At 43.5% G+C, this 71677-nt stretch overlaps 2 protein-coding genes across 36 annotated transcripts in view; both read right to left on the bottom strand.

Moving 5' to 3' along the window:
* Window positions 1-21151, bottom strand: part of MTCH2 (mitochondrial carrier 2) — a 22121-nt gene extending 970 nt beyond the window's left edge. The window contains exons 1-13 of the mRNA XM_003353877.6: window positions 20979-21151; window positions 18036-18120; window positions 17766-17872; window positions 12613-12639; window positions 12381-12443; window positions 10469-10526; window positions 9936-9987; window positions 9450-9509; window positions 8048-8141; window positions 6644-6691; window positions 5070-5137; window positions 2906-2981; window positions 1-535 (exon numbers count right to left, since the gene is read on the bottom strand). The exon at window positions 1-535 is cut by the window's left edge and continues 970 nt beyond it. Coding sequence (XP_003353925.2) covers window positions 449-535; window positions 2906-2981; window positions 5070-5137; window positions 6644-6691; window positions 8048-8141; window positions 9450-9509; window positions 9936-9987; window positions 10469-10526; window positions 12381-12443; window positions 12613-12639; window positions 17766-17872; window positions 18036-18120; window positions 20979-21065 — 912 coding nt within the window. The 5' untranslated portion in view covers window positions 21066-21151 and the 3' untranslated portion in view covers window positions 1-448. The remainder of the gene's footprint in view (window positions 536-2905; window positions 2982-5069; window positions 5138-6643; window positions 6692-8047; window positions 8142-9449; window positions 9510-9935; window positions 9988-10468; window positions 10527-12380; window positions 12444-12612; window positions 12640-17765; window positions 17873-18035; window positions 18121-20978) is intronic.
* An 11765-nt stretch (window positions 21152-32916) lies between these two features.
* AGBL2 (AGBL carboxypeptidase 2) lies at window positions 32917-71422 on the bottom strand. 35 transcript variants are annotated; one of them, XM_021083064.2, is made up of 18 exons: window positions 70986-71422; window positions 70709-70823; window positions 70096-70159; window positions 68753-68887; window positions 64901-64951; window positions 63623-63808; window positions 62913-63020; window positions 55403-55556; window positions 51986-52768; window positions 49958-50114; window positions 47286-47412; window positions 45365-45465; window positions 42601-42731; window positions 38398-38464; window positions 37237-37362; window positions 36635-36742; window positions 35588-35677; window positions 32917-33609 (listed from the first exon to the last, which is right to left on the bottom strand). In XM_021083064.2, exons 2-18 carry the CDS (start codon window positions 70742-70744, stop codon window positions 33436-33438), a joined length of 2598 nt encoding a protein of 865 aa, XP_020938723.2. In that variant the 5' UTR covers window positions 70745-70823; window positions 70986-71422; the 3' UTR covers window positions 32917-33435. The 35 variants fall into 35 exon arrangements, 24 of the variants coding, with proteins under 24 accessions (XP_020938723.2, XP_084867256.1, XP_020938725.2 ...); XM_085011130.1 differs by having other exon boundaries at window positions 62913-62978; XM_021083066.2 differs by having other exon boundaries at window positions 68753-68882.
* Window positions 71423-71677: the final 255 nt, after the last annotated feature.

The raw sequence follows: 71677 nt of genomic DNA, 5'->3' as shown, positions 1-71677 counted from the left end.
CTGGTGGATTCTGCTGAGTTTTTAGGATCTACAAAAGAAAAGGGAATTTATAACCTCCCATATCGTTTGCCTTATTAATTTTCTTAAGTTTTACAGAACCATTTCTCTTTCTTCTTGGGACTATACTTTTCATTTTAAAAAGCCTTAAATTATGGCTCAAATCACAGGACGACCTGCCTATAACTTTAGGTAAATGCAACATTTTTCTTGAAGTAAAATAGTCTGGAGCAAAAAGGTCCCATCTCAGAATAGTTAAAGGGGGAATCTCAGTAGTTAATTATGTTGTACTGGAAAAAAAGAACAAAAAAGGCAGACAACAAACACCTCCATTTTCCCAAGATTAAATGATTATTAAAAAAGCGCACCACACTGTATAGAAATCAACATTCTCTCCCATAATTCTGTGCATCTGGGACTATAGAAATGTCACTGTCCCTGCCCCACATCTTCAAATTAACATTCTCAGGTCACAACAATAAGTCTTCCCAAAGGGGACCTTCCGGAAAAACAAGCTATTTCCTCGGCTCATATTTCCCTGGAAAAAAAAAATAAAATAAATACAAATAAAGTCTAGTGTGAAAATGAGGTCAGCCAGTCCAAATCAGCAGAGACATCCAACTGGACATGTTTCTGGGAGACGTGACTAAAATGACCCGGATAAAACTGGGACCATCACCAGAGTAGCAATTTCTATTCTCCGACACAAGCTGAGTTTGCATGGAACTAACTGCTTTTACCACACAGATTAAGGCAAGAATTTCTTTTTTTTTTTTTTTTTTTTTTGTCTTTTTGCTATTTCTTGGGCCGCTCCCGCGGCATATGGAGGTTCCCAGGCTAGGGGTCGAATCGGAGCTGTAGCCACCGGCCTACGCCAGAGCCACAGCAACTTGGGATCCGAGCCGCGTCTGCAACCTACACCACAGCTCACGGCAACGCCGGATCGTTAACCCACTGAGCAAGGGCAGGGATCGAACCCGCAACCTCATGGTTCCTAGTCGGATTCGTTAACCACTGCGCCACAGCAGGAACTCCAAGGCAAGAATTTCTTACTTATCTAAACAGAATTCCCAGTTTGGATTCTGGCTCTGCCGCTTGCTATCTGGGTTATCAAACTGGTCAATACATACAAAGTGTGGAGAACAGTGCTAACACACAGGAAGTGCCAGTTTTTATTTGTTTTGAATGGAACGGTCTGGTTCCTAGGGAATACTTAAAAACTTGTAAAATTAAAGCAGTAATGTTGTGAGCTTAAGGGAGGAGACTCTCAAGTCAGAGAGCCTGCATGTAGATCCTACTCTCCCAAAGACAGGCTGTGTAACCCTGGGTTACTCAATGGGCATTATATAACCGTTCAAAGTCCCAGTTTCTTCATAAGTGAAGTGGGCTCATCAAGAACGGTATCATCCCTCACATGGTTATTCTGACGGTTACCTGAGCTGATACATGAAAAGCTCTTAGCATGATGCCTGATATACAGCAGATGCTCAAACTATGCTGTTGTCTTAATCACTTCAAGGACCAACTGTTCCCTAGGTAAGGTATCAGATACTCTAGTAATTTTCTATCTGCTTTCTTTCCACAGCGAGGGATTAGTTAGAAAGTTGGGAAAGAAGGACCACTTTACTTTTAAAGGGGGACCACAAAAGGAGACTGTCCAACAGAGAGTGTAAAACTCAGAAGGAAACCCAGAGTGTTGCTGTTAGGTGTGTCCAGCACCCATTTAAATGTCCTTCCTGTGTACAGAGAGGGGCTTGCTGGGCATGATGAGCAAAAGTCCCTCCAGCTGCTGGCAGGCCTTTCCATTCAAAGTTCAGGCTGGGAAGCCTGAGCCCTGTGAACAAAGGCCTTTGTCATATGTGTCATTAGTGGTATAATACAATGTAACAAAGAGCTTCCTCATACACTTTCTTCTACCTACAGTCCTTTAAAAAGTGCTTCCCACTCAAAAACCGCTTTCAACTGAGGGCCATTTTAGGTGATTCCATATTAAATTTAGCATACAGCCATTCATCGTTTTGGTTCCTGATAAAGCTTTGCCTAGACCGATCAAGAATTGTGGGTTGTAGATGACTTACTTCATAGCAATGACAAACAATAAATTGGAGCCTGAAGAAAGTCATTTACTATTAAGACTCTAGAAGTAAGAGATCAGCTCTATCAACATCATTGTGATAAATAATGTCATAAATAACTTCTTATTCCTCAGTTTCTCTATATACTACAGGAAAATGCTTGAATATATTAGGAGATTCTGAAGTTATAAAAAAGTGAGGCTGGAAAAAATAATCTGAAATCGAGGATGTCTTTTTTTGTGTGTGTCTTTTTGCCTTTTCTTGGGCCGCTCCCGTGGCATATGGAGGTTCCCAGGCTAGGGGTCTAATCAGAGCTGTAGCCACCAGCCTACGCCAGAGCCACAGCAACACGGGATCCGAGCCACGTCTGCGACCTACACCACAGCTCACGGCAATGCCGGATCCTTAACCCACTTAGCGAGGCCAGGGATGACACCCGCAACTTAATGGTTCCTAGTCGGATTCATTAACCACTGTGCCACGACGGGAACTCCAAGGGCATCATTTTAACATCAGGATAACCGATTCCTCAGAACTTATTTGTAATTTGAATGTGATCTATGCTGAACCGTCTAAATCGAATAGTTTCTAGATCACATCTAGGGATTTCTTATTTCTTTATTATCCCTTCTGATGATTTCTAAGCAACACATTTTACTACTACGCCAGAGGGACACATGGAACACTGTAAAAGATACATTAATTGGTAACCACAGGATGACCTACAAGAATTAACCTGGGGTTCCAGAGACATTTAAGAAAACAAACAAAACCAAAATAAAATAAGAGGAGCAGGGAGAGAGAGCGGGAGGGAGAGAGAAACAGAGAAGTACCTCTTTTTGTAGCATGCACCAGCAATCTATCCAAGAAGTATATATCGGGGAATAAGGAGGGGATCCACCAGCAAGCCTGGAATAGAAAAAAAGATTAGCTATTGAAGGTAATAGTTACAAAACATTCTCTCAAGAGTTCAATAAATTTTTGTCAAAATATTCTACCTAGAAGGTTCCCTGAGAGGCAATTTAACTTCTAACGAAACAAATTCTATTGGAGCAAGGGAAAGACTGAGCATCCAAAAGGCTTCTCCCCTGTATACATATACGACGTTATATGTTCCGACACACTACATGATTTATAGTGCCTGTCTCTGCAGTGTTGAATAAAAATATTATCATTTTCTTCTCTTTTCTGTATTTTCTAAATTTTCAGCCATGATTATGTGTTACTTGAATAATAAAATAAATCAATATTTAAAACAAAACCAAAAAACCCAAAAAGGTTCTCCCTCCCTTATATTTAGGTTTTGAATCAATACATAAACAGAACTTTCAATCCAGCATGTATTTTTAAAAACATCTACGTTTTAATTTGTGGACAAATGAAGTTCTAAAACACAGAAATTATAGGATGAAAGAGCAGGGAAAAATGATTTAAAAACTAAGTGGTATTCAAAAGATCCAAACGTGACCATGGATATAAGCGGGCTCCAAGCTCTTACTCAGGTATAACCCATAATCAGTTCCTCTCTATAAGACTGTAAACAGCAGTAATACATCTAACTTATCCTTCAAGTCTGCTCTGGGCTAAAATGTGGCAGGTGTTCCACAAATCACCAAACCAACAGAATATAACGTGGTATGTGCTCAAAACTCTATCCAGCTACCTATTTGGCATCTTGTTTGAAAACTGTCACATGTCTAATGGTATACTGTGTCAGTCACTGTATTGGAACAGACTTTTGAATTAAATCAAGAGGCAAGGAGTTCCCGTCATGGCTCAGTGGTTAACGAATCCAACTAGGAACCACAGGTTGCAGGTTCGATCCCTGGCCTCGCTCAGAGGGTTAAGGATCTGGCGTTGCTGTGAGCTGTGGTGTAGGTCGCAGACGTGGCTCAGTTCTGGCGTTGCTGTGGCTCTGGCGTAGGCTGGTGGCTACAGCTCCGATTGGACCCCTAGCCTGGAAAACTCTACCTGGCCCAGGAACTTCAGCATGCCACAAGCACAGCCAAAAAAACAAAAGAAAACAAAAAAAAGCCAAAACTTTCTCCATGAAGCCCCTGTAAAAAACTGGTATGGGCTGTTGTTCAATCCCTGACATGCTTTTTGACACTTTCACAAAAGAGAAAATAAAGATTTAAAATAAGGGGTGGGGGGAGAAGGGAGTGGGATGGACTAGGAGTCTGGGGCTAATAGATGCAAACTATTGCATTTGGAGTAAATAAGCGATGAGATCCTGCTGAACAGCACAGGGAACTATAACCAGTCACTTATGATGGAACATGATGGAGGATAATGTGAGAACAAGAACACACACACACACACACACACACACACGTATGTATGTATGACTGGATCACTTTGCTGTACAGTAGAAATTGAGAGAACACTGTAATCAACTATAATGAAAAAAATAAAAATCATTAAAAAAAAAGATTGAAAATAAAAGAAAAATGTGAAGGGAGTTCCCGTCATGGCTCAGTGATAACAAACCCCACTGGTATCCAGGAGGACGCGGGTTCGATCCCTGGCCTTGCTCAGTGGGTTAAGGATCTGTGTTGTCATGAGCTGTGATGTAGGTTGCAGACGTGGCTCAGATCTGGTGTGGCTGTGACTGTGGCTGTTCCAATTCAACCCATAGCCTGGGAACTTCCATGTGCAGCAGGTGCAACCATAAAAAGCAAAAAAAAGATATAAAATAAAAATAAAGTAATTCAATAATTATCCTATCCTTTTCAGAAAAGAATCTATACAACTGGCAAGTGCACATTATTTACAAGCACTAGGAGAAATATTATTTATGCCCTTCTTTATTCCAAAAAAGGATATGAAGTAACTGTTTATAATGTAAATTGATGGCACTGCTGATACATGGGACAGAGAAAAAAAATCAGGAAATCTAATCAACTGTACTTTTCTTACCCAAATTCCTAGGACGACTGTTTGGCCTGTCAGGCACACAGACAGCCAACTACAAAGTAAGAAATCCAAGGCACTTACCCACAGTTGTTGACAGCCATAAGGTTAGAGACAAGCACAAAAGGATATGTCAACATACTGGCAAAAAACTGTAAAAGAGTAAAAAAGACAGCTGAGTTACTAGGTCATCTCTAATCTCTTCTCTCCTCTCCCTTAGACCTAGTGCCACTGTGGTCAAATACTCCCACAGTGGCTTGCTTTCTCAGTATTCCAGGAAAGACTAAATTATCAATGCTCCCTCCTCTTAACATACCGTTGCATGCAACCTTTTCTTTTTGTCTTTTGCCTTTTCTAAGGCCGCTCCCGCGGCACATGGAGGTTCCCAGGCTAGGGGTCTAATCGGAGTTGCAGCCATCAGCCTACGCCAGAGCCACAGCAACACAGGATCCGAGCCGCGTCTGCAACCTACACCACAGCTCACGGCAACACCAGATCCCTAACCCACTGAGCAAGGCCAGGGATTGAACCTGCACCTCATGGTTCCTAGTCGGATTCGTTAATCGCTGAGTCACGACGGGAACTCCTGCATGCAACCTTTTATCCAAAGACCAGAAGACTTCTTTCTCTGTGATTGAGCCCTAATTCAAGTAAGACTGACGGAGTTCCCGTTGTGGCACAGTGGTTAACGAATCTGACTAGGAACCATGAGGTTGCGGGTTCAATCCCTGGCCTTGCTCATTGGGTTAGGGATCCGGTGTTGCCGTGAGCTGTGGTGTAGGTCGCAGACGTGGCTCGGATCCCGCGTTGCTGTGACTCTGGCGTAGGCTGGTGGCTACAGCTCCGATTGGACCCCGAGCCTGGGAACCTCCATGTGCCAAGGGAGCGGCCCTAGAAATGGCAAAAAGCCAAAAAAAAAAAAAAAAAAAAAGACTGAACTTCATCACTTAAGAGAAAAAAGTAAATACAACTAACTACAATAAGCATTTCAAAATACCCCCGAAGAAAATAAAACACACGAGTATGTTTCCAAAGACAATGGAAACTACTTTAGAAGTCCACTACTGGAAGATTCCACATGATTAAAGAGGGTGAAGAGGAGTTCCCATTGTGGCTGTGGTTAACGAATCCGACTAGGAACCATGAGGTTGCTCATTGGGTTAACGATCCAGCGTTGCCGTGAGCTGTGGTGTAGGTCACAGACACGGCTCGGATCCCACATTGCTGTGGCTCTGGCGTAGGCTGGCGGCTATAGCTCCGATTAGACTCCTAGCCTGGAAACCTCCACATGCCAAGGGAGCAGCCCTAGGAATGGCAAAAGAAAAAAAAAAAAGACAACAACAACAAAAAAAGACTAAATAAATAAATAAAAACAAAGAGGGCGAAGAGTCCAGTACAGGATCATCGGGATACAGGGAGAAGGGGTAGAGCTGTGATAAGAAATGCCCACACACTCCCCTGGAAGCTGAACAGCACCAAACCACATGGGCTTGTTATTACTGTTACTGTGACGCAGGGGATTCTGGGTGATTCTTACCTCTGACAAACAGTAACAAATTTGAGAGACTCCTGAGACTTTAAAGCAGTGATGACACAGACTGAATTTAAAACAAAACCAAACTCCTAAAAAGTTTAAAAAGACCTGAAAAAAAACTCACTCCTGTGACAGCTTGGGAATAACTCTTCATTTCATTCATGGTGGAAACCTAAAATTGGAAGAAAGCCTTTATGAGAACGAGTAAGAAAATGAAACAGCTAACTGTTCCCAACTATACCAATATATTCTATTTCTAAATTACAAGTTTTTTTGACAACCTGAAAGTTAATTTAGAGAATGAAAACATAAGATACTGATTATGAACATAAAAAGGCAGTGGCCCAAAATGATCAATCTGATTCAATACACATATATTGCTAACCCGGTTCAATATTAACAGACAAGTTAGTGTTAGGTTAAGATGGCTTAGGAACAAATGTAATAGCCCCAGGATTTCAAAAACAAAGGGACGTGAAATTGGTAAGCTCTTTCCATGTCCTAGGAATATGATCCCTGGAAACCACATTCACTGCATATACTCAGGGACAAGTCATCACCTCCATATACCCCGAGCTGCGTACCAGATACTGTGGAGACCAGTCTCCACACTCAAGAAACCCAGCACATGGATTTAGTCCCACCCCTGGATGTGTTCTATTCTCCACCAGGCTATGGGGATGCCTGTGCACAGAGAGGCCGAGGCTGGAGAAAGATTACTTGTAGGGAAGGCTAATTCTCAAAACTGTCCAGGAATCCCCTTAACACTTCAGATTAAACGAAATACCTGAATATACTATAAAACTGTCCTGCTTCACAGTGTCCTCTAAAATAAGTTATCAATAAAGAAGTCATCTCCTTGCAGCATGGAGACAAGGTAGAGCTCTTGGGCTCACCCTGCCACACCCTAGGGACTTTCTAGGTACACTTCTCCACGGAAAACAGTACAGGCCATTCTCTTAGCCTTTAAAAACTTGACTATTAGGAGTTCCCGTTGTGGCACAGGAGGAAACGAATCCAGCTAGGAACCATGAGGTTTCAGGTTCGATCCCTGGCCTTGCTCAGGGGGTTAAGGATGTGGTGTTGCCTCGACCTGTGGTGTAGGCCAGCAGTTATAGCTCTGATTAGACCCTTAGCCTGGGAACCTCCATATGCTGCGGGTGAGGCCCTAAAAAACACAAGACAGACAAAGAAAAAACACCAAAAACCAAAACCCAAAAAACTTGGCTATTAATATTTAGCTATAGGAGGTCCCACTGTGGTGTAGTAGGTTCGATCCCAGGCCCCGTGCAGTGGGTTAAGGACCTGGCACTGCCACAGCTGTGGCGGAGGTTGCAGTTATGCCTTGGATTTGATCTCTGGCCTGGGAATTTTCATATACCACAGGCTCAGCCAGGAAAAAAAAAATTAGCTATATAATGATGAGTCTGGCACGTATCCAACTACTATCTTACTTTACAGCTCATCTAGCTGCCGGGTGAATACAATGCAGTTAGCACCAGAACATTTCATCAAGGAGACAACCTACCCCACTGTCCAGTGCATAGGTATTGACGAGGTAGGCCAGTGAGTTACAGAGCCACAAAGAAATGATGTCACCTAGGAGGCGAGGAATAAGACCCCTACATGAAGAAACAATAAAAATAAGAAGAACCAAGAAATGTGATCAGTAAAAAGATATTTCACTTAATATGATCACTTCTCAAAAAATTAATTTCAATTTACTCTAGAGAACTGAAAGGAAGTCAAATACCAGAATCTAACTAGTTCATTCTAGTTAATATTAATTATACTTGAGGCTAATCTCTAATGACTCTCATTCTCTTTTTAAAAATGCAGGTCAGCTACACCCCTCTAAGCTAAGGCTAATGACTCACTTTACCAGTCATAACTCTAAGCAGGACGTTGAAAAATTTGCCTAACTTTGGAGAAGAGAGTTAACAATGATTTTTGCTAAACTACTTAATATTCCAATTTGGCGGTAAAATGATGAGAAAGATTACAAAATGAGAATGGCCCCAATACAGATACACGTGAGAGGCATCAAAATCATGTTTCCAGGGCCTGGGCACCTTCGGGGAGGCCACGAGGAATAGTGGGACGAATATTACCGCACAGACTGAGGACCAGGGTGCAAAGGCCACTTCTACCACCCATCAGCTATGTGACGGGCAGCAAATGGACTTCCCAGAGTATGTATGTTTTTTTAAAATCTCTAAAATGAAAATAATAATAGCTGCCCTGTCTATATCTCAGAGTATTCAACGGTACTCAAAAATAAAATCAATTATATGGAAACACTCAGAAAATTAAAAAGAACCATTTAGTTAATAACGTGGTTTTTGCAATTTACAGAAGAACAAGGGTAGTAGCCTAAGGTCTTTCTTCCAAAGAAAACTCAAGAGAATGAATATAGTGCAAAAATGTATTCTCTCAGGAGTTCGCATCGTGGCGCAGCAGAAAGGAATCCGACTAGGAACCATGAGGTTGAGGGCTCGATCCCTGGCCTCGTTCAGCGGGTTAAGGATCTGGCATTGCTGAGAGCTGTGCTGTAGGCCAGCGGCTGTAGCTCCAATTCAACCCCTAGCCTGGGAACTTCCATGTGCCACACTCGAGGATCTAAAAAAAGGCCAAAAACCAAAAAACTTTCTCATTTTATCAGCTATACATAATTGAGAACCTATTATAAGGGTAGAAACTTGGAATGACTTAAATTGTCAAAACCCCCATTTCAAACATTTTAGATATCCAGGGCGAACATCTGGGACCTTTACAAGAGAATTTAAGTCAGAGGGGCCTAAACAGAGCTTAATATCAAGTAAACCCAAGAGTACATTTTCCCCAAGGATTAGTGAGGAATGAGTCATGTCCTCATCCTCATTAAAGCTTTCCACTCTCTCAAAAATCACACAAATAAGTCATTTACTCACGCAAAAAATCCTAGGATGCCCTCTTCCCGATAGATAGTTACTATGGAGTCACAAAGTCCACTAGGTTTAGAAGGAGGAAAGGTAAAAATACATTAAGATTATTTTGCAGCTATTAAAAAAAAACCAACAACGTTCAATTACCATTTTTGACAAGTCAAATTTATATCCCTCCTGCCCCTGTTTCTACCACCCTCACGCTGCAAGGAGAGTTGAATTTGGAGATAGAGGTGGACACATTACTTCTAAGGGTGTAGTCACAGGGAGTTAGGGTAAATTCTGGCTTCAGTGGCTCTGTGACGTTGAGATCCTGGGAAGCCTTCTAAACCTGTCTGGGCCCTTTTCTTCTATTATGCTTTTTTGTGTGGACCAAACAATATAAGATATACAAATGTGTTTTGTAAGCTCCAGGGCATCATAAAAACGTAAAATATATTATTCTAATACTTTGGCTCCTTGATCTTAATACGTGAGAACAAAAACACTTACCAGTACTTGGACTCTCTGCCAATGAACTGTACCATAGATCTCAAAGTGATCACTACAGAACACAGAGAAAAAGATTTGTAAAGCCACCTCAAGATAAATTTTGATAGCTCTTGGGTAGGGGGGAGACTTTTCCACCCTAAGACATTTTGCTATCTGGATAAATTGGACAAAAGCCAAAACACGGAGTTCCTGTCATGGCTCAGTGGTTAACAAACCCAACTAGCATACAAGAGGACGTGGGTTTGATCCCTGGCCTCGCTCAATGGGTTAAGGATCCAGCCTTGCCATGAGCTATGGTGTAGGTCACAGATGAGGCTCAGATCCCGAGTTGCTGTGGCTGTGGCATAGGCGGGCAGCTGCAGCTCCAATTTGAGCCCTAACCTGGGAACCTCCATATGCCACGGGTATGGCCCTAAAAGACAAAAAGACAAACAAAAGTCAAAAGATAGGCAAAGGACTTTAATGAATTTTCATGTCAACATATCTAAGTAATTAGGAGAGATTATGATACAAAACAACAACTGCAAACATACCGTGGAAGGGATGTGTGATGAGAGTAGCAGCAGAACGAGCCATCATCTCTCGAGTTGTCTAAAAACAATCAACACACACTTCTGAAATCTAAATAAATGACACTCAAATTCCTGTGGGAAGTAATGTGGGTGGATATTGCAGAATAAGAAAGTGAGCGACACAGCACTCCTACCCTTCCTGGAGTCAGGAAGAGTAGCCTGAATGGGATATAATACAATACACTGTCATTCTGGCAGACCTTTCACTTACGGATTTCAATGTTGTTACAGTTACTTCTCACAATTTCTCTGCAAAGCAGATTTCTGTTATCCCCTCAAATTTACAGATAAGAAAAACAAAAGCAAAGAAACAGGGAAAGTCATCAGCAGATAGAACCTAACTGGGGAGTTCCCATCATGGCGCAGTGGTTAAAGAATCCGACTAGGAACCATTAGGTTGCGGGTTCCATCCCTGGCCTCGCTAAGTGGGTTAAGGATCCGGCGTTGCCTTGAGCTGTGGTGTAGGTTGCAGACGCGGCTCGGATCCCAAGTTGCTGTGGCTCTGGCGTAGGCCGGTGGCTATAGCTCCGATTCAACCCTTAGCCTGGGAACCTCCATATGCCGTGTGAGCAGCCCAAGAAATGGCAAAAAGACAAAAGAACCTAACTGGGATAAAACTATGAGGCTTGTATTCAGATTATTAAGGTGCTCTCTCATTGTGAGTGATTTCAGAGACTCTGATATCGACACTGGACAAATTTCAGGCTCTATTTAATCTGTACCAATATCTCCAGGAGAATAGAATGATTTTGTTTTTCCACTACAACCCCATAACTACAGTATCTTATAGCTGCTATATTTACCGTAGCTTATCTTCCCTGACAAGGACTCTGTAAAGAGGTTAGTTTTAAAAAAAAAAAACAAACCAATGCTGCAATCATAATACTAGGAGGTAGTTTGTAAATAGATCAAGTCTGTGATTCATTTTTGCATTTAAACATTATCTTTAGTCATTTAGTTAAGAGATCCCTCACCCCTACCCCAATAGCAGTTCTAAGAGCCTGAAGGACAGGATGGACTAAATAAAGTTAAAAATATATAAAATGGGAGTTCCTTCGTGGCTCAGCAGTTAATGAGTCTGATTAGCATCCATGAAGACGCAGTTTCAATCCCTGGCCTTGCTCAAGGGGCTAAAGGATCCAGTGCTGCCGTGAGCTGTGGTGTACGTTGCAGATGTGGCTCGGATCCTGTGGCTCGGATCCTATGTTGCTGTGGCTGTAGGCCAGCAGCAGCTACAGCTCTGATTCGACCCCTAGCCTGGGAACCTCCATGTGCTGCGGAGCAGCCCAAGAAATGGCAAAAAGACAAGACAAAAGACAAAAAAAAAAAAAAAAAAGAAAAAGAAAAAGAAAAGAAAAAAAAAGATCAGCCTCTTCAATTTTAAACATGAAATGAATGGGCAAAATATATTTTCTTTCCTTCTTTTTTTTTTTTTTGTCTTTAGGGCTGCACCCTCGGCATATGAAGTTCGCAGGGTAGGGGTCAAATCGGAGCTATAATTACTGGCCTACACCACAGCCACAGCAACACAGTATCTGAGCCACACCTGAGACCTACACCATAGTTCACGGCAACACCAGATCCTTAGCCCACTGAGGGAGGCCAGGGATCAAACCTGTATCCTTATGGATGCTATTCAGATTCATTTCCGCTGAGCCACGATGCGAACTACCCAAAATACATTTTCTTGAAATGCACCTATTCCAAACAATAAGCAATGCTTTTTTCTCTATGTTCTATATACAGTAAAGCCCAGATTACAGTGATGATTCAATTTCATTTGGAAAAGACACTGAACATACAGGCCTGATGATCCTGATTCCAAAACTGCCACCCAGCTCTGATTTAGGGAAATCATAAGCATCTATCTTACCTCCTTGATAACTCGGTCAAAGGAAGAGGAAACTTCTTTCTGTACATTTCCAGATCCCGTCTCCTGGAAATTAAAATGAAAGAAGACACATATCTTAATGGTTCCCTGAATAGCAACACTTTGAGATAAAAGGGAAACTGACTGACTGTCCCTTCTCCTAAAGGGGACCCCAAAGAACAACAGCAGCTTGCAGGGGAATTGGGCTCATGCATAGAAATCAGCTCCAACATACCTCAACCTTGTCACACTCCTGGTAATGCTACAAAGGAAGAGAAAAGAAAAGAAAGGACGATTAGGACTATCATAGTGTCACTGAGATAGGACGTAAAAACTCTACTGACTGGCAGAAATTAAAATAGTTGATTTTTTTTTAAACTACAAATCTTTAATTAACTTCTACTTCTAATTAATCAACCAGAAATATGTGCCTCTGAGATGATCTTGTTAAGATATTAACATATTGATTGGTCAGCTCATAAAAATCTTATCTAAAAGAAAAAGGAAAAAAATAAAAATAAAAACCCGAGAACATTATTTACTAAACACATGCCTGTAACAGAAAATAAATTGGTAAAAATACAGCCTAGCACTAAGACTATGGGAAAAAACCTCAGGGCTTTTTCATGGAAAAAGCAGGTCCAATACCAAATTAGGTCAAAACGCTTTTCTTCACTATACAAAGAAGAGAGAAATGGTGCTTGGTCTGAGTAGCTGAAATTGCCTCACTTTCTCTTTTGTATCTCTGTTTCTAACCAAGCCAGAGAGTAGATGATGTTTTCTTCTAGAGAAGAGAACGCAAATACTGCCAGAGCTCAGAATACTGCATTAGGAGAGGAAAATATCTTTGGGATATTTCAGAAACAGAAGACATGCTGGCTGAAATACTTGCACCAGACAATTGACTGCCTAGCCATAACCAGATTTTAAAAATAGACATCACTGTCTTTTGCGAAAAGATTTACATTTTATAAAAAATCATCAGAGGCAAGAGAACAAACATGATTAAACTGAATGATAGCTTTTGGTCAAATTCCAGGTCTTTGGACAGAATTAATTCTAGCAGTTTCAGGCATCTTTAAAAACAGTCATTCATTTCTAGACTTTGATTTCTCACTCTGTTAATAAGGTTTTCTTTTTTTTTTTTTTGCTTTTCAGGGCTAAACCTGTGGCATATGGAAATTCCCAAGGTAGGGGTTGAATCAGAGCTGCAGCTGCCGGCCTACAGCACAGCCACAGCAACACAGGATCCGAGCCCAGTCTTTGACCTACACCATAGCTCATGGCAACACCAGGTCCTTAACCCACTGAGTGAACCCAGGGATCGAACCTACATCCTCATGGATACTAGTTGGGTCCGTTACTGCTAAGCCACAGCAGGAACTCATGTTAATAAAATTTTCAACCTGTCTCTTCCACATTATTTTGAACAGATTTCAATTTATGTATTTATTTATTTTGGTCTTTTTTGTCTCTTTAGGGCCGTACCTGAGGCATATGGAGGTTCCCAGGCTAGGGGTCCAGTCGGAGCTGTAGCTGCCAGCCTACACCACCGCCACCACAGCAACGTCAGATCCAAGCCGTGTCTGTGACCAACACCACAGCTCACAGCAACGCTGGATCCTTAACCCCCTGAGCAAGGCCAGGGATCAAACCTGAGTCCTCATGGATGCTAGTCAGGTTTGTTAATCTCTGAGCCACGATGGGAACTCCTGAACAGACTTCAGTTTAATTCTTTTTCTTTTAGGGCCACACCCATGGCATATGGAAGTTCCCAGGCTAGGGACTGAATTGGAGCTGCAGCTGCTCGCCTACACCACAGCCACAACAGCACCAGATCTGAACCTTATCTGCAACCTAGGCCACAGCTCACAGCAACACCGAATCCTCAACCCACTGAGTGGGGCCAGGGATTGAACCTGAATCCTCATGGATACTAGTTGGGTTCATTAGCACTGAGCCACAATAGGAACTCCTCAATTTAATTTTTGGTCAGATATACACAACACTTTCTTACAAAGGTTAACAGTTTTACCAACCCTGAATCAGTCTTTCTTCTTGACTGCATAAGCTACTTTTATTTATTTATTTATTTATTTGGTCTTTTTGCCTTTTCTAGGGCCGCACTGCGGCATATGGAGGTTCCCAGGCTAGGGGTCCAATCGGAGCTGTAGCTGCCAGCCTATGCCAGAGCCACAGCAATGCAGGATCCAAGCCGAGTCTGCAACCTACACCACAGCTCACAGCAATGCCAGATCCTTAACCACTAAGCAAGGCCAGGGATCGAACCTGCAACCTCATGGTTCCTAGTCAGATTCATTAACCACTGCTCCACGATGGGAACTCCTGCATAAGCTACTTTTAATACTAAAAGTAGTACCAGTCCCCTGTCCTATTTTATTCGGCTACATGTCAAATACATATTTGGGCATCTGTTTACGTCAAGTTTGTCTTAGTTTTCCTTTACATAAAGGAACTTGGTCTTGAACAGTAACTTTAATCTTGCTCTGACTCTAAATATAAACCTCCTTGAACTAGATGAGGACTGCTTTCCCAGATGACAATCCAAACCTCACTTGGGTAACAGCAACATTCTGAGCCAGAGTACTGTGTGGCCAGATAAGAGTTAGTAATCAACCCACAAAAAACATTGGCTCATTAACACTCCATCACTCTGACCCACAGGCCACTCAGAATGGTGCTTCTACATTCAGTCCACAGGCATGACACAAGGATAAATATAACGAATAAGAAAACAGCTTCCAGGGAGTTCCTGTCGTGGCGCAGTGGAAACTAATCCGACTAGGAACCATAAGGTTTCGGGTTCGATCCCTGGCCTCACTCAGTGGGTTAAGGATCCAGCGCTGCCATGAGCTGTGGTATAGGCCGCAGACAAGGCTCGGATCTGACATTGCTGTGGCTGTGGCTGTGGCGTAAGCCAGCGGCTACAGCTCCAATTAGACCCCTAGCCTGGGAACCTCCATATGCCACAAGTGCAGACCTGGGGAAAAAAAAAAGAAAGAAAAAAAAGAAGGAAAAAAAAGTTTGTAAACATTTGGAATTTAGTTTGAAAAGAATATACAGATTGGTTAGCATACTGCTATATTTTTGAGAGCCAAAGCACAAAAGATAACATATCCTTGATGCAGCAGGAGGCAGAATTATGAACTACACAACCAATTTGTTTGTATTCTCAACCATATTCATGCTGAACACCCTTCTCATGGACTGTTCTAAATGATACAGAATTTGTATTCACAACATCTTTGTAATATAGCAAAGGGCAGTTCTGTTTGACCTACATGGCAACTGGTGCAACTGAGAAACCAGTACAGTCAAAGTAGTAGGCTTTAGCATTTGAAGTTAAAAGAAGCTGGCACAACAAAAAATTCACTAAGAAAGGTTTTTTTTGTTTTTTGCATTTTAGGGCCTCAGCCGCGGCATATGGAAGTTCCCAGGCTAGGGGTCCAACTGGAGCTACGGAGGCTGGCCTACGCCATAGCCACAGCAACACCAGATCTGGGCCGAATCTGCGACCTACACCACAGCTCAAGGCAATGCCAGATCCTTAACCCACTGATTGAGGCCAGGGATCGAACTCGCAACCTCATGACTTCTAGTCGGATTTGTTTATGCTGTGCCATGACGGGAACTCCAAAAAAGGATGTTTTGATTTTTTTTTTTGTAGTTGTTGTTATTTTTTGTCTTTTTGCCTTTTCCTAGGGCCGCTCCCTTGGCATATGGAGGTTCCCAGGCTAGGGGTCTAATCAGAGCTGTAGCCACTGGCTTACGCCAGAGCCACAGCAACTCGGGATCCGAGCTGCGTCTGCAACCTACACCACAGCTCAGGGCAACGCTGGATCCTCAACCCACTGAGCAAGGCCAGGGATCGAACCTGCACCTCATGGTTCCTAGTCGGATTCGTTAACCACTGAGCCACGACGGGAACTCCTGTCCTGATGTTTTTAAAAAACATTTTATAAAACATCTCAAACATACAAAAAATTAAGAAAACAATTCACTTATGTATCTCCCATCAAGGTTGAAAACATGTTAACATTTTGACTTTTGCTTAAGATTTCTTGCCTTTGTAAAATAAAATGCCATGGATATAGCTAAAGTTCCACCCTTCATTTTGCCCCCCTTCTCAAATGTAACCACTACCCTACAGTCAAATGAACTCTTGGGTGAGGTTTTCTTAAAATACAAAAACTTTCAACTTTATTCACTATAACACATCAACCATACACAAAATACAGATGCACAATGGAATAAATAACTAAACAGCAAATATCCACATAACCGTGATGTAGATCAAGGAAAATCATTTCCATTGCCCTAGTAATGCACCGTCCCTCTTTCTCTTCTTGCGAATAAACACTGTCTTGACTTTTACGTTGATCTTGCTATGTTAAAAAAAAAAGCTGGGAACAGAAACTACTTCACTAAGAGTAACACTAGAATAAGAGGAAAATAAAATAACTTCAGAAAGAAACATATATTTAACTAGCTTCAGTCCTCCTTCAAAGAAATAAAATGAGCTATACAAGAGCTCAAATAAGTGTATTTAATTTCTACTCAGAACTGATCCAGAGGAAGAAGCTTGTGTACATCAAAATCAGTTATTTCATTTTATACAAATTCTCCTTGCTTTCCAGGAAAGAATTAAGAATGGATGTTTTGGAGTTCCCGTTGGGGCTCAGTGGTAATGAACTCAGCCAGTATCCATGAGAACTCGGGTTCAATCCCTGGCCTTGCTCAGTGGGTTAAGGATCCGGTGTTGCTGTGAGCTGTGGTGTAGGTCGAAGAAGCTGCTTGGATCTGGTGTTGCTGTGGCTGTGGTGTAGGCTGGCAGCTGCAGATCCGATTCAACCCCTAGCCTGGAATTTCCGTATGCTGCATGTGTGGCACTAACAAGAAAAAAAAAAAGAAAAAGGAAAAAAAAGGGTGTTTTTCAATAAATGTTTTTCAAGAGGAAGAACGGTCATGGATAGATATCTGTATCTTTGAAATTGCTCTTCATCAGTAGAACAGACTGTACATAAAAGGTAATCTGGAGTTCCCGTCGTGGCGCAGTGGTTAACGAATCCGACTAGGAACCATGAGGTTGCGGGTTCGATCCCTGCCCTTGCTCAGTGGGTTAACGATCCGGCGTTGCCGTGAGCTGTGGTGTAGGTTGCAGACGCGGCTCGGATCCCGCGTTGCTGTGGCTCTGGCGTAGGCCGGTGGCTACAGCTCCCATTGGACCCCTAGCCTGGGAACCTCCATATGCCGGGGAGCGGCCCAAGAAATAGCAACAATAACAACAACAACAACAACAAAAAGACAAAAAAAAAAAAAAAAAAGGTAATCTAAATCTATGGGAAAGTGGATTGATTTCCTTCTTACCTGTAAAACTTTACCATGGACAACAGTTCCAAGGACCCCTGAACATAGTCTTGGAGTTAAGCCTGTGAACAATCCACGCTTCCCATCGATGCTGGCGATGTGCTGAGCTAAAAAAACAAGTCAGAGATTTACATTCTAGTTGGAAGAAATCGTTATGTAAAAATTTCAAGAAAACACGCTTCCTATTTATGTTCTTTCAGTAATTGTAATAGCAGGAGCCTATCACATTCCTCAGTGTCATCCAATTCCAATGAAATCCAAGACACCTACCATAACAAAAGAGGCCAGGAAGCTGACATACTTGCCGCCCAAAAATATTTCGTCCTATTGTTGGAGGAAGAGGCTCATATCCCACCTTTAAAAACAAGAGAATATATCAATACTAAGCAATATTTCCAGGAATGCCTGGGTTGCAAGTTCTTAAATAAAGAACAATATTAGGCTTTTAACACAAGTTAAAAATGAAATGTATGTTTTCCAGGACAGTGATGATATATGATACTTATAATTTTTTGGGGGGGGTGTCACTTGATTAAGACTGGTTTCAAGTCTAGATACGCATGTTGCAACAGAACAAAGGGTGGGGGGAAAAATGTAATTGTAATGTATACATGTAAGGATAACCTGATCCCCTTGCTGTACAGTGGGAAAATTAAAAAAAAAAAAAAAAAAAAAAAAAGACTGGTTTCAAAAAACTCCAGGTTTTCTTTTGGCTCAAATTCTACAAAGTAAACCATATAGCTGCCGAGATACACTAATATCAAGCTGAAAACAGAATAGGGAATCTTCTGGGTTAGGAAAGCTACAGTTTACAGAGAAGGCTCAAAAAATTTTTTCTAAAGAAAATCTAGCACATTTTTTAGGCGTTTCCATTGTGGCTCAGGAGGTTACCAACCCATCTAGTATCCATGAGGATGTGGGTTTGATCCCTGACCTCACTCAGTGGGTTAAGGATCTGGTGTTGCCATGAACTGTGGTGTAGGTTGAAGACATGGCCTGGATCCCGAGTTGCTCTGGCTGAGGTGTAGGCCCCTACCCTGAGAACTTCCATATGCTGCAGGTGTGGCCCTAAAAAGCAGAAAAAGAAAAAAATCTAGCATATTTTTAATATTTGGACAAAATGAAAAGACTAAGCCAGCGTCAACTTAATATTTGGCTAGCAAGACAAAACACTCAAAAGGCAAATGCAGTTAGAGCTGGATAATTCATAACTTGATAATTACAGGTCTTTGTTAAACCAACAGGGCCATTTTATTTATTTACTTTTTTCCTTTTTTAGGGCCGAACCTGCAGTATAAGGAAGCTCCAAGGCTAGGAGTCGAATCAGAGCTGCAGCTGCTGGCCTACACCACAGCCAGGGTAACTTGGGATCCAAGCTGCATCCTGAGCTACACTGCTGCTTATGGCAACACTGGATCCTTAATCTGCTGATTGAGGCCAGGGATCAAACCCGCATCCTCATGGATACTGGTCAGGTTCTTAACCTGTTGGAGACACGGTGGGAACTCCCAACAAGAACCATTTTAGAATTGATGTCATCATTTTACTTCTATGATATATTCAGACTCTAGTGCCATAGCAATACTTGAGAGAATGAACACAGTCAGACTTGGTTTTAACTTTCTATTGCTGTGATTCTTAACCTGTTCAACTAAGTAACTCCTGAATGAACTCCCTGAAAGTGTTACTATTTTTAAAACTGACTATTTGGGAATTTTACCAAAACCCCTGAGACACTTGGCAACACAGGATGTTGTACAGCAGGGACTAAGGATATTCAAGTTTTTGAGGCAGGAGCTCTGAATGTCACTAGAAAAACTTGCCTCCTGGATAAGGACTAAGTAATGGGCTTATTTACTGCAAAAAGCTGTCATCTCAGAAGTTCCCGTTATAGTGCAACAGAATCAGCAGCGCCTCTCTATCACTAGGATGCAGGTTTAATCCCTGGGCCTGGCACAGTGGGTTAAAGATTTTCACAGCTGCGGTAGAGGTTGCAACCGAGGCTCAGATCTGATCCCTTGCCCAGGAACTCCATATGCCTCGAGGAGGCAAAAAAAGAAAAAAAAAAAGAAAAGAAAAGAAAAGCCATCATCTTCAGATATTATCTAGCTACAAATATGCCAACTCTAGACGTCATGATACATTTCAAAGATTTTGTTGTTAATTTAAATAACTTAAGAATAGACTTTTACACATAGATTCTGAATCTACACAAATCAAATCATCAATATTTAATAAATGGAGTCCTCCCTAGTGTGTTGCTTCTTTTTAACAGAAAAGTAGAGGACAGGGGTTCTAAAAACTGCTCCCATCCTTGGTACTATGCATGATGTAATTCCATCAACTCTCTACAAAAAGTGAAAAAAATGAATGACCTGCCTATCACAGGGAAACTTTGAAAGGCAATTGAAAATACTATCTAACAGTTGATATCTGCTGAAACCTGGCATACTTGACTGAGAATATAAAATACCATTTAAGAACTATTGCACAGTAGATTAGAAACTAACATACATACTTAAACTTGCTAAAACTCTTTTAGCTGAACTGATTTCCAGCTCTGACAGATGTGAATTTCACTGTCATGAGCCATATGGGCTGCTGTTGGATCCTTCAGAAATTTGACTCAGCAACCACTTCATTATCACTTCTGAATGAGCTCCTTGTTTCTCTAGGTATCTGGTGCTAAAATCTCAGAAGAGAATAGCAGCAGCTACAGCAGCAAAAAAAAGAAAAGAAAAGCTAACAAAACGTTGGCTCCCCTCTAATTTCAGATTTGTCTTCAAGAGATTTTAAGTCTTGCATTTGGGGCCCAGGAGGAGAGATGAATTCTAATTTCAGAGATGCGGAGAGGGGAGGGTTGGGAAGTCCTTGGCGATGCCCGGCCTGGATCAACCTCAGGTTAGAAAAAACAAAGTTCAGAGAAGCCACTGGGCAGGGCAGGGAAGGACAGGGCAAGGCGGCAGTTGGCTACCGGGAACGGAGAGGGCCTCCCCACTTGACCGCGAGGCGAGATCTCGGGAAGGCCCAGGGCCAGTGGAAGCTCCGCGCGCGGTGGAAGTTGTCCCTGCGGGGAAGGAAGAGGCGGGCAGCAAAGGAGCAGCATCTCGGGAGATTGAAGGCCTGGGATGGTTGAAGCCGGTCCTCAGGCACCGTGGGCAGCGGCGCCTGAATAAGGCGCCTATCGGGGAAGGGAATGGCGAGGACTCATACCTGGATGAGCACCTTCACGTACATGAGCGGCTGGGACAGGATGGTGAGACCGGAGCCCAGGAGCACCTGACTGGCCGCGTCCGCCATGATGGCACCCGCGGACGGACAGACAGACGCAGCCACCAAGCGACCGAGCCGGTCCCAGATCACGTGCCAGGGCCGCCGGCTTCACTGGCCTGCCCGCGGCGCGCGCGCGCACGCACGCAGCGGCGCGCGCCTCTCCGCCCAGTCCCCGCCCACCGCCACGCCCCAAGAAACGGCAGGCGCTCGCGAGCGGGAGCAGGGGTCGGGGCGGGGCTTATGCCCTCCACTAGGAATGGCAGTTTCTCTTGCGCTTGCGCGGGCTGGAAGGGCCCAGGCGAAGAAGAATGGGCGTGGCAATGGGGAGTGACCCTGGCCGCATGGGCAAGGTCAGAGTAATAAAAATAATTGAAAAGGGATCTTCGATATTCTTCGCCTCTGCACTTGCTTTTTTGGCATCAGCAAAGTAAACTCTAAGGACTACTCAGCATCAGAATCATAATCTAGTGGCCAAGAAAAACTAGATAGAATAATGACTCCATCAGGGGGTTGCTATTGGTGCATTCATTCATTCATTCATTCAGTTAATGTTAAAACTTCTCGGAAACACATTTTCTGACCTATATTTAAATTCCCCTCCCCTTTGGGAGTTCCCGTAGTGGCGCAGTGGTTAACGAATCCGACTAGGAACTATGAGGTTACGGGTTCGGTCCCTGCCCTTGCTCGGTGGGTTAACGATCCGGCGTTGCCCTTGCCGTGAGCTGTGGTGTAGGTTGCAGACGTGGCTTGGATTCTGCGTTGCTGTGGCTCTGGCGTAGGCTGGTGGCTACAGCTCCCTAGCCTGGGAACCTCCATAGGCTGCGGGAGCGGCGCAAAAAAAGACAAAAAAAAAAAATAATAATAATAATAAATTTACCTCCCCTTTATTTCCTACCACATTGTCTTTTAACACTTATCATTGTCTGAAATTTATCTTTTTGTCTCCTCCACCGGAATGTAAACCTCGTGAATTCAGGAGCAGGAACTGCCTTTGTTTCTTACTCAACGCCTGGCACATACTAAATGCTCAATAAATATTTATTGCCTATGTGAGCAATTACTTCAGTGCCTACCAGGCTACATGTTACAGACGCAAAAAGGAAAAGGCATTGTCCTTACTCCTTCAGCTCCAGCACACACATTCTATATCAAACAGCACTTAGGCACTTAGGCAGAGCCTGGCACAGAGAATGAAGCAGGAAAGAAAACTTGCATTTTAGATTCTGGTTCTCCTTTGTATACAAATGATTTGGAAGTCGTTTTATCTTTTGTTTTCAGTTTTTGTGTCTAAATCTAAGGATAACACTACTACCTTCCTCTTGATGTTATTGTTAAGTGAAATCATGCATAGGATAAGATTTTTTTAAACAGTGTATTAAAGGAGTTCCTGTCGTGGTGCAGTGGTTAATGAATCCGACTAGGAACCATGAGGTTCCTGGTTCGATCCCCGGCCTCGCTAAGTGGGTTAGGATCCGCCGTGGCTGTGAGCTGTGGTGTTGGTCACAGACACTGCTTGGATCCCCCTTGCTGTGGCTCTGGCATAGGCTAGTGGTCTGGCATAGGCTAGTGGGTACAGCTCCAATTGGACCCCTAGTCTGGGAACCTCCATATGCCGAGGGAGCGGCCCAAGAAAAGGCAAACAACAACAGTGTATTAAAATACAAATGTGGAGTTCCCCTCGTGGTGCAGCAGAAACAAATCCGATTAGGAACCATGAGGTTTGGGGTTCCATCCCTCGCCTAGCTCAGTGGGTTAGGGATCCGGTGTTGCCCTGAGCTGCAGTGTAGGTCCCAGACGTGGCTCGGATCTGCCGTTGCTGTGGCTCTGGCATAGGCCGGCGGCAACAGCTCCGATTATACCCCTAGCCTGGGAACCTCCATATGCTGCAGTTGCGGCCCTAAAATGACAAAAGACCAAAATAAAATAAAATATAAGTGTTAGGTTTTTCTTGGGGGCCGGTGAGGGAGAAAAAGACAGTTTTATTGCTTTGCCAGGCAAAGGGGGTCACAGCAGGCTAATGCCTTAAAGACTGGAAGGGATTAGGAGGTGGTTTTATAGTTTGGGGAGTGAAAAATAGGGCCACAGATAAGGATCAGGGTCAAGGCAAGCTTGCAAAGTTTTTCAAAGCTGGGGGTTAGTGGCCCCAGGACTGGTTCTGGTGGTCCTCCTTCCTCCTGGAATAAAGAATGCTTCATCAAGTAGTTCTTCCATTTGTTGGGGGTTTTGGTTCTATTTGTGTGATTATTTAGTTACGGTCCATTCTCCTTTTGGAAGTTCAGTGAGGCCAAATACTATTTTTCTTACTCACCACTGTATCCATAGAACCGGGAACAGTATGAGGTTCAGGTTCTTTGTGCCTCTGAGCAGAAGGAATTCAGTGAGAGACAAAGTGATAGGCAAGAAATAGATTTATTAAGATAGGACGCTTGTGGAGTTCCCATTATGGCTCAGTGGAAACGAATCTGACTAGATCCAAGAGGACGTATATTCGATCCCTGGCTTTGCTCAGTGGGTTAAGGATCCGGCGTTGGCATGAGCTGTGGTATAGGTAGCAGATGCTGCTCAGATCTGGCATTGCTGGGTTTGTGGTGCAGGCCAGTGGCTACAGCTCTGATTAGACCCCTAGCCTGGGACCTCAATATGCTACAGGTGCAGCCCTAAAAAAAAAAAAAAAAGAAAAAAGATAGGACGCTTGTGAGAGACACAAACGGGCACGCAAGGAGGCTCTGCTCAAATGTTAGTTTTATTAATATTGTCCCATATTCAGCACAGTGCTACATGATATTAGGAGGCAGTTTACAGAGTAGAAGGGAGGATGGCCTTTGAACCCCAGTGGACCTAGTGCAAATCTCACCTCTAGCAATTATTAACTATGTGACTTCAGGCAGATCACCCAACCTCTTTGAACTTTAGACAAAAGAGTATAGTAATATCTACTTCATACAGTTGTGAGGGTTGAATGAAATAACATGCCTACCCAGCTTGGCACATAAAAATATAATATCAAATTGTAGCTTTTAGAGTAATCAGAAACTTACAAGTTCATTCTAACTAAATCCAGAGATGTTTTAGACATCAAAACAATTGATGTCTTACAGCACTAACCAGAAAATGCTTAATGGCTAAACATAGTGACCATTTAGCAAGAGAACTTCTTTTTCTGATTTTTTGAGGTTGATGCAAAATATCATATGTGGTGTTCCCGTCGTGGCGCAGCGGAAAAGAATCCGACTAGGAACCGTGAGATTACAGGTTCAATCCCTGTCCTCACTCAGTGGGTTAAGGATCCAGTGTTGCCTTGAGCTGTGGTGTAGTTTGCAGATGCGGCTCGGATCTGGTGTTGCTTCGGCTGTGAGGTAGGCCAGTGGCTACAGCTCTGATTAGACCCCTAGCTTGGGAACCTCCATATGCCGTGGGTGCAGCCCTAAAAGGACAAGACAAAAAAAAAAAAAGTTACAAATGTACAACATAGTGATTCAAAAATTTTAAGGGTTACACTTCATTTATAGTTATTATTATTATGTTTTTGTCTTTTCATGGCTGCACCAGCAGCATATGGAAGTTCTCAGGCTAGGGGTCAAATCGGAGCTGCAGCTGCCAGCTATGCCACAGCCACAGCAATGCCAGATCCCAGCCATGTCTGTGGCCTACACCACAGCCCATGGCAATGCTGGATCCTTAATCCACTGAGTGAGGGCAGGGATTGAACTCGCATCTTCATGGATACTAGTCAAGTTCATTACTGATGAGCCACAATGAGAACTCCACCCTAATTCCATCTTTATAGTCAGCAATGATGGGTCAAGTCTTATGTTTCAAATATCTCTGATTTCATGTCTTGTAATCTCTTCTGCTTCTTCCACCCCATCTCTCTGATGAGCTCTTCTGCCTTCCTCTTCTGCTTTTCAGATTTCACATGATTACACTTCATCTACCTGGATAATCCAGAATCATCTCCCTATTCTAATGTCACATGATTACTAAATGATTCCATCTGCAGAATCCATTTTTTTGTTTGTTTTGGGGGCTTTTTTTGGCCAAGCCTGCAGCATATGGAAGTTCCCAGGACCAGTGCCACAGCAGCAACCTGAGCCACTGAAGTGACAATGCTTGATCCTTAACCCACTGAGCCAACAGGGAACTCCTGCAGAATCCTTTTGTAGCAGTACCTAGATTAGTGTTTGATTGAATAAGCAGAAGATGCGAATCTTGGGGAGATCTTCAGATTGCCATCTACCAAGATGAGTACTTCTTTCCTTGTTAACCCCTTCATGCTTATTACTATAAGCATTTAAGTATGAATTTCCTTTTGAGCATCTCTTTAGCTCCTCAAAACTGTCAAAATCATGAAAAATATGGGAAGACTGGGAAATGGAAACAGACTAGAGGAGACCGAGAAGACAGGACAGTGAAAGGCAGTGTGATGTTTTGGATTGGGTCCTGGGACAGAAAAAGGACGTTAAAGGGAAAATTTGTGAAATCTGAATGAAATCTGGAGTTCAGTTCACAGCAATGTATCAACATTTTGTAGGTTTTGTTGGCTGTGATGTATAAGATGATAACATCAGGGGAAACTGAAACTGAGTGAGGGGCATTTTGGGAACACTATCATCACAATTTTCTGTAAATCAAACATTACTCCAAAACAGGAGTTCCTGTTGTGGCTCAGCAGAAACAAACTTGACTAGTATCCTTGAGGGTGTGGGTTCGATCCCAGGCCTTGCTCAGTAGGTTAAGGATCCGGTGTTGTCACAAGCTGCAGCTTGGATCCTGCATTGCTGTGATTGCCTTGTAGACTGGCAGCTATAGACTGATTTGACCTCTAGCCTGGAAACTTCTACATGCCTTGGTTGCAGCCTTGAAAAAACAAAACACACACACACACACACACACACACACACACACACACACACACACAAAGAGGAACAGATGTTCTTTCACTGGGTGTTGTTGGGTCTTGGTGGTTTGCCTGGATCTGCTGCAAACACACACACACACACACACACACACACACACACACACAGGAACAGATGTTCTTTCACTGGGTGTTGTTGGGTCTTGGTGGTTTGCCTGGATCTGCTGCAAACACACACACACACACACACACACACACACACACACACACAGGAACAGATGTTCTTTCACTGGGTGTTGTTGGGTCTTGGTGGTTTGCCTGGATCTGCTGCAAACACACACACACACACACACACACACACACACACACACAGGAACAGATGTTCTTTCACTGGGTGTTGTTGGGTCTTGGTGGTTTGCCTGGATCTGCTGCAAACACACACACACACACACACACACACACACACACACAGGAACAGATGTTCTTTCACTGGGTGTTGTTGGGTCTTGGTGGTTTGCCTGGATCTGCTGCAGTCTGTAGCCAACAGGGCAGAGTTAACTTGGAGGGCAAAGTTGGCACTGAAGGTGGCAGAGCCAGAAGATGGGAAAGCCTGGATCTTTGACAATGCCTGAGTCCTAAGCAGTCCTGGAGCTGCCCTGCATCTGGCCTTCTTGTTTGTATGAAGCAATAACTGTTTCATTTGAATTTTGTTTCCTTGTGTAGACTGTGGTTGATATCAGTCTAGTTAGGAAAGGCAGATGACTACACAATTTGGTGCACAGAGGTCAAAGTCTCTAGGAGCCAAAGGAAGGACTGGTGAGTTTTCCAGGGGGAAATGGCATCAACGGCAGTTTTGCAGAGTGGCCAGATTCTCAGGGAAGCAGAGTTGGAGACTGAGGGCACAACAGGGCCATATCAGAGACGGACCCCTGTATGGGGACCAACATAATCAGATTGGACTTGAATGGGCTCATTTTGGCTGCTCTGCCAAAGAACAGTCAGCTGGGAGACCAGATTTAATTTAGGAGAACGATGATGCCCTGAACTAAGGGGTGAAGTTTATGGATTTACTTAGCAAGTAAAGTCGCTAGTACCTGACTGAATGTGGAGAAACAGGGTTACAAGCATGGCAATGATGGTGGGACTGTTTCCTGGGGGAAACAGCAATGGGAGGCTCTGGTTTCAGGAAAAGGTAACAGAGCATTTCCATTTTGGACACACTGCCTCTGAGGTGCAGAGGGAAATGAGGTGGACATGGAGGGAGACAGTGGATCTAGTGGTCTGGGATACAGGGGAGCCTGACCCAGGACAGGTGCCAAGGGTGGGTGGAACGCCCAGGGCATATTCAGAGAGTTAAGATAAGTGGTGCCTCAGAAGACAAGAGGCCGTATCACATTGTGAATTTTTTTTTTTTTTTTTTTTTTTTTTTAGGGCCCCACCTGTGGCATACAGACATTCTCAGGGTAGAGGTCTAATGGGAGCTGCAGCTGACAGCCTACATCTCAGCCATAGCAATGCTAGATTCGAGCTGTATCTGTGACCTACACCACAGCTCACAGCAACACTGGATTCTTTTTTTTTTTTTTTTTGTCTTTTTGGTCTGTTGTTGTTGTTGTTGTTGTTGCTATTTCTTGGGCCGCTCCCCGGCATATGGAGGTTCCCAGGCTAGGGGTCCAATCGGAACTGCTGTAGCCACCGGCCTACGCCAGAGCCACAGCAACGTGGGATCCGAGCCGCGTCTGCAACCTACACCACAGCTCACGGCAACGCCGGATCGTTAACCCACTGAGCAAGGGCAGGGACCGAACCCGCAACCTCATGGTTCCTAGTCGGATTCGTTAACCACTGCGCCACGACGGGAACTCCAACGCTGGATTCTTAACCCACCGAGTGAGGCCAGGGATCGAACCTGCATCCTCATGGGTGCTAGTCCGATTCATGTCTGCAGAGCCACGATGGGAACTCCTATATTGTGATACTTTAACATTTTATTTAGTTCAAGTATAGTTGGTTTACAATGTTGGTGGTTCTGTGCATAGCAAAGTGATTCAGTTATACATATCTATACATATTCTTTTCCATTATGGTTTATTACAAGGACATAGTGCCCTGGGCTATATAGTAAGTCTTTATCGGTTATCTATTTTATGTATAGCAGTTTGTATCTACTAATATCAAACTCCTATTTCATCCCTCCCCAACCCCTTTCCCCTTGGGTAACCATAAGTTTGTTTTCTATGTTTGTAAGTCTGTTTCTGTTTCATAAATAAGTTTGTGTCATACTTTAATTTTTTATGGCCACATATAGACCCAGGCTAGGGCTCAAATCAGAGCTGCAGTTGTGCCACAGCCATGGCAACAATGGATCTGAACAGCATCTACAAACTACACTGAAGCTTGTAGCAATGCTGGATCCTTAGTTGATTTCATTAACCGATGAGCCACAAAGGGAATTCTTGTTTGCAGTTTTCTCCCTACCCCTACGTGACCAGAGCCTAGCTGCTTTTATTTATTTATTTATTTATTTATTTATTTATTTTGCTTGTTAGGGACACACATGTGGCACATGGAAGTTCCCAGGCTAGTGGTAGAATTGGAGCTACGCTGCCAGCCTACACCACAACCACAGCAACACAGGATTCAAGCCACGTCTGTGACCTACACCACAGCTCACAGCAACACCAGATCCTTAACCCACTGAGCAATGCCAGGGCTTGAACCCTCATCCTCATGGATACTACTTGGGTTCTTTACCACTGAGCCCCAAAGTGAACTCCCAGAGCCTAGCTTCTTCTTCTTTTTTTCTTTTTTTTTTGTCCTCCCTGACCCCAGAGCCTAGCTTCTTAACCACTGCTTCCTAGTGAGACTGCTTGCTGGAAGAGAGTAGCAGGGAGTGAGTAGGGGATTTGAGGAAAGGGAGGTGTAAATAGCCATGGAGGAAGGGTGAGAGAAATTCAGTTTCAGAAGCAGAAGATAGATTTCCAAGGCTAGAGGAGACACGTGGGCACTGGTCTGATTCACTCAATGACATGTTTTCCTGCAGCCATCTCAGCAGCCTGGGTGTAGCATAGAGAAGACAGATGGTTGGGTTGGCTGGAAGGATCCAAAGTTGGGGAACTACCAGGTGGATGTGGCAGAAGGACAGAGGGTGAGGAGTCGGGGGGTGGGGTGGGGGATGCTGGCAAGAAAGAGGTTGATGTAATGCACCCTGGAGTCTGGGCTGAATGGGGGAGGAAGTGAAGCCGAGGGAGGGAGAGAGAGGAGTCGCTGGAGTTTGAGCTCAGCTGAGAAGGGGTTTACTAAAGTGATTTTTGGTCACTGAATCCAACCAATTCCGGGAGCTACAGGGAGCGATAACTTGCCAAGTTTGGAGGGAGCAAGATGGGGGTGGGGGTCTGTACTTAGAGCAAACAAAGTGTCTCTGTTTCCCCAAGGACCAGAGGCTGAGAGAAGACTCAGCTGGCCTGGGCCAAACAGGGAAGTTGTTTAAGGCACATTATTGCAATCTGTGATCAACAGCTGGAAGATGTGTTCAAACAAATGTGATGTGGTGAAAATGAAGGGACCTTAGAGATCATTTCATGTGGCAGTCACTTTACTTTTAAGGTCAGGGAACAAAGGTCCAGAGCTGTTAAGCAACTGCACCCCTCACCCCTGAGCCTGGGTGGGATTCAAACCCAGGTATTTTAATTTTTGGCTGGTAGCTTTCTTTAACTCAGGACAAAGATCTACAGCTACAGCAGCATGTCTTACTGACGGGTTTGTTTTGGTTCACTAGTCTGTTCTCCACCTGGGCTTTAAGCACAGGGGCAGGCCTCCTGAATCTGAGCTGCAGCTGCGGCAACGGCAGAGCCTTTAACCCACTACACTGGGTTAGGCTGGGGAATCTAACAGGAGCCACATCAGTGACCAGAAAAACTGTAGTCAGATTCTTTTTTTTTTTTTTTTAGGGCCACATTTGCGGCATATGGAGGTTCCCAGGCTAGGGGTCCAATCGGAGCTACAGCTGCCAGCCTATGCCACAGCCACATCAGCACAGGATCCAAGCCAAGTCTGTGACCTACACCACAGCTCATGGCAACGCCGGATCCTTAACGCCGGAGTGAGGACAGGGATTGAACCCGCCTCCTCATGGTGCCTAGTCAGATTCATTGCCTCTGCGCCACGATGGGAATTCCCCTGTAGTCGGATTCTTAACCTTGAGTGCATTCTTTTTTTTTTTTTTTTTTTGTCCTTTTAGGGCCACACCCTCGGCCTATGGAGGTTCCCAGGCTAGGGGTCCAGGCGGAGCTGTAGCCACCAGCCTATGCCACAGCCACAGCAACACCAGATCCGAGCCACATCTGCGATCTACACCACAGTTCGTGGCAACGCCAGATCCTTAACCCACTGAGCAAGGCCAGGGATCAAATCTGAAACCTCATGGTTCATAGTCAGATTCGTTAACCACTGAGCCACGACAGGAACTCTCATGCGTCATTTTTAAAATGCAAGAATTTTGTAGATCTTGCATTTTAAAAATGGTACCCAACCATTATGCAACTACCATCACTGGTTTAGCTGTGTTGTCACCAAATTCCATCCCAGCTATTGGCAAAAATCCCACACAAAAGGCTCTGCTTTGCAGAAACAGAACTGCCAACTTCTGGTTTTCCAGACTATTCTCAGACCTAGTTCTAATTTAATTACCTAGAATAGCGAAGATGTTTCCAAAGCACAGAGGCTTGTCACCTTCTGTACAGGATGCCTTTGAAGCTACTAAGCCGACTCTGTTCTTTTATAAAAGACAAACGGTATGGCCTGGCTGGGTCTAGTTGAACTACATCCCACCAGTGACATTTCCGTCCATTTCTCAGTGGAATATTCCTGGGGAGGATGAGCATCTCTGAATGCTTGCTGAGGTCCAACAAATGTATCCCCCTTTCCTTACCTTAATGCCACCTGATGAACTAAAAAGAAGCTTGGAATGTATTTTCCCTTTTAAATGGGCTCCATGTGGTCATGTGGTCTACGAGAAACAAGCTTTCTTGTGAAATTGAGTTCAGGAAGGTATCATCATTTTAATTAGTACATTAATAGACAAAGCTGTAGTGACAAAGTATACACCGCATGTCCAGAGTAATGCTTTCTTAGTTAGGGTCAAAAGAAAGGAAGATCCCTAAAAATAGAAAGAGAAATGATGCTATGTGAAAATTCCAGCTCCTTGCTGATACTCCCACCCTAAGCCATGGGCTTTTCCCTTGAATTCATCAATCAAAAAGAATGCACTCAGGGGAGTTCCCGTCGTGGCGCAGTGGAAACAAATCTGACTAGGAACCATGAGGCTGCGGGTTCAATCCCTGGCCTCACTCAGTGGGTTAAGGATCCGGCGTTGCCGTGAGCTGTGGTGTAGGTTGCAGACACGGCTCGGATCCCGCGTTGCTGTGGCTCTGGCATAGGCTGGTGGCTACAGCTCCGATTGGACCCCTAGCCTGGGAACCTCCATATGCCGCGGGAGCAGCCCAAGAAATAGCAAAAAGACAAAAAAAAAAAAAAAAAAAAGACGAATGGAAAAAAACACCTAAAGTTTTTGTTTTCAAGGAAACATATTTGTACAGAGTGCCTATATTTAATGTTCCATCAAAAACTTTCAAAGAGGAGTTCTTGCTGCGGTACAATGGGATCAGCAGCGTCTTGGGAGTGCTGGGACACAGGTTCGATCCCTGGCCTGGTACAGTGGGTTAAGGATCCGGTGTCACCACAGCTTCAGCTTGGGTCGCACCTGTGGCCCAGATCTGATCCTCGGCCTGGAAACTCCACATGCCCTGGCGTGGCCAAAAAAGATAAAAACAAACAAACAAAAACTAAAAAAAAAAACAAAGAGTAATTACTGTGATCACCTTACCTGTTTAGACTTCTATCAGTGTTAGCCCCTTTCGAAGGCACAAAGGGGTATACTGCCACCAGATGGTAACAGGACTTCAGTTATGACCACATGGTCCAAAAGAAAATGTGTCCACCTGAAATCCATTTTGAATCTCAAAAAAAATCCCTTTTTTTTTGCTTGTAACAGCAGAAATTTATTTCTCACAGTTCCAGAGGATAGAAGTCCAAAGTCAAGGCACCAGTATGGTTGAACCCTCTTCCTGGTTCAAAGTCAGTAGCTTCTCACGAGTCCTCACTTGGAGGAACCCCCAAAAATTACTTCTATTAGTGAGTATGCATTTAGTTTATAAAGAAAACAAACACACAAAGAATGAATGAAATTCCCTAAAAAAAAGAAAACAAAGTATAAAGTACATTATTACTTCCCCCCATATCTTTAAACTTGTTGACAATTCTTCAGTGTAAAGTTGGTCTTGTCCCTTGACCGAACTGAAGTGCTGTTTTTCTACTTTTCCCTGATTTCATTCTCACAGTTCACTCTTGATTTAGTGGTCAAGATGCTTTGGGTGGTTTCTCCTGCCGCCTGAGATTTGTCACGTATGCACAGTTAAATTAATTATCTTCATTTGTCTTTTTTCTTTTAGGGCCGCACCCATGGCATACGGAGATTCCCAGGCTAGCGGTAGAATCAGGGCTACAGCTGCTGGTCTACACCACAGCCATAGCAATGCCAGCTCCGAGCCTTATCCATGGCCTACGTCACAGCTCACGGCAACGCCGGATCCTTAACCCACTGAGTGAGGCCAGGGGTCGAACCCACAACGTCATGGTTCCTAGTCGGATTCATTTCCACTGTGCCATGATGGGAACTCAGTCAGTTAAGGATCTGATGTTGCCATGAGCTGTGGTGTAGGTCACAGACACGGCTTGGATCCCGTGCTGCTCTCTGGCATAGGCCGGCAGCTGTAGCTCTGATTTGACCCCTAGCCTGGGAACCTCCATATGCTGGGCATGGCCCTAAAAAACAAACACGACTCTAGCATGTTGAAATGACAGGCTGAAGCTGGCAGGTGGTGCTTGGTGTTTGCGAGGGATATAAAATCTAAAATATCTATCCACACAAGATTACACAGTTAATCAATCAAAGGGAACAATCTGTTGGAGAGAAAGAATTTTAATCAGTGGGTTACAAAACTTACATACTGTGTTGAACATAATAGATGGAACACTGACCTCCAGGATATACATATGAGAACACCACACCCTGAGCAAAGCTAAAGAGCTTTGAGGCAAGACCTTTTAATTTAGCAAACTACCACAGTATGTTTAAAATAGAATCTGCTCTTTTAAAATTGACTTGCACATAATTTTAGAGAGAATATCTATTGGTTAAACTGAGGTGTGTCTGTGTTGTAATTTCATGAGCGCACTTCAATTTCTGATAAGGGAAGGTTTTGGATACATCACAATAAAATTTCACTTTATGAAAAAATAATTTGCATGAACAAATAATGCATCTTGAGAGCATGCACATAGCGTGAGGACAGTGCATGATGAACACACAACATAGAATACCACGAACGAACACAGTTCCCTAGCATCCAACTCCCTTTGTTACACAGCGTGTCTAACCCAAAACACAGCAGGGAATCGCCTGTGTGGCATGGCCCAGACACCTTAGGGGTAGGTGTATATGTGCAAGGACGGGCATACCGTTGTGGCCGTGCGGCCTCTCTTTGTGGCAGGATATCTGTCCCTGGCCCAGTTTGGCTTCATATCTGGAGCTGGCTCTTGGCTGGGGTTTGTGCTTCTTTTTGGAGAGTATGATACTGTAAATCCTGGCTTCTCTCTCTGTGCAAACAAGATACAGAAGTTGATACAATGGGAAAAAAAAAAGATATAGAAGTTGAATCATTTTATGCTGAAATTCCTAAAGTTATAGTTAAGGATGGGCCTGGTTTTACAAGGAGTTAGCAAGAAATATTTGCATTTCCCCCCAAATACCAAAGCGGCTGACGTTGTTATAGGGGAGAGGTGAATCAAGCATTTGCACTAGTCCCTGAGAGAGCCAAAGAAAGGTCTGCGGACAATTTTTTTTTCTTTTTTCTTTTTAGGGATACACCCATGGCATATGGAGGTTTCCAGGGTAGGGGTGGAACAGGATCTACAGCTGCCAGCCTACACCATAGCCACATCAATGCCACATCCAAGCCATGTCTGTGACCTATACCACAGCTCATGGCAACGCTGGATCCTTAACCCACTGATCGAGGCCAGGGATCAACACTGCATCCTCATGGATGCTAGTCAGATTTGTTTATGCTGAGCCACGATGGGAATTTCTAAAACTCTACTCTTTAAAAAATGGAAGTTAAATGCCTACATCTCTGTTACAAGAATATTAAACTAGAAATTTTAAGAAAATGCAGTAAAACAAGAGGTTTGGATGGCATTTATCTACTACACTGGGTTTCACTGAATCCCTAGTTACATGTTGCAGCCTAACTCGCACGTTTCAGTTGTGGGACATGGTTTTAGCCACACACAGACAACTTGCAATGGGATGCTGAACAAGGATAGGGGACAGTCATGGCTTATCCGTGTGTCAGGACGGAATCCCCTTTCATTTGACTTTACGCTTCTCTTCACTGCTCTCAGTCTTTGTTGCATCGTGGTGACTGGACTGTCTACCTTGTTACCCCTCCCAGGGGATCATGGAGGGCTCATATCGTAGAGTCCTCCCTCAAAGGGCCCCACACAGTCAGTTCTCTGTAAGGAACTGACGGGTAAATGAGAGCATCATCCTACAAATTCCCCGGCAGCAGGCTTGGGAAGACAGCAGGGCCTTCCCTTGGAGAGAACTGTCCATTCTATACCTAGTGCACCTACGCTGACCTCGTGGTCCTCAACCTTTGCTGCACCCAGACATGCATGAGCAGCGCTTTCCCACAGACACACCCAGGGCTACTCGAAACCACAGCTTTCCAGCTGTTTCTCTATTTTCACTCCCTTTCGGGGAAAAAATATTCAAGTGCAAATGAGCAAGAGAGATGTTTTGACAGGGATAAACATGAATTCATTCTAACTTAATTCTTTTAAAAAGCAAATCATGGAGTTCCTGTCATGGCTTGGCAGAAATGAATCTGACTGGCATCCATGAGGATGCAGTTTTGATCCCTGGCCTTGCTCAGGGGTAAGGATCCAGTGCTGCCGTGAGCTGTGGTGTAGGTCACAGACATGGCTCGGATCTGATGTTGCGGTGGCTGTGGCATAGGGCAGTGGCTACAGCTCTGATTTGACTCCTAGTCTGGGAACCTCCATATGCCACAGGTGCGGCCCTAAAAAGACAATAAAATTAAAATAAAATAAAATAAAATAAAATATAAAAGCAAAGCATTCAAAAACCTCGGTGATCACTGTAACACTGGACGCAAGGCACACCTCACAAGTGACAGTGGCACCTGTTTGTTGTTAACGTCTCCTAGGGTGGAGAACCGCTGGATTCACTACCGCTTTTTACCTGACATGCTGCCATGGAATCACAGAGTAATAGCTGCCTAACAGATGTTTGTTGAAATAAAACTAAATTCCCCAAGGGAATTTTTCAGCCCTGAGTGGGCCTCCTCTGTTCTGCGGTACCTTGTAGTCTGTGGCCCAGGCTGGTCAGGAGGTTTGTAACCTGAGGTTGCAGACTACCTCAGATGTTCACTGGAGCAGAATAAATCCAAGAAGGTGGCCTTCGGCTCACCACCCCTCCAAATCATATAATACATTTGAAAACCAAATAAAAATGCTACACATTTGTATATGTATATATAAGGTGAAATACCTGCATTCTCTCCTTATTCTTAGTCAAAATCAAGGTGGTCATATTTGATGAGTCCAAAGAGGTGCCTCTGTCTCTTCCATTTAACTGTGACTAAAATAAATGAACAGATTCTCACTAAATTTTCCACATTCACAAATGTGATTATATAGAGCACATGCTGAGTGCTTTTTATTCCTGCATGTTGATTCACTATGCTACCTCTGGCATGAAAAAAGAGGCAGAACACAAACAGAGAGTAATTCAAAAAAAAGAAGAAACTAGTATTTATTGAATGACTACCATATTTCAGGCATTTTCACATGGGTGAACATGGATGGAGGGCGTTAAGCTAAGTGAAATTAGCCAGACAGACAAATAACTGCGTGGCATCACTTATAAGTGGAATAAAAAAAAAAAAAAAGTAGTTCCCATCGTGGCTCAGTGGAAACAAATCTGACTAGCATCCATGAGGACACAGGTTCGGTCCCTGGCCTCTCTCAGTGGGTTAAGGATCTGGTGTTGCCATGAGCTGTGGTGTAGGCTGCAGATGCGGCTCGGAACTGCTGTTGCTGTGGCTGTGGTGTAGGTCGGTGGCTACAGCTCCGATTTGACCCCTCGCCTGGGAATCTCCATAAGCTGCAGGGGCCGCACAAAAAAACAAAAAAAAAAAAATATATATATATATATATCAAACAGAGAGTACAAAGGTGGTTGGCAGGTGCTTGGGGTTGGGGAAAATAGGGGGAGGGCAGTAAAAGGATATAAACTTTCAGTTATAAGATGAATGAGGTGTGAAGATCTAATGTATAGCATGGTGACTATAGCCGATAATACTGTTGTATAATTTAAATTTGCTAACAGGGCAGGACTTAGTTCTTACCAAAAGAAAAAAAAAAAGACGTAAATATTTATTTGAGGTGATGGATGTGTTAATTAACTAAATGGTGACAATCCTTTCTCGATGTATACGTATATCAAATCATCATGTTAAAATATATTACCAAAAAAAGTTTAAATAATTTTTCCATAAGTGAGTTAAAAAAAAAAAGAGTCAAGCAAAAACACTACCTCATTCACCCTTTGTTTTTCATTTTTCATCATTGAAGAACTGGCATTCTCTGAATTTTTGAAAAAAGCAGGCTGTTTTTGCAGAGTAGAAGCAAAGCCTGCCCTTTCCTAGAAGGAATGCAAAGAGAATGTTTTTCGATTGACCTATTGCAATTAATCTCTCATAATCAGCCCAATTCACCCAACAGTAAAACTCCCACCTCTGAAAGCATTTTCATCTTTAGAAAGCAGGGGGTATGGTGTGGGTGTGGCAGCTAGGAAGGAGGTATCCAAGTGTTCTTGGCCTGGACCAGGCCTGGTCCCTCAGCCACCCAGCACCTCTGAACCAGTGCCAGCCACCACTTTTCCAGTACCACCTCTTTCCTCTGGAGACCCAGACTTGCTGTGCTAGAGGGTAGTGGAGGACTAGCGGGCCAAGCTGAGATCTGCTCAGGGATGTCCAGAGGACCCATGGAAGAGCCCTGAAACCCAAATAGAAAGCTTCCCCTGGGCCCATTTCCCACTCCCTTTCTGGTTTAGACTAAACCTTGACCCCCGGTCCTGCACCCTCTGTGGAATACTCTTTAACCAGACAGTAGACGCAGGTAGCAGAGCTTTCTTACTGGGGCATCTTCTGCTAACTTTGACTCCTTCATCAAATTATTTTTTTGATACTGTTTATTTCTCTGCTTTCTAGACTGAAGTGGCTTCCTTTTTTTCTTCTTATACATCTTCTTCTTCTGACTCAACTGTTCCAGAAAGTAAAGAGAAATTAGTCATTGAAGGTGCTAGAGGTAAGCCCAGCCATATGTAGCACTCTTTACACACACCACTCAAGACACAATGGCTAACCCAGGATGTGGGCCCTCAGTGTTGAATTGTTGGTTTGGAGAACAAAAAAACAGTTCAGTTACCTCATTACCAGAGACCCTTCCCTACTTAACACCCCCCAAATCCCACTATTATAGACACACTGCTAAAGGGGCACCTATACCAATAACTAAATATCTGTGATATAAAATATGAAACCAGATTACTTATGGTAATATTGTCAGGTACAGATAATGCTGATTATTAGATGTGTGGTTAATAGATACAGTTTGGTTGCTACCACAAGGTGGCTTTAATAATTAAACAAGTGAAGCTCAGGGCTAATTTTCCAGGTATCTATTTTCTGGTGAAGCTTATACTGATGTTGCTGCAAATCCAGCTGAAGAAATTGTAGGGTCCAGTCTGCTTTGACTGCCTCCTCCTGACACAGCCTTAAACTCACCCTATGATGAAGATATTTCCTAATACAACTAATAAATCAGGTGCATAGTGAACCAAAACAAGTATTTTGCTATTTCTAAAGCTCTTATATCATCTGTGTAAGAAAAAGCCTGTGAACAGATGGTGCAAAAAAGCAAATTACTTAATATACGGAAGCATAAAAAACTATCTAAGAGAACATGAACAAAGAAACACTTTTGTAAAAAAGTATGGGTCATTTTTCAAAACCTCCATCTCTTAACATGAGAATGTTAAACTTTTTAACCTTCTCCCAACCCCCACTTTTAGGTAACTTCGTAATAAAAATGGAGTCCTCACTCCCCCGCCCCAGATTTAAAAAACAAAGTTATAAAGGACAAAATGAACAACCCAAGGCAAGGCAGCCAGTTAGGATGCTACTGTTACATTTTCTATAGATCTGAAGATGATTGAAAATTCCCCCGTATTAGCCAGCAGTGCCAAGCTTTTTAAAGGCTGCTCCTTCCTGGATGTAAGAGTCTCTGTAATCTCACCTCATTTGCTATGTTCAGCAGGTGGACAGGAAGCCCATCGGACAGGGAGCTGTCAGAACCACTGGTGCTGTTTCCCAAAGGAAAGGAAAAAGGGAAATACCTGTTATTAATGTTGAGGATGTATAACATTTGCCAGACCAGTTGCATGGGATTAGGAGTCCCAGTTTGGTGTTTTTCCTGTATTGTTAAGTTGTTTGTTTGTTTGGTCTTTTTAGGGCCACACCTGCAGCATATGGAAGTTCCCAGGCTAAGGGTTGAATCAGAGCTACAACAATGCCAGATCCAAGCTGTGTCTGCAACCTACCCTGCAGCTCAAGGCACTGCTGGATACTTTAACCCACTGATGGAGGCCAGGGATCGAACCCTCATCCTCATGAATGCTAGTCGGGTTCTTAATCCCTTTGACAAGCAAATCCATTCATTCATTCTGAACACCTACTGCATGCCAGGCAGTGCACCAGGCACAGGAAATGGAGATGAAGCATGTGGCAAAATAAATACTGGACAGATGGGCAAAGCTGCCCTTGGCAGTGATTGTGAGAGGCTGCAGGAATCTTAATGAGCAGCCCAAGAAGAGCAGAGGACTGTGATTTGTTTGAAATCAGGGGCTTGGTCTCATTCATACCTGTTCACCAATACCAGTTCAGAGAGCAAGGATCTGGGTAGGTAATCTAAAAATGTGTTGAATATACAAATAAATATATTTGATAACAAAGAATCTATAGGGCAGAGATTAGGAGTATTACTTTTATCACCCCAATTCCCCCTTCAAAAGTTTTGGATGCACATCTACACTGATCTAAAGTCCTCCCCACAAACTGTCCCCTCCCCCTTTCTTCAAAGACAAGGACGAATGAGGACTCAGATAATCCACCCTTTCTTCTTTTTCGTCACGTCTCTTGCTCATGTCACCTTGTGTTTTCCCCTTTCCTGGGGTGCGTTATGACATGTCCTCCATCTATAAAAAATGTCTTAGGCACAAAACTCAAATCTCCTGGGAAAAGACAGCACTTCCAACCATTCTCTTGCTCAGCCCTTTCATCCTGTTCATGTCTGCCCCCTCCCCTCAGCATGCAATGAGAAGCCCCACAGCAGGACAGCAAGAAGAAAGCCGCCTCTTCTCTGATCTAATTCCTAAACCCCTGTTCTCGCAAGGCTTTTCTAGTCTGAGGAGCAGCCTTTTAGGCCACTAGATAATAGCCTCCACAGTCTCTTTTGGGGATCACAGAAAACTCACAAAAGGGATAAAAGCATTAGATGCAGTACGCCCCAGAAAATGTTGAAAACCATGTATGTGCGCACACAAAGCAAACTCAAACTTGGCTTGCACACGCGCAGTCTGCTCTTCTGTATGACGGTGAGAAGGGACAGGCTGGAGCCCCATGGAAGCTCGTGACAGCCAGCTTGCCAAGGCAGAGGCTGGAAAACGGGGTTCACAATTCCCTTTTTTTTTTTTTTCCAGCCACCTCACAGCCTATGGAGTTCCTGGGCCAGGGTTCAGAATCGAGCTACAGTTGTGACCTATACCACAGCTGCAGGAATGCCAGATCCTTAATACACTGTGCGGAGCCAGGGATTGAACCTGCATCCCAGGGCTCTAGAGACGCTGCCACAGCCGAACTCCTGGGTTCACAATTCTTTTTTTTTTTTTTTTTTTGGTCTTTTTGCCTTTTCTAGGGTCGCTCCCATGGCATATGGAGATTCCCAGCCTAGGGGTCTAATCGGAGCTGTAGCCGCCAGCCTACACTAGAGCCACAGCAATGGCGGGATCCGAGCCACGTCTGTGACCTCCACCACAGCTCATGGCAACGCCGGATCCTTAATCCACTGAGCAAGGCCAGGGATGGAACCCGCAACCTTGTGATTCCTAGTTGGATTTGGTAACCACTGAGCCACGACGGGAACTCCCACAATTCTTAACAACAATCGTTTCAGAGTATCCCTGCTGAGCCAGTCAGAATGCAGGCAGGCTGCTTCTGAGTTGATTCCCCCAAGCCCTCTATGTCTGAGTTGATATGCAGAGTGCATTCTGTTTTTGAGGCCGAAAGTGAAGAGGGGTTGGTACAGTGGTCCTGGGGGTTAGGCAAAGGATTCTGGGAGAGTGCAAGAGGCAGCATGGTGAAGAGGGCACCCTTCCTGGCCTGAGGGTCTGTTTAAGGTTCCTAAGGAGACATTTGGGAGACTCAGCCAGCAGAACTACCTTAGTCCAGAATCAGTGTGCCTCACAAGAGTGGGTGGAGAGCCATCCCCTTCCCACTGCCCATCACAGATACAGTGCAACCTCTAGCAGAAGGCCCGCATGCCCAGCCCAGAAACCTTCTGACCGGGGACAGCTGGTTTAGGAGGCTGGAGTGGAAGGTGTTCGGGCATACCTGTGAAATATCCCCGACCTGGGTCTTCCTAAAACATCTGTGGAGACTATGAGAGTGGACCTGAGATCCTTCATACTAAGTGAATTCAACCAATATTTATTGAACTCTCCCTATGTGCCAGGTCCTGCTCTAAGTGAATGAGATACAGAGATGAAAAAAATAAAGATCTCTGACCTTCTGGAACCTACATCCTAGTAGGGGGAGATGGACAAAAATAATAGACACAACAAAGACATAGGTGATACAGAAGGTGGTAAAATGCTACGGTAAAAAGCAGAACATATAAAGAGGTTGTGGAATGGCAGGAGGGTGAAGGCAGTGCAACAGTGCAGTATGAGAGTGACGAGGGTTGGCCACACCGAGAAAGCTGACATTAAAGCTTGGAGGAGGTGAAGGAATTAGCCATGGGACTATCTGGGGGAAGAGCATTACAAGCAGCTGGAACTGCTAGTGCAAAGGCCCTGAGGTAGAAGAGGGCCTGGTGAGTCGGGGGAAGAGAGGGGAGGCCAGTGCAGCTGTAGAATGTGAGGGTGGAGGTCACAGAGCTATCAGACCGCTAAATCTGTAGCCTTGGAGGCGATTGTAAGGTCCTTGACTTTGTGTCTGAATGAAGTGGGGCAGCCACTGAGATATTTTAAACAGAGGAATGACATGATCTGATTTCCTTTAAAAGAATCACTCCCCTGGTTTTCTTTTGGCCACGCTAGTTCCATCTTAGTCTCGTTTGCCAGCTCTTCCCTGTCTCTTTAACAGCTTGAGGCTGTGGTATGCAGCTCAGACTTGGTCCTCTTCTTTACTCTACCTGCACTCACTCCCTTGGATCTTATCCACTCTTAAGGTTTGTTTGTTTGTTTGTTTGCTTTTGCTTTTTAGGGCCACACCTGTGGCACATGGAAGCTCCCAGGCTAGGGGGTGAATCTGAGCTGTAGCTGTCAGCCTACAACCACAGCCGCAGCAATGCCCACGTCTGTGACTTACACCACAGCTCACAGCAATGCCAGATCCCTAACCCACTGAGTGAGGCCAGGGATTGAACCCACATCCTCATGGATACTAGTCAGGTTCAATGGGAACTCCCCACTCTTAAGGTTTAAATGCCATCCATCCCATGATGACTCTGTTAGACCTCTCTCCGCTGAACTCCACACTCACATACCCAATGCCTATTCAATATCTCCATGTAGATGTCTAGTAAACATCTCAAACTAACACGCCCAACACTAGATTTCTGATCGTCACCACCCCCCAACTTTCTTCACACCCTTCATCTTCCCCATCTCCATCAAAGGCAACTCCAGCCAACCAATTATGGAGTCATTCTCTTTCTCTCGTGTCTCAGATCCTACCTGTAAGCAAATCTCAATGTCTGAAACTTCAAAATATATCTAGAATCCAAGCAACTCCCACACCCCAAGCACTGCTCCTCAGGTCTAAGCCACCCACACATTTCTCCTGTATTATTGCAAGAGTCTCCAAATGAGGGTCCCGCTTAGACCTTTCCTCTTTACAGCCCCAGTGTTCCTACTGAAGCTAAAACCAAAGTCAGAACGTGATACTTCTCCACTTAAAACCCTCCAAAGGCTTTCCTACAAGGCTCTACAAAAACTGCCTGCCCATCTCTCTAAACCCTTTCTAGCACCTAGAAAAGAGGCTTCAAAGAACAGGTACTCAATACGTAGTTGCTGAGGGAATGAAATGTATTTAAGTGTCCCACGATTTATTCAATATTTTGCACCTGAGGTTCAAAGCCAACGAAATAACAGGGCAAGCAAAATGATAATTTAAAAAAAAATAGATATTTTTGCTTTTTCTTTGAAATGAAGTTTTTTACCTGGATTCGATGTCAGACAAAGAGATGTCACTCCAACTTCCTTCTAAATCCATATCTTGTCCAAATTCTTTGAATTTCTTATGGATTTCCTGTTGTAAGAGCTCTTTAAGCTCTGCTAGACACTGCATGAACTGTGGAAGTGAAAAAAAGAACTACTAAAAAAAATTTGGGGGGGCTACAACTGTGGCAAACAGAAGTTCCTGGGCCAGGGATCAAACCCACACTGTAGCAGCTACCTGAGCCACAGCAATGATTATGCCAGATCCTTAATCTGCTGAGCCAACAGGGAACTCTTAAAAAGAACTATTTTTGATTATCCATTTATTTTTTTTCATCAGATATTTACTAAGTATATGCTGAAAGGCACTTTATTTACTTACTGCTGAGGACATAAAGATTAGTAAACTGGGAGTTCCCGTCGTGGTGCAGTGGTTAATGAATCCGACTAGGAACCATGAGGTCGCGGGTTCGGTCCCTGCCCTTGCTCAGTGGGTTAACGATCCGGCGTTGCCGTGAGCTGTGGTGTAGGTTGCAGACGCGGCTCGGATCCCGCGTTGCTGTGGCTCTGGCGTAGGCCGGTGGCTACAGCTCCGATTCAACCCCTAGCCTGGGAACCTCCATATGCCGCAGAAGCGGCCCAAGAGATAGCAACAACAACAACAACAACAACAACAAAAGACAAAAAGACAAAAAAAAAAAAAAAAAAAAGATTAGTAAACTGTAACCTCTGCTACTAAGGATGTGTTAACAATAAGTTACATGAGCTGTAGGAACAGATAGAAGAATTTTTAGAGCAGAACATCAATGAACACTGCTTCAGCCACTTTTCCCTGGCTATAATAAACTTCTTGAACAATGCAAAGATCAGATTCATTCTATCTCTTGGAGTAGCAAGGAAGGAAAAGGTAGAATGGTGTTGTGTTGTTCAGATTTTAGCCTGTGGCAAACATGATTTAACAGGCCTTATGCTGTGGTCAAATTTTCCTTTAAGAATTTTCCTTTTTTTTTTTAGGACTGCACCCTTGGCATATGGAAGTTCCCAGGCTAGAGGTTGAATCAGAGGTACAGCTGGCAGCCTAACCCACAGCCACAGCAATGCCAGATCTGAGCTGCGTCTGCAACCTATACAACAGCTCGTGGCAACACCGGATCCTTAACCCACTAAGTGACCAGGGATTGAACCCACATCTTTATGGATATTAGGTTCATTACTGCTGAGTCACGACAGGAACTCCATTCTTTAAGAATTTCCTTTTTTTTTTTTTGTACTTTTTTTGTCTTTTTAGGGGTGCACCAGCACATATAAAGGTTCCTGGGCCCAGGGTAAAATCAAAGCTGCAGCTACTGGCCTATGCCACAGCCACAGCAACACCAGATCTGAGCCCCATCTGCAACCTATACCACAGCTCACGGCAACGCCAGATCCTTAACCCACTGAGCAAGACCAGGGATCGAACCCCCATGCTCATGGATGAGAGTCAGATTTGTTTCCGCTGAGCCACGATGGGAACTCCAAGAATTTTCTAATTGAACAGTTGCATCCAGAGTGGTACATGTCATGTGTTCCCAGGACTGCCATTCCAGAGAGGGTAGGAGAGAGGGGTTATAGACCATGAATATAGGCTCCCTTTTATGAAGGTGAGTGATGTAAATAAAACAAACAAACCACAAATAGAGTTCCCTGGTGGCTCGAAGGTTAAGAATCCGACATTGCCACTGCTGTGGCTCTGGTTACTGCTATGCTGTGAGTTCGATCCCTGGCCCTGCCATGGGTGCAGCCCAAATAAATAAACAAATAAAAGAAAATGAGTGATGAAAGGAAATAGAAATAATCTCCTGGTAAAGCAAGGCCAAAGGAAGTCTTTATGATTTAGGATGAGAGTACTTGAGAACATCTGCATTTGAGGGGATGAAGAAAAGGAAAAAACTGAGGGCACAGAAAAGAGAAGTTATAGGTAATTAATGGGGCAAAACCTCAGGGGGGCCATAGGGGAGGTTGGCAGGTACACAAAGGACAGGGATGTTTCTTTCTTTCCTTTTTTTGGCCACACCTGTGATATGCTGGAGTTTCCAGGGCCAGGGATCAAACCCAAGCCACAGCAGTGACCTCAGCCACAGTAGTGACAACGCTGGATCCTTAACCCACTGAGTCACCAGGGAACTCTTTTTTTTTTAGGGATAGTTTTGAGAAGAGAAAGGACATGTAATTTTCTGAAACAGGAGGAAGGGAAGTAAGAATTGGAGGTGCCACAGGGAAACCTAGAAGTGAGGGAGAGGTGTGAAGGGAAGCTGGCACACTCTTCTTGGGGAGTATGAAGTCTTATCATTTGCTGAGAGCAGGCAGGCTGGGGCTTTCTTATTTTCTTTGATTATAAAAACTTCAGAAAAATAAAGATTGCCTATAATCTTACTAGGCTGACTTCAGACGCATGTGAAACTGGTCACAGTAACATCACTACGTTTCTCTCTCTTTTTTTTTTTTTTTTTTTTGGATTTTTTTAGGGCCGCACCTGTGGCACGTGGAGGTTCCCAGGCTACGGGTCGAATCGGAGCTGTAGCCCCTGGCCTACACCACAGCCACAGCAACGCCAGATCCAAGCTGCCTCTGCGACATACACCACAGCCCATGGTAACACTGCATCCTTAACCCACTGAGTGAGGCCAGGGATCAAACCTGTGTCCTCATGGATACTAGTCAGATTCCTTTCCGCTGAGCCACAACAGGAACTCCCCACCATTACATTTCTTGAAACCCCATTTTCACCTTGGTTCGGTCAGGATCACAGAAATCCAGAAGGGTGTCACAGACATGATAACCTAGAGACGTCAGATCCTCAGTGGTAAAGTGAGTGTCTCTTTTATTGCCTGGGGAAAAAAAATCCATAACACTTCTTATTAAATCTTAATGAGCAAATGCAAATCTAATCTATGAATATCTCAGTAAAAACCCCACTTCTGAGTCTAGAATATTACGCTCCTGGATAGGGTCTCTCTCCTAGTTCTAGTCTGATGCAGGCGCATCCATCTTTGATGATGAATAAGTTTACAATCATGATGGCTATAATTACTGAGGTTTGTTTTGTTTTTGGCCACGCCCATGGCAAGCAGAAGTTCCCAGGCCAGGGATCAAACCTGCACCATAGCAATGACCCGAGCCACAGCAGTGACAACACTAGATTCTTAACCTGCTGACCAGGGAACCTCTATTTACTGAGGTTTTACTTTGCAGTAGCATGATGCCCAGTGCTTTACATGCACTATCTTATTAAGTAGTACCTGTAATGCAGGTGCTATTATTATTACTGCTTAAAAGAAATTCAAACCCAGATCCTCCTAATTTGGAGGACCGGAGCAACCTCTATGCTATACTTTCCCGTCAAATATTACATTTCACACTCATTCACAATAGCCAAGACATGGAGACAATCTAGATGTCCATCGACAGAGGAATGGATTAAGAAGATGTGGTATAGGAGTTCCCGTTGTGGCGCAGTGGTTAACGAATCCGACTAGGAACCATGAGGTTGCAGGTTCGGTCCCTGCCCCTGCTCAGTGGGTTAACGATCCGGCGTTGCCGTGAGCTGTGGTGTAGGTTGCAGACGCGGCTCGGATCCCGCGTTGCTGTGGCTCTGGCGTAGGCCGGTGGCTACAGCTCCGATTCGACCCCTGGCCTGGGGTCCATATACCGCGGGAGCGGCCCAAAGAAATAGCAAAAAGACAAAAAAAAAAAAAAAGAAGAAGATGTGGTATATATACACAATGGAATACTATTCAGACATAAAAAAGAACAAAATACTGCCATTTGCAGCAACATGGATAGAACTAGAGACTCTCATAGTAAAGTAAGTCAAAAAGAGAAAGACAAATACCGTACGATATTACTTATATCTGAAATATAATATATGGCACAGATGAACCTTTCCACAGAAAAGAAACTCATGGACTTGGAGAAGAGACTTGTGTTTGCCGAGGGGGAGGGGGAGGGAGTGGGATGGACTGGGAGTTTGGGGTTAATAGATGCAAACTATTGCAATTGGAGTGGATAACTGATGAGATCCTGCTGTATAGCACAGTGAACTATATCTAGTCACTTGTTTTTTTGTTTTTTGTTTTTGTTTTTGTCTTTTTTCTAGGGCTGCACCTGTGGCATATGGAGGTTCCCAGGCTAGGGGTCCAATTCGAGGTGTAGCTACCAGCCTATGCTAGAGCCACAGCAACGGAGGATCCCAGCCGAGTCTGCGACCTACACCACAGCTCACAGCAATGCCGGATCCTTAACCAACTGAGCAAGGCCAGGGATTGAACCCACAACCTCATGGTTCCTAGTTGGATTCGTTAACCACTGAGCCACGACGGGAACTCCATATCTAGTCTCTTGTGATGGATCACGATGGAGGATAATGTGATAAAAATAATATATATATATATATGTATGTATGACTGAGTCACTTTGCTGTACAGTAGAAATTGACAGAACACTATAAACCAACTATAATGAAAAAAATAAAAATCATTAAAAAAATTTCACACTCATATTTTGGGTTCTCAAATTTAGAATTAAGGCACAGACAAGAAAATCTTCTAGGTCAATTATCTCCCCAACATTCAAAGGGATTTCATGTCCCCAACGCTTCGCTTGGCTTTCCCTTGCCATGCTGGCCTAGGATATGCAAAAGAGAGCTTACCCAGAGTGGACCCGCCAAAGGTAGACTCCATGGTATAGCTGTTCAGGATCCCCATCCGCCACATCACAACTCGCCCTGTTCCTTCTTTACACTTTTGGACTTTAAAATTACAACTATGAAAAGAGAACTAAAGAGAAATCCAAACCCTCAGTTAACTATAAACTGGCAAATATAAGATGTAGATGTCTAAAATTGACTAATATGATAAAAATGGTGCCCCTGGCCTCTGTATATTACTTCCTAACATATATTCCATAAGATACAAATTCTAGAAGTTCCCCTGTGGCGCAGCAGGTTAAGGGTCTAGCGTTGTCACTGCAGTGGCTCAGTTCACCGCTGTGGTGTGGTGGTGTGGGTTTAATCCCTTCCCAGGAACTTTCACACGATATGGGCACAGTCCAAAAAAAAAAAAAAAAAGAGCATCTAAGAGATGTTGATAGATATTACAGAGGAAAAAATGAGTTCTTCAGTCATGTGGGTCAGGGAGATAAAGATTTAATGAAACTAAAAAGACATCCTCTGCAGGACCTCCCAGAGCATTTAATACGTAACTGTGGACTGTGATCCTCCAAAGGGGAGAGAGGATATGATTTTTATTGCCAATGAACCCTTCCTTCCTTTCCTCAGGGACTAGGATTCCTTGAACGCCTCTTTGGGAATGCTGACTTAACTTTAGCATTCAAGGCACTAGGAAGTCTTTCTCGTATTTATTTTCAGTCCCTCCCCAACTTGGACCCTCGAAACTAGCTGAGTTGATTCTCTGTGATTTGCGTATGCCTCAACCCTATAACCTCTGCCTTCAACTCTCCCGCTCCCTCACACTGACGTTCTAGGCTTGGAGTTCAATATCCTCCACTGTCTTTCATGACCACCCCAGCTCTTTCTTCCCTTGGAGTCTGTAAACACATCCCTGGTACCCATCTCCACCTACCCTATCCTGCTGAAAATGCTTTACAGTTGCAAGGCATCTCACTACCAGTGATTTCTACATTGTGCTCTCTGGAATCCAGGGGTTCTATGAGAAGCCTCGGGGCACCCCTACTGCAAGGACTGAGAAGGAAGCAGGACAGGCAGGGTTCCAAGCCCCACCCCGCTTCCATGAGTGTAGCTCTGCTCTGAATTGCTTTAAGTACTGGGTTCTGGATGGGATTTCATTTGAAGAAAGAGATCCTTGGATAAAATTGGAAGTTTGAAAAAAGAAAAGAAACAAGAAAGGAAGGAAGGGAGGGAGGGAGAGAGACAGGAAGAAAGAAAAGCTTCCTCTTTCTTTCTTTCTTTCTTTTTCTTTCTTTCTTTTTCTTTCTTTCTTTTTCTTTCTTTCTTTTTCTTTCTTTCTTTTTCTTTCTTTCTTTCCTTTCTTTCTTCCTTCCCTTTTCCTTCCTTCCTTCCTTCTCTCTTTCTTTCATTCAACAAATAAGAGTAGCAGATACAAAACATTTGTCCTAAGAGTTCCCATAGTGGCTCAGAGGAAACGAATCTGACTAGCATATATGAGGACACAGGTTCCATCCCTGGATTAAAGATCTGGCATTGCCATGAGCTGTGGTGTAGGCTAGGCTACAGCTCCTTTTTGACCTTTAGCCTGGAAACCTTCATATGCCTTGGGCTTGGCCCTAAAAAGACCAAAAAAAAAACCCCAAATTTTTGTCCTATATCTTTCTTTTTTCTGGCTTTTTTGGGCCCCACCTGTGGTATATGGAATTTCTCAGGCTAGGGTCGAACTGGAGCTGTAGCCGCAGGATCTGAGCCATGTCTGTGACCTACACCAGAGCTCACAGCAATGCCAAACCCTTAACCCACTAAGCGAGGCCAGGGATCGAACCCAAGTCCTCATGGATACTAGTTGGGTTTGTTAACACTGAGCCACAATGGGACTCCTTTCCCATATCTTATGTGAGAAAATTTGCACTATCATTTAAATACTTTTCTAAATCCAACTTAATTTCTTCTTTCCAATGACAGTTACATTTTGTGAGTCTAATTATGATACTGAACACCAGCTTCTAAATTAATGCAGATACACAGAGGTGACCCTTAGTTTGGGAACTGCCATATGCCACAGGTGCAGCTCTAAAAAGCAAACAAACAAACAAACAAAAGCCCCATCTTTGTTGAGATATAATTCACATACCATCAAACTCACACATTGAAAATACACAATGTAATGGTTTAATTATATTCATAGAGATGTGCGACCATCACCACAATTTAAGTTTAGAACATCTTCGTTACCCCCAAAGAAACCCAGAGCCCCTTAGCAGTCAAGCCCCAAGCCACCAGCCCGAGGAAATCACTAAACTACTCTGTCTCTATAGATTTGCCTCTTCTGAACACTTCATAGGATGGAATCATATAACATGTGGCCTTTCGTGTCTGGCTTCTTTCACTTATATAATGTTTTCATTATGCTAATACTTCCTTAGTTCTTCTACTGACAAATAATACTCCATTGTATGGATACACTACATTTTAAGTTATCTTTTCACTGGTTGATGGACATGAGTAATTAATTCTTAAAGCCACACACGCTTCTAAATTCTTGAAGTCCAGGTTGCTGGAATTTACCCAAGATAATGAGAGATACAAAGTGGCCAATCAAGCCCTGCACATAGGAAGCAGTAAGTGATCCTTCTCCCTTAGTCAATGGACATAAAATTACCAAATGTGCTTACCTTATCTGGTGCATTTTTGCTTAACATTAAAGGAAAGACTCGCTCATGAAGCCAGAAATTGCGATCGTTGTTACTACAGCCATACAGGAAAATATTGTTCTTACGGCTGTGGCCATGGAAATCACAATACAAGAGAACCTCCCGTTCTTCAAGAAGTCTGTTTGGAGGGGAAAACAAAGGGCTCAGTGAGTACACAAAGGCATGAGAATATCAATGATCTTTTGGAGTCTCTTCCTTAAGAATGTCTGTTGAGGAGTCTTCTTGTGGCGCAGTGGGTTAAGGATCCGGCGTTCTCACCGAAGTGACTGAGGTTGCTGCTGTGGCTTGGGTTTGATCCCTGGCCCGGGAATTTTCACTGACCACCACCAAAAATAAACAACCCCCCCCAAAAACAAAAAAGAATGTCTGTTGATACTGCCCCCCTCCTAAGAAAATTTCAACTCCTAATGACCTTCAAACGACACTATCCCAACCTCAACCCCTTGCTGGGAACATGGCACCAGCATTGCTTGATGGCAGAGTCAGGGGGACATGAGGGAAAAGTCTGTGTGGAGAGGGATGATGGGTAGGCCTTGTGTAAGCTGACGAGGAAGAGGAGAGAAGGGACTAAAAGAAAGCCCACTCTGGTGTAGAACTGTGGAAAGAGGGAGAGCCGTAGAGTCTGTACCTGCAGGGAGGGAAAAGAGCCAAAGGAAGCCTTGGCTTCTGACATTCCAGGGCTGGTTCCTCTAAGACTCGGCTGGTCTTTGCCTCCCAATCACCAGGATGCCTATTCATTCAGTCTTCCAAACATCATCACCTTCTCCTTGACGGTGATGATGAGAACAAAAAGGTCGCACATGGACAGTGTGTGGGGTACCGTGCCAAAGAGATCACGTGGATTATCTCACTTAATCCTCACAGTAACCCCCCAAGGTGGGTATTATTATCCCCATTCTACAGATAAGAAAGCTGAAGGTTAATCACATCCCCGGGTCATAGAACCAGTCAGCAGTAAAACCAGGTCTCCAACCCCGGCCTGTGTGACTCCAATACCGGCTCTTAGCCATTGTGCCTGCCAACCCAACCAACACGGCTCCCAGCCGCTCACACAAATAAGGTGAGAAGGTGCACGCGTCCACATAGCCTCATGTGCTGCAGTTTCATTTCCAGGGAAGTGGAATCTCCTTTAACATAGTCTTCAACTGCTTTTTAAAAGGCTTGGAAAATGAGGATTGATTCATTATTCTTTCCACATAAGAGGCAATATAAGACGGTAGTAAGGAACTCAGACTCTGTGACCAGAGAACTAGCTGTATGACCTTGGGCAAGTCATGCAACCTTTCTGGGCCTGCATTTCCCCAGCATATACAAATTGGAGATACTGACTGTGCCAGCCTCGCAGGGTGAACACGAGGATTACATGGGTCATGTGTAAGCACTGAGGATACTGCCTGTGCTACATAAACACTGACTGATGGTTAGGTACTATTGCTATTATCATTACACAAGCCTCATCATGAAGACCTATAACTCTCTGACTTCTGACCTTTTCCATTCAATCATTTCACTTCTAAGGGAAAGGGCTCTAGCTGAAATGTTACCTGTTTAGTTTCAATCCAAAGATAAGGAGTTCCTGTTGTGGCTCAGCAGTTAACGAACCTGACTAGCATCCGTGAGGATGAGGGTTTGATCCCTGGCCTCAATTAGTGGGTTAGGGATCCGGCACTGCCATGAGCTGTGGTGTAGGTTGCAGATGCGGCTCCGGATCCTGAGTTGCTGTGGATGTGGCATAGGCCAGCAGCTGCAGCTCCAACTGGACCCCTAGCCTGGGAACCTCCATATGCCGCTGATATGGCCCTAAAAAAGGACAAAAAAAAAAAAATCCGAAGATAAGACATGATTTAAAAGTTTGAAAATGATTAGGCCCATGTGGCTGCAAAGACTGTGGCCAAAGCCACACCCAATTCCTATGCCACGAGAAGAGACCTCAAAGCATTAGATGGTGCTGACAGTATTCAGAAAAAGACCAACCAAAAAAGGCCTCACCTCTTGATCATGTTCCTGGTATGCCAGATGCATGGGAAAGACTCCTTCAGAATGGTTTTATAATGCCTGTTCAAGTCCCTTCCAGCCAGCGAACACCGGTAATTCCCCACGATCACGCCATCTGGATTTAACATGGGAACCACTTTGAAGATAAAGATATCTCTGAGGAGCTGAGCATCTGGGGAGTTGCTGAGGATGAAGTCCAAAAAGCCTTTCATAATCCAGGAGCCATTACTTTCCCCAGGGTGCACTCTGGCTGTCAAGACCACAGCTTTCTTTGCAGCTGCTTCTTGAGGGGTCTGGGCTGGGTTGGTGATGGTGAGCAGGTAGACAGTGTTTCCCGCTAGGCTCCTGCATAAAGTTCGGAGTTTGCAGAACTGAGATTGGACAGGGCTGTTTGCCACTGACAGGAGGAAGCACTGCAAGTCAGTGTAGGTATATGGGTAGAAGTGTGCAAAGAAGCAGGTGTCCTGGTCATGCGGAAACTGAATGGTCCACGTGAGACAGTACAAGGGTTGCTGCCCATCATCTGTGTTGTTCCGAAAGTACTTGATTTCCTTTCCTTCTCTCCTCCAGCCAATGCTGTGGGTGCTGGCATCCAACTGGGAATACATGAGAGGCTTCATCCCTAAAGTATAGAGGCTCTTGGATTTTAGCAAGTTGACAATGGTGAAGCGATAGGTGGCATCTTTTCTGGTGTTCTGAACTCGAAAATAAAACCATTGAGTGTGCTTACTCGTGTAGAGGTCAGTTCGCAAGGTGAGTTCATACTCATAGGTGTCTCTGTAATAGCGAACACAGAATAATATCTAACTTTGCACGACCATTAAAAAACAAATATGGGGAGTTCCTGTCATGGCGCAGTGGTTAGCGAATCCAACTAGGAACCATGAGGTTGTGGGTTCGATCCCTGGCCTTGCTCACTGGGTTAAGGATCCAGTGTTGCTGTGAGCTGTGGTGTAAGTCGAAGACGAGGCTTGGATCTAGCATTGCTGTGGCTGTGGTGTAGGCCGGTGGCTACAGCTTTGATTCGACCCCTAGCTTGGGAACCTCCATATGCCGTAGGAAGTGGCCCTAGAAAAGGCAAAAAGACAAAAAACAAAACAAAACAAAAAACAAAAGAAAAAAACAAATATGGGAAAATACTGTTTTCCCCTGATAAAAATAGAATTTTTTTTTAAAAAAACAAAAGCCTGCTACATTAAACATTTATTTTCTAATTTCCCCAGTTTTTACATATTAGGCTGTCAGGAACATGAGGAAAGAAAGTTTACTTGGGGTGGGATAGGAAGAGTCTGAAAATTCATACTGCTGCACAGACTGCGTGGAAGTCCTGTGAGTTTCTTGGTATCTTCCTAGAGTATCCAATAGCAGTTTCTAAGCACTTCGACATATTTCTCTGAAACACGATGAACAGCAGTGAAGCCAGAGCCCTCCCTTGGCTGTTACTCATGTCCTGGATGTTGTCACTGTAGAGGAGACCTATAAGCCCTCTGTGTTATTTTTATTTTATTTTTTGTCTTTTTGTCTTTTTTTAGGGCTGCGGCATGTGGAGGTTCCAAGGCTAGGGGTCTAATGGGAGCTATAGCCGCCGGCCTACACCACAGCCACAGCAATGCAGGATCTGAGCCACATCTGTGACCTACACCACAGCTCACGGCAACACTGGATCCTTAACCCACTGAGCGAGACCAGAGATCGAACCCAAAACCTCATGGTTCCTAGTCAAATTCGTTTCTGATGCCCCATGACGGGAACTCCTGTGTTATTTTTACACCTGACCATTATTTGAAGATGAGGGGGCATCTCAGGAATGCCTTCACCTTGTTGAACTTGAAGAACACAAAACACACATGCCAAAAAACATGAAAAGGTATTCACCTACGTGTGTAATTAATGAAGTGCAAATTAAAATTGGAAGTCATTGGATTTCCCCAACGTGGCTCAGTGGAAATGAATCTGACTAGTATCCCTGAGGATGAAGGTTCGATCCCTGGCCTGGCTCAGTGGGTTGGGGATTCACTGTTGCTGTGAGCTGTGGTGTAGGTAAAAAATGAGGCTCAGGGAGTGCCTGTCGTGGCTCAGTGGTTAACGAATCTGACTAGGAAACATGACGTTGGGGGTTCGATTCCTGGCCTTGCTCGGTGGGTTGGGGATCTGGCGTTGCTGTGAGCTGTGGTGTGGGTTGCAGACGTGGCTTGGATCCCAAGCTGCTGTGGCTCTGGCGTAGACTGGCAGCTACAGCTCCAATTCGACCCCTAGCCTGGGAACCTCCATATGCCGCAGGAGCGGCCCTAAAAAGCAAAATAAATAAAATATAAAATAAAATAAAATAAAATAAAATATGAGGTCATTTCCCCTCTATCTCAACATCATTCCAGTGCTGGGAAGCAGCACTCTCACAGGCTGCTGAAGGGGAATGCTGATGGCAATATGAAAACACCCAGCAATTCTCAAGAGATTAAATCCTGGCCCAACAATTTCATTTCTAGAATTTACCACATAAACCCACAAATGCTTAAAGTATAAATTTATAAGGGTATTAATTCATTACGCAAAAAATTGTTAACATCTTAATTTTGCACCAGTTGGAGACAAGATAAATAAGGTATGGAGTATCTATACAATAGAACAACATGAACTATTAAAGATAAGGAGATACGCCTCTGATACCGCCATAGAAAAATACCTATTGTTCAGTGGGTTAAGGACCCAGCGTTGCCGTGAGCTGTGGTGTAGGTTGCAGACACGGCTCGGATCCCAAGTTGCTGTGGCTCTGGTGTAGGCCGATAGCTACGGCTCCAATTCGACCCCTAGCCTGGGAATCTCCATATGCTGCAGGAGCGGCCCTAGAAAAGGCAAAAAGACAAAAAAAGAAAAAGAAAGAAATTGGGAGACCAGAAGAGGAAGCTCTCATGCCCTGTAAGGATAGCAGAGCCCAACAGGAAGAAGAGACTTTTTCTTTCCTGGCAAGGGTTCGGCCAATGAAAACTCAGGGGCCTTTGTTTACTGGAGCCTCCCACTTCCTTTTCTCAGTGAAAGCCTCCTCCCTCTCTGCAGCACCGGACTTGCACGTGGCTTCCTTGGCTTCCCTGGTTGCATATCCCGAATTGCAATTCTCTGCTGATCCTGAATAAGCGCATCTTTGCTGGAAAAATAGCTCAGTCTGTTTGCTTCAGGTCAACAATACAGACTTCAAATGCGCACTAATTTCTTTTAGAAGTAGAAAAAACATTTTACATACATTTTTATTCTGGGGAAAAGTATGAGTCACAATTATTCCGTTCTTCAACGTCCTCACAATCATTTCTCATCACTTTACTCTTTTACAAAAATACTCCTGCCTCCTAACATGGTTCCTGAAGACACTTAGTCATTTCAGTCACCATCCCCTTGGGAAATCCCTCTGTTACTCACACTCTGACAGCTTTCTGCAGGTTCCCGCTCTCGAACCTTGATTCAAACAGTAGAGTATTATCTTCTGGGCCTTGCAAGGTGACAGCAAGTTCCTTGATAATTCCTCGTTTGCCTCCCACTCTGGAACTGATGAAACAGGAATCTCCAGTGGGCACTGCAGATGAGACCAACATATTTAGTCCAAGTTCCACTCAGAGTCGATTTATCCAGCAAATAAATATCCAGCCCCTCTGTGTTTAGTACTATTCCAGGTTAACAACAATGAGCGTTCAAATTTTCTATTGTCTTTGCTGACACTTTTAATTTTTTAAAATGCACTGTTTCAAAGACCTTTAAGTGGCTTAGAGAACTTCCTTTTGCTACCTGGCCACCCTTGCATGGCATCTCAGATACTGCTTATACTCACTTAAAACAGCATTGGCAACAACAATATTCTAAGTGGAGAATCTGAAAACATTTTCAATCTTATTCTACAAAAAGAAAAAAAAAAAACAAATAGCATCTATTTATTTAAAAAAAAAAGAGAGAAGGGAGGTTCTCTCATGGTGCAGTTAGTTAAGGATTTGATGTTGTCACTGAAGTGGTTTGGGTCGATGCTGTGCTGTGGGTTTGATCCCTGGCCCGGGAACTTCCACATCCCAAAGGAGTGGGGGAAAAAAAAAAGAAAAAGAAAAGAAAGAGAGAAAAAGATAAAGGGAAAATAAATTACACTTGTTGTCATTTTTTGGGGTAAATCTTTCCAGATTTAAATATAACAAAACCAGAAACTTAAGAAGAATTGGCATGGGTACAGTTTGCCTACAAGGGGAAACACAATATCATATTAACTAGTGAAAAGGTCATGATGGAAATTTTACCTTTAACACAAAGCTAAAAAAAATTATGAAATTTATTTCATCTTCCTTAGGAAAATTTATAATCACAACCTCTTTTTCATCCTTGGAATAATAGAGCGGTAAAACAGGCTTATAATATCCAAGAATTTTAGGTTGCAGGAATACTACATCCCGTCTACCCATTTATGATCTCAGATTTTAATTTATTTATATTTATTTATTTTTGCCTTTTGTCTTTTTTTAGGGCTGCACCTGCAGCATATGGAGGTTCCCAGGCTAGAGGTTGAATTGGAGCTGTTGCTGCTGGCCTATGCCAGAGCCACAGCAACGCCGGATCTGAGCCGAGTCTGTGACCTACACCGCAGCTCACGGCAACGCTGGATCCTTAACCCACTGAGCTAGGCCAGGGATCAAACCCACAACCTCATGGTTCCTAGTTGGATTCATTTCTGTCTCGCCAAGACGGGAACTCCTGATCTCGGATTTTATTTTTATTTTTTTGTCTTTTTGCCATTTCTTGGGCTGCTCCCGCAGCATATGGAGGTTCCCAGGCTAGGGGTCGAATCAATGCTGTAGCTGCTGGCCTACGCCAGAGCCACAGCAACTCGGGATCTGAACCACATCTTCGACCCACACCATGGCTCATGGCAACGTCGGATCCTTAACCTGCTGAGCAAGGCCAGAGATCGAACCCGCAACCTCATGGTTCCTAGTCGGATTCGTTAACCACTGCGCCACGACGGGAACTCCCCCGATCTCAGATTTTAAAGTCTCCCAAACTCCCCCTCAGATATTCCATAAGGAGGAACTAGGCAGACTGTGAATTGCTCCACTTTTCTACCTCATTGCATATAGTTTTTTCCAAAATATTACTAACACAAGAGCTCAAAATCAAGGCAACTGGGAGTGGAGCATGTGTAATTACATCTCAGTTGGGTCCTCTCTGCTAAATTTGGCTCATTTCCTTTTTCTACTTGTAGGAATGTTGCACTTCCTTCCTCTTTCTGGTTGTTTCTGTAAAAACCTCTCCGGATTTCAATAACTTAACACATTCCATTTCTAGTAATTATACTTGGTATGTGTTCCTCCTCCAGTGAAATAGATTTCTTTTCTGAATATTACTGTCTATTGGCTCACTGCTCTTTAACATGACATCTTAACGGTTACTTAAAGGTTACTATTACCATCTGCTTCGCATCATCCCCAGCACTTGTTATTGTCTATTGGTTGATCGACCACACCACCAGCACATGGAAGTTCCTGGGCCAGGGATCCAATCTGAGACACAGCTGCAGCCTACCACGTCTGTGGCAATGCTGGATACTTAACCCACTGTGCTGGGCCAAGAACCGAATGTGCACCTCAGCAGCGACCCAAGCCCTGTAGAGACAATGCTGGATCTTTAAACTGCTGTGCCACGGAGTTCCCGTCGTGGCGCAGTGGTTAACGAATCCGACTAGGAACCATGAGGTTGCGGGTTCGGTCCCTGCCCTTGCTCAGTGGGTTAACGATCCGGCGTTGCCGTGAGCTGTGGTGTAGGTTGCAGACACGGCTCGGATCCCAAGTTGCTGTGGCTCTGGTGTAGGCCGATAGCTACGGCTCCAATTAGACCCCTAGCCTGGGAACCTCCATATGCCGCAGGAGCGGCCCAAAGAAATAGCAAAAAAAAAAAGACAAAAAAAAAAAATTAAAAAAAAATAAACTGCTGTGCCACAGCGGACAGTTTATATATATAAACTTTTTTTTTTTTTCTTTTTTGGGCCGCACCCAAGCTAGGGGTTGAATCAGAGCTACGGCTGCTGTCCTACACCACAGCCACAGCAACGCAGGATCTGAGCCACATCTATGACCTACACCACAGCTCACGACAATGCTGGATCCTTAACCCATGGAGTGAGGCCAGGGATCGAACCTGCAACCTCATGGTTCCTAGCAGGGTTCGTTAACCCCTGAGCCACGACGGGAACTCCTTCCTGTCTATATTTTTATTTTAGAGATTTTTAGTAGGTGTGAAGTTTGGTCATCCTTTCCATAAATATCCTTTATTAAATGGAGTAAATTCTCTTCTATTTCTAGTTTTCAGAATGTTCTCATCATGAAAGGTTGGATTTTGTTAAATGATTTTTCTACATTGATTGAGATAATAGTGTGTTTTTTTCCTTTTGTTCTATTAATGTGGTGTGTTACATCAATTGCCTTACATTGAACTACCTTTGGACTCCTAGAACAAATCTTCCTTGCTCATGGTATGTAATCTTTTCAATATGTTATTGAATTTGGTTTGCTGGTATTTGGTTGAAGATTTCTGCATTATATTCACGAGGCATACCGATCTATAGTTTTCTTGTGATGTCTTTGCCTGGCTTTAAAAACTGGCTTCATAAGAAGGGCTGGGAAAGGTTTCCTCCTCTGTTTTCAAAGTTTTTAAGAGTTAGTAATATTTCACTTTTAAATGTTTGGAACAATTTAAATAAATTCTGTTAACCCATCTGGACCAGGGATTTCTTTGCAGGAAGATTTTATTTTATTTTATTTTATTTTATTTATTTATTTTTTTTTTTTTTTGTCTTTTGTCTTTTTGTCTGTTGTTGTTGTTGTTGCTGTTGTTGCTATTTCTTGGGCCGCTCCCGCGGCATATGGAGGTTCCCAGGCTAGGGGTTGAATCGGAGCTGTAGCCACCGGCCTACGCCAGAGCCACAGCAACTCGGGATCCGAGCCGCGTCTGCGACCTACACCACAGCTCACGGCAACGCCGGATCGTTAACCCACTGAGCAAGGGCAGGGACCGAACCCGCGACCTCATGGTTCCTAGTCGGATTCGTTAACCACTGCGCCACGACGGGAACTCCTGCAGGAAGATTTTAAATTACAAATTCAATTCCTTTTTTTTTGCTTTTTAGATTTTAGTTTTTTTGTTTTTTGTCTTTTTGCCATTTCTTGGGTAGCTCCCGCGGCATATGGAGGTTCCCAGGCTAGGGGTCTAATCGGAGCTGGAGCCACCGGCCTACGCCAGAGCCACAGCAACGTGGATCCGAGCCACGTCTGCAACCTACACCACAGCTCACGGCAACGCCGGACCGTTAACCCACTGAACAAGGCTGGGGATTGAACCTGCAAACTTGTGGTTCCTAGTCGGATTCGTTAACCACTGAGACACGACGGGAACTCCCTTTTTTTGCTTTTTAGGGTCACACCCATGGCATATGCAGGTTCTCAGGCTAGGGGTCTAACCAGAGCTACAGGTACCAGCTTATGCCACAGCCACAGACATGCCAGATCCAAACCTTGTCTGTGACCTACACCACAGCTCATGGCAACGCCAGATCCTTAATCCACAGAGAAAGACCAGGGTTCGAACCCGAAACCCTAGTCGGGTTCGTTAACTGCTGAGCCACGATGGTTATAATCTGAATTTCTTTGTTATAATCTGAATTTCACACTTTTTATTTCTTCTTGAATAAGTTTTGATAGTGTTTTTCTAGCAATTTTTCCCATTTATCTAAGTTGTTTAATTTGCTGACAGAGAAGTGTTAACAGCATTACCTCATAATTGTTTTGATTTCTGTAGAGTTCATGTTCATGTTCCCTTTCATTCCTGATTTTGATAATTTGTGTCTCTTCTCCTTTTTTCACGGGTGTTCTAGCTAAAGTTTTGTCAATTTTATTGATGTTCTCAAAGAACCAGCTTTTGGTTTGATTTTCTGTATTATTTTTCTATTTTGCAATTTCCATTTTTCATTTTTAGTTTCCTTCTGCTTTTCTTTTTTTTTTTTTTCCTTCTGCTTTTCTTGTTTGTTTTTTTTTGGGGGGGGTTGTTGTTGCTGTTGTTTTTGTCTTTTTAGGGCCACACCTGAGGCATATGGAGGTTCCCAGGCAAGGGGTCTAATTGGAGCTGTTGCTGCCAGCCTACGCCAGAGCCACAGCAACGCCAGATCTGGACTGCATCTATGACATACACCACAGCTCATGGTAATGCTGGATTCTCAAACCACTGATTGAGTCCAGGGATCGAACCGGCAACCTCATGGTTCCTCGTCGGATTTGTTTCCTTTGCGCCAAGACAGGAACTCCAATTTCCTTCTGCTTTTAACATAGTTTGCTCTTATTTTTCTAATTTGTTAAGGTGGAAGCTTACGTAATTGATTTGAGATCTTTCTTCCTATATTATACAAATAATAAATGCTGGGGAGGGTGTGGAGAAAAGGGAACCCTCCTACACTGTTGGTGGGGATGTAAATTGGTAGAACCACTATGGAAAACAGTATGGAGGTACTACAGGAAACTAAATATGCAACTACTATATGATCGAGCAATCCCACTCCTGGGCATATACCCAGACAAAACTTTCCTTGAAGAAGATACATGCACCTGGATGTTCACTGCAGCACTCTTCACAGTAGCCAAGACACAAAAACAATCTAAATGTCCAATGACAGATGAATGGATTAAGGAGAAGTGTTACATATACACAATGGAATACTACTCAGCCATAAAAAAGAACAAAATAATGCCATTTGCAGCAACACAGATGGAACTAGAGACTCTCATACTAAGTAAGAAAGAGAAAGACAAATACATGATATCACTTATATCTGGAATTTAATATATAGCATAAATGAACCTATCTACAGGAAAGAAACAAACTCATGGACATGGAGAACAGACTTATGGTTGGCAAGGGGGAGGGGAGGGAGCAGGATGGACTGAGAGTTTGTTGTTAGTAGATGCAAATTTTGCATCTGCAGTGGATAAGCAAAGAGATCCTGCCGTATAACAGAGAGAACCATATCTAGTCACTTGTGATGGAACATGATGGAGGATAATGTGAAAAAAAGAATGTATATGGGAGTTCCCATTTTGGCAAAGTGGAAAAGAATCTGACTAGTATCCATGAGAATGTGGGTTCGATCCCTGGCCTCAATCAGTGGATTGGGATCTTGTGTTGCTGTGGCTGTGGTGTAGGCTGACAGCTGTAGCTCCAACTGGATCCCTAGACTGGGAACTTCCACATGCCATGGGTGAGGCCCTAAAAAAAAGCAAAAAAGAAAAAAGAATGTATATAAATGCATAACTGAGTCACTTTGCTGTATAGCAGAAATTGACAGAACACTGTAAATCAACTATAATTTAAATTTTTTTAATATAGCCATTTTAAGCCATAAATTTACTTTGCAGTGCTTTAGCTGCATCTCATAAATTTTTATATGTTGTTTTATTTTCAGGCAGTTCAAAACTTTTTTTTTTTTTCATATGCACCCGCAGCATATGAAAGTTCCCAGGTTATGGAGTTCCTGCTGTAGTGTGGCATAAATGAATCTGAGTAGGTTAGGATCCATGAGGACACAGGTTCAATCCCTGGCCTTGCTCAGTGGGTTAAGGATCCGGCATTGCTGTGGGCTGTGGGGTAGGTCATAGACATGGCTCAGATCTGGCATTGCTGTGGCTGTGGTATAGGCTGGCAGTTGTAGCTTTGATTCGACCCCTAGCCTGGGAACTTCCACATGCTGCAGGTGTGGCCCTAAAAAGCAAAAAAAAAAAAAAAAAAAAGAAGAAAAAGAAAAAGAAAATTCCCAGGTTACGGGTCATATCGGAGCTGCAGCTTCCGGCTTATGCCACAGCCACAGCAACGAAGGATCCTTAACCCATTTGAGGGAGGCCAGGGATGGTATCTACATCCTCATGGATACTAGTTGGGTTCATTACCACTCAACCCCAATGGGAACTCCCAGTTCAAAACACTTTTGAACTCTTCTTGTGATTTTTTTATCCCCTGGGCTACTTAGAAATGTGTCATTCAATTCCCAAATATTTGTAGATTTTCCAGATTTCATTCTGTTGTTGACTTCTAATTTAATTTTGCTGTGGTCTGAAAATACATTCTGTATGACTTCAATCCTTTAATTGTATAAGACTTGCTTTATAACCCAGTATAAGGTACATCTGGGGAATTTACCATGTGCCTTTGAAAACAATTTTTATAAAGATGTGAATTATACCCATATGATGCCTGCAAATTACTGCAGGAAACCACATAGTATATGACAGTCAAATGCACATACTACAAAGTACTCACTACAGTACAAGACATAGAGAAAAGAAGAGCAAATTCCCCAAAGATCCAACATCTGATTTTCAGGAAGGGCAATAACAAGGAAGAAACAACAAAATGGACTAAGAACTATAAAGAAAAGTTACTATAAAATTTTAAAAAATTGATTGAAAATATAAAACTGACAGTCATGAATACAGGGGTTCCTATTCAGGTTGTCCTGGAAATTCACGTATCACTAAACCGTGAATTTCTCTCTCTCTTTTTTTTTTTTTTTGTCTTTTTGCCTTTTCTTTGGGCCGCTCCCACGGCATATGGAGGTTCCCAGGCTAGGGGTCCAATTGGAGCTGTAGCCGCCGGACTACGCTAGAGCCACAGCAACACGGGTTCCGAGCCGCATCTGCAACCTACACCACACCTCACGGCAATGCTGGATCCTTAACCCACTGAGCAAGGCCAGGGATCGAACCCACAACCTTATGGTTCCTAATCGGATTCGTTAACCACTGCGCCATGACGGGAACTCCTAAACCATGAATTTCTGAAAGTCACTTTTATTATAGAATGTATGTTTATTATAATTTGGTCATGATTAATCATTCGCTTTTCAGTATAATGACAATACCTGAATCTAATTGATAGACAACCGTGCCTTTTTCTTCTCCTACAATTTCTGGTATCTTTTCATTTCCTGTAGGTTGATAGAAATATTCTGGATGAGGTGGAACCCATTCTGAAAGGAGACATTAAAAAAGAACAAAATAAGAAATTATATAAATCATACATAATCATGGCTAGTTTGGTTGAGTCAAACCAAATCCCCACTCATTTCCAACGTGTTTTTAATTTTGTCTTGCTTCTTTCTATAAAGACTATGGAAAGATTTTAACAAAAAGCATATACAACAGAAGTATAAACTTTAATTTTTTTTTTTTGCTTTTTAGGGCCACACCCATGGCATATGGGGGTTCCCAGGCTAGGGGTCCAATCAGAGCAGTAGCCACTGGCCTACACCACAGCCACAGCAATGTGGGATCCAGAGCTGTGTCTGTGACTTATACCACAGCTCACAGCAATGCCGGATCCTTAACCCACTGAGCGAGGCCAGGGATGGAACTTGCGTCCTCATGGATGCTAGTCAGATCGTTTCCACTGAGCCATGATGGGAACTCCCAGAAGTATTAACTTTAAATGGAAGACTTAAATCATTTAAGAATGAACTAAGAGATGTTGACTCTGTCCTGCCTTGTACGTCAGTATGTAGAACTTACAACTGTAAGGTTTTGTAATACAGTCTGTCAGAACAGCAAGACCATGACAGGTAAGTCACATTACCAATATGGTGGATGTTTTCCTTGATGACCTCACATTCTATTGGCCATCTCGGAGCCCCCAGTGGCCCGCTGCCAGAGAAAAAGGCAAAGAGATCTCGGGGTTCTCGAAGACGTGGGTTTACTTCACCAAGGTCATCATGAAGAAGCTGTCTGCTTTTAACAAGCGGTGAACTCAGCTTAAGGGAATCTGCCAAAAGGGAAGGGAATGAGTGAACAGTTTCCTTTTCCTCCTTGAAAACTTTACTGCTCAACTATAACAGGTGATTTTAAGGACTGTATTAAAATAGCACAGATATGCAATCCTCTGACATGGTTCACCTTTAAGGAGATTTAGTCCAGAAGGACAGCATTGAGATTATAAAGTGTTGAGTTAAAATTCTGCACAGTCTATTAAATATTTAAATGTGATACAAAATAAATAAATATTTAAATGTAAAAGCTTTAGGCTAAGTTAGAAAGATTCTTGTTTTTTAAATCAAAGTTAATGGATCAAAGACATCTCAACAGTAGGTTACAAATAAAAAGTGATTTAATGTACAATTTTTATCTAGAGAGAGGCAAAAAAAGAAAAATTTCAATTCACTCACTAGTATTTCAGGAAAAAATACATTTAAAAAAACAAAAAAATAAAAAAATTAAAACTTTATTAACTACAGTGAAACAATTTACAAATTAAATTTCAAGTTCATGGAGTTCCCGTCATGGCACAGCGGAAAGAATCTGATTAGGGACCATGAGGTTGCGGGTTCGATCCCTGGCCTTGCTCAGTGGGTTTAGGATCTGGTGCTGCCGTGAGCTGTGGTGCAGGTTGCAGACATGGCTTGGATCCCTTGTTGCTGTGGCTCTGGCGTAGGCCAGCAGCAACAGTTCTGATTCAACCCCTAGCCTGAGAACCTTCATATGCCGTGGGTGCGGCCCTAAAAAAAAAAATTTTTTTTAATTTCAAGTTCTTAATATAACCACTCAAAAGACAGTGAGACTTATAAAACAAAGAGGATAGAAAGAGCAGTGGCAGAAGAGAGAGAGAGCTCTTGAGAAATAATGAGAAAAAAAAAGAGAGGAAAAGAAAGGCTTTCCAGGAGAAAGGGAAGAAAGAAAAAAAAAAAAAAGGAAATGAAGGAAATGAGAGGAAGAAGGAAAACAAAGGGAAGAGGGAAGGAAAGGCTGAAGGCCCCTGGGGTGGTAACTCTCAGCTCTGGGGGTGGGGGGGAAAGAGCAGGGGGAAGAAGCATTCCCATAAAGGAGTTTCCCCTTCCTGGTTTGGAAGGACATGAAATACCTCGGCTCACAGCTTCTAGAGGTCTGCGCACAGTTGATAGACAGGTAGGCCCTAGAAAGAGGAAGGAAGAGGCATGGTTTGTCCTATGGATCTTTGCCTTTCTTCTTTCTGCCCCTTTCCTCCTATTCTTTCTCCCTTTCCATCCCTACCCCCACTTTGGGCTCTTGCATTTCTGTCTAAATATTTCCCCCACTGTTTAATATGGGGTGGCAGGGAGAAGGCAACAAACATGTGAAAAGATGGCAAAACTGCTCAGTCTCACTCATAAAGGAATGTAAATCAAAATGACAAGATATTAGTTTTTTATCCAAGAGACAGCAAAAACATGTATTCTCACACTCATCCTGGCAAAGTTAAGTAAGCAGGTACTCTTAAAACCTGCTGGCAAAAAGGCTAATGAATTAGTACAAACTTTCTAGAAAGCAATTTGGCAGATCTAGTAAGACTCAAAATACTCAAAAAGACCATTGATCCAACAATGTCACCAGTAGGAACTGCTTTATAGATTTTTCTCACAAAAGCTACACATACAAGTCAAGACACATATACAAAGATGCTTACTCAGCAATGTTCAAATAATAAAAATGCACAAAAGGAATTCCTATGGTGGTGCAGCGGAAACGAATCCAAGTAGGAACCTGGCCCGGCTCAGTGGGTTAGGGATCCGGCGTTGCCATAAGCTGCGGTGTAGACTGCAGACACAGCTCGGATCCGAAGTTGCTGTGGCTGTGGTGGAGGCTGGCAGCTGTAGCTCTGATTGAACCCCTAGCCTGGGAACTACCGTAAGCTGCAGGTACCACCATAAAAAGAAAACGACATAAATGCTTTGCTATGAAGATAAAGAAAAAAGATCTTCCTCACTCCAATAATTCAAACAGGGGGGAAAAAAGGACCTCGGGTTATCAATTACACTTTTAACTAAAACTCATCTACATGTTGTGTTAGCTCTACCGGATGATTTTGCATTTTATGTTTTTCATTACATTAAGATTGGTGATTGTTTCTTATGAATGTTATTTCAGGTGACAGCAAATGTGGCAGGAGGAAACTGAAGGAGGGGTGGTGCTCAGCTGGCTCCTGAGCCATCCCACCCTAAAGGTCTCTTTTGCTCAGTCCTTGCCTTTCTCCTCCCTTCCAGGAGCTCTGGCACAGAGAACAGAAGAGCCTTCTGGGCACTGGGGGAGCAAATATATAAAATACACATCTGAAAATGGAATTGCTATGTCAAGGGTTAAGTACTATTTTTAATTTCCCAAGTATTGTCAAACTGCCTTCCTAAAATAATCTATGTGTTCACATTCCTAACAACAGTGAGGAGAGTGTTTCTCTACCCCTGACCCAAACTAGGTATAATCTTAAAATGTCCTTGTCCAAGTCTTCTAATTTAAAAAACTGACATTTTGATTTGTATCTTTAATTAGAGGTGAAATTGAGCATCTTTTCATAAAGTTTATTGACTGTTTACTTTTCTATGAACTGCTTGCTCACATCCTTTGCCCATTTTTCTATCTAGTCATCCTTCACACATTGATTTATAAGCATTGCTATGTTAAGGAAATGAATTCTTTGACATACTTGCCACAAATATTTTTTTCAGTTATTTCCCTTTATTAATGGTACTTTTTTCTATACAGAAATTAAATTTTTTGCTATAAAAATTCTCAATTTTATGGTTTTCAGGTTTTGGGTCATCTGTGTAGGTTTTTAACTAGAAAAGGGGCACAATCAGATTTGCACATAAAAATGAACACTTCTGTGTGAAAAATGGATTGGAAGGGGGCATCATGGAACAAGAGAAGAAGTCAAAAGACTCATTATAAGGGTGTTTCAATAGTGAGATGATAGGAGCTTGGGGGGGGGTGCTCGGGGAAGGATGTGCAGTAAAGACAAGCAAGTTGATGTCTGGCTGGATGAGAACTGAGGGCGAAATTCAACTGCATTCCTGCCCTTAGATTACGGAAGAAACTTGTGGAATCTCTGTACAAATTATTTTTGCTTATACTAGCTGGAATTGGTTTCCACCACACTTACACAGAGTCTTAACAAATATATCCATCAAAACAGCATGAAAAAAAATCAATGTGTTACTCTTGACCAAACAGTTTTAACAAATTTTCCAACAATCTGGGGGAAGATCAACCAGAAGGCATTGTATTTTCTGTTTTCTTATCTTTTTTTTTATTTTTACTTAAATGTAACTGTTTACAATGCTGTGTTAATTTCTGCTGTACATCAAAGTGACTCAGTTATATATATATATATATAAATATATATATACACACACATTCTTTTTCAATATGGTTTATCACAGGATATGGAATATAGTTCCCTGTGCTATACAGTAGGCCTTGTTGTTTCTCCATCCTATATATAATAGTTTGCCTCTGCTAATCTTAACGCCCAATCCTTCCTTCCCCCACCCCTCCCCCTTGGCAACCACAAGTCTGTTCTTATATCTGCAGAATGCAACCGAAAATAGATCTAGTGAGAATAGTCTCCCTTTCCCCCTCTTGCCCTGTCCCCACAAGCCTGGAACTCTTTCTCTCTCTTTTTTTTTTTAATTGAAGTATAGTTGATTTAAAATGTTGTGTTAGTTTCAGGTGTACAGCAAAGTGATTCAGATATATACATATATGTATATATGTATATATGTGTATATATTTTGTATACATATATGTATATATTTTGTATATGTATATATGTATATATTTTGTAATGTATATGATATATGTATATATATGTATATATTTTGTCTTTTTAGGGCTGCACCCACGGCATATGGAAGTTCCCAGGCTAGGGGTCATATTGAAGCTGTAGCCCCTGGCCTACACCACAGCCACAGCAATGCCAGATGCAAGCTGCATCTGCGACCTACACAGCTCATGGCAAAGCCAGATCCCTAACCCACAAGTGGAGCGAGCGAGTGAACCTGCATCCACATAGATACTAGTTGGGTTCATTACCACTGAGCCAGGACGGAACTCTGACACGTACATACTCTTTTTCAGATTCTTTTTCCTTGTAGATTATTACAAGATACTGAGTATAGTTCCCTGTGTTATACAGTAGTTCCTTGCTGGTTATCTATTACATATAAAGTAGTGTATACAGGTTAACCCCCAACTTCTAATTTATCCCTCCCCACTAACATTTCTTTCTTTTTTTTTTTTTTTTTGTCTTTTTGCTATTTCTTTGGGCCACTCCCGCGGCATATGGAGGTTCCCAGGCTAGGGGTCCAATCAGAGCTGTAGCCACTGGCCTACGCCAGAGCCACAGCAATTCGGGATCCGAGCCGCATCTGCAACCTACACCACAGCTCGCGGCAACGCCGGATCGTTAACCCACTGAGCAAGGGCAGGGACCGAACCCGCAACCTCATGGTTCCTAGTCGGATTCGTTAACCACTGCGCCACGACGGGAACTCCCCCACTAACATTTCTTTTTTTTTTTTTTTGTCTTTTTGTCTTTTCTAAGGCAGCTCCTGTGGCATATGGAGGTTCCAGGCTAGGGGTCCACTCTGAGCTATAGCCATCGGCCTACGCCAGAGCCACAGCAAGACCAGATCTGAGCCGTGTCTGCAACCTACACTATAGCTCATGGCAACACTGGATCCTTAACCCCCTGAGCAAGGCCAGGGATCAAACCTGCAACCTCATGGTTCCTAGTCGGTTTCATTAACCACTGAGCCACAATGGGAACTCCCCCGCAAACATTTCTGAGTGATGTCAGAAAAGTGGCCAAGGCTGCTCCCACGGCTTCTTCCACATAAGGCAATGTTCTCTGGAATACCAGGAGCCATAGCTCAAGGTAGTGAGGGTCCTGGGGGGTCATACAATATTGATTATTACTCACATAGACGTTTCTCCTTTTGTAAGGGGTCTGGCATCAAATCATCTCTTTTTCCAAAAGAGCCACTCAACAGGTATCCAGGATTATTCTTCCAAACATGCTGGTGTGCAGCAGAGTTCGGTAAACTGCCTCTCTGTGCTAAGAATAGGCAGTTTAATGAAAGGTGCTGGAAGGCTAATTCATCACCTCTAAACGTCTATGTCAACACCCAGACCATTACTAGCAAACTGCCTTCTATTCACCACCTGCTACCACAGGCCTCTCCAAAGAATACACCCCATTTTCCAAAGAGCTTTCACGTTTCAATTTATTTAAGTTAAACGCCATTTTCTCCATTTCATAGTGAGAAACTGGAGAAGCAGTATGGTCAAGTGGAAAGAGAAAGGGCTTGGGAGGCAGAAAGACTCAGCAGCTATGAGGCCTAGTGAAGGCCAGTACTCAGAGTGGAAGTGGGGCACTCAGAGTGGGAGCTGCTTTGTCCTGAGGGCTCTCCTGAATCTGGTAAACTGGAAACTCGGTTTTTAAATAAATTAGTAAGCACTTACAAAATAAAATCATTTAACAATGTTGCTAGAAATAAAATCAATATAAAAACTTAAATTTCATTTCTAGATACCAGGAACAAAGTTAGACAATCAAAAATTTAAAAGATACCATTTGCAACAGCATAAGAATATACATTTCTATGAAAAAGATTATTAATCTTTACTGGGAGACATTAAGGGAGACCTAAGTAAAGAGAGAATTAGGCTATATTAATAGATCAGAGAACCTGGTATTAGAAAATTCTCCTTTCTTGTCAAGTTTGATCTACAGACTCCATGAAATCCAGTAGCTTTTTAAACATCACAAGCCAATTCTAAAATTACATAAAATGGCAATAGCCGAGACACTTTTGAAGAACAATAATATGGGAGGACATGTCTTTCCAGATATCAAGACTATTTTAATGCCATGTGGTGTCATTAAGAAAGGGTGGTACTGGAGTTCCCACTGTGGCTCAGTGGTTAATGAAACCGACTAAGAACCATGAGGTTGTGGGTTCGATCCCTGGCCTTGCTCAGTGGGTTAAGGATCTGGCGTTGCTGTGAGCTGTGGTGTAGGTCGCAGACGAGGATCCTGTGTTGCTGGGCCGTAGGCCAGGGGCTGTAGCTCTGATTTGACCCCTAGCCTGGGAACCTCCATATATCACAGGTGCAGCCCTAAAAAGCCAAAAAAAAAAAAGTACTTTTCACTAATGGTGATGGAAAAACTCATCATTAGTTGATTTAAGCATAACTCTCCCAGTTAAACAATTCACTTTATGAACCCGGGAAAGGTGATGCTAGATAAGAGTGAGCTATTACCTTTAAAGTAACCATAGTACTGGAGGTGATGGTACATAAAATCTTCATAGGGATCAGGAAGAGTCTGTAAAATGAAAGACCATCTCAATCAGGAAAGAGCTTTCATAATAACAAGCATAATAGTCTGTCATAAGAGTAATACTGACTCTTGGAGTTCCTGTCGTGGTGCAGTGGAAACGAATCTGACTGGGAACTGTGAGGTTGCAGGTTTGATCCCTGGCCTTGCTCAGTGGGTTAAGGATCTCGCGTTGCCATGAGCTGTGGTGTAGAGGTGGTTGAGATCTGGTATTGCTGTGGTTGTGGTGTAGGCTGGCAACTGCAGCTCTGATTAGACCCCTAGCCTGGGAACCTCCATATGCTGTAGGTTCGGCCCTAAAAAGACAAAAAATAAATAAAAAAAAATAATAATACTGGCTCTTAACCAAAGTACAGAAGCATTGTTACAGAGGACACTATACCTAGAATTTCTGTAAACAAACCAAGTGAAACACCTTTACGCATATTATTCCATCTTTGGGATCAAGATCTCCAGCCAGAAAAAGGTGCCACCAGCATATATTTTCTGATCTAGTACTGGATTTCTGTGGTGTTTCTGGAGAGGGGTATTACTAACCTTCGGCTTTGGCTCTGTTTCCAATGCTGGGAACATGTTACTTCTACATGGTATGCTGAAGACCAGTCAGTGACACGGCGTCCAGCCACACCCTTGCCCAATTTCCAAAAGGCACCTGATTATTAGACAGATGAAGCTAAAAAACCACAGGAGGACAACCGAAAAAACTCGAAATACGTCCACGCCCCCTGTCGCCTTGCTCTCTTTTCTGCTAACCCACCCGCTCCTCAAACAAGGACCCAGCCGGTGGTGCCCACCGTGACGCCTGAATGCGCACCTGAGGAGGGAGGGCGGCTTGTCTTCAAGCCTCTTTCTCCCGAAGCCCCAGGACTCCTGCCGGCCCCATTGCTTTCTTCTCCCTAAGAAGGAGCTGCCTACCACCAGGACGCCGCAGAAAAGATTAAGAAAAAGGGATGGAGGGATCCGGCGGAGTCGTCTCTGTGGACATGGAAAAGAAAGATCAGGGGTCGGGAGAGTGGGCTCTTAAAACGAATTCAGGGTTTCAATGTTTCCTTATCTGGGAGAAGGTGGCGAAAGACAGTTTCCTGAAGAGGCGCGGGAGCGGGCGTAGAGATTTCCTAGGAGGGGACAGGGGAGACTGGCTGGGATGGGCGCGGCGCCAACAGCAGCAGCAAAGGAGCCGGAGCGAGCCTGGAGGCACCGCAGCGCTCGGCGAAGACGAAGCGCTCGCCTTGCTCGCTTGCCACAACTTTCTGCAAGGGCCTGGGTAGCCTAGCAACCGCGAGGCGGAAGCGAGAGGGCGGGGCAGCTGGGCGCTTCCGGGGAGCGAGGCCCCAAGGAATAGGTGTGGAACCCGGATGAAGTCGATCACTTGGCGGGGGTACCAGTTTCAGCCTCATTCCTCGTTTCGCACAATATACTGCAGACCCGCTTCGGGGTATTCGAAGGTATATTAATGGGCAAACACAACGCCAGTAGTGCTCAACATACTCCAAACTTAGTTGCTAT

This window comes from Sus scrofa, chromosome 2 (genome assembly GCF_054392235.1).
Source record: "Sus scrofa isolate SSC_HxYL_T2T_F1_AM1 chromosome 2, Sscrofa_HxYL_maternal_Yorkshire_Landrace_v2.0, whole genome shotgun sequence".
Lineage (NCBI taxonomy): Eukaryota > Metazoa > Chordata > Mammalia > Artiodactyla > Suidae > Sus > Sus scrofa.
Note: the sequence above shows the minus strand (reverse complement) of the source record. Positions and strands in the feature narration are given on the sequence as shown.

Excerpts from the sequence above, each read along its gene's own strand:
- AGBL2 (XM_021083064.2), bottom strand. The coding sequence starts at position 70,744 with ATGTTCCCAGCATTGGAAACAGAGCCAAAGCCGAAG. Across the intron at positions 63,809-64,900 it reads TCTAGAAGCTGTGAGCCGAG|ATTCCCTTAAGCTGAGTTCA; the intron begins GTATTTCATGTC and ends CCCTTTTGGCAG. Across the intron at positions 47,413-49,957 it reads GCAAAAATGCACCAGATAAG|TTCTCTTTTCATAGTTGTAA; the intron begins GTAAGCACATTT and ends ATTTCTCTTTAG.